Source organism: Tachyglossus aculeatus, chromosome 16 (assembly GCF_015852505.1).
Source record: "Tachyglossus aculeatus isolate mTacAcu1 chromosome 16, mTacAcu1.pri, whole genome shotgun sequence".
NCBI lineage: Eukaryota > Metazoa > Chordata > Mammalia > Monotremata > Tachyglossidae > Tachyglossus > Tachyglossus aculeatus.
The window spans coordinates 31,825,327-31,897,415 of NC_052081.1; positions in this window are offsets into that span (position 1 = coordinate 31,825,327).

Here is a 72,089-nt window from a genome sequence, read left to right on the forward strand (position 1 = left end):
TACTCAGCTGCCAGAGCAGCCTACCTGAGGTAGCACTCTGCTGCTGCCGCTGCCCCCTCCCACCCACAGCTGCAGCCACGAATGCCTGTGCTGCTTGTTGCTGTTGCTACCACTTCCCATTCCCCTTGGTCACGTCCCACCTCCTGGAATAGACCCTATTGGCCCACCCCATGTTGGACTCATACCCTTCTGGACTACCTGAAAAGCTCTTCAGTTTCAGCCATGCAACAAGCCAGATCCCCATCATTGTTCAGGGCCTCAGGAGTCAACTTTCACCTTGGAAGTTCTTATTTCACTGATTTCCACTCCGTGACACTGAAAAAAAAGCCAGAAAAATGTCTGCTCTTGGAGTCACTCTGAGTCTTGTTAGGCACCCAGTAGTAAGCCAATAAGTATTATTGATGAAGATGATCCTTTGCCAGCCTTTCCAATGAACCAGTATTCTATTCAGAACAAACACAAGAGGGACTGAATGATGGTGTGTATTTCTGAATTGCTTTCTGGATATCTGGCATGCAGTTTAACACAAGTTCTTGGGATGCCTCTACAATGAATACCTGAACTCACGTGAAGCTGTATAAGAATTGATTAAGTCCAGGCTGTTCAGTTTGGGCAAAACTCTGAACCCCAAACATTTACCAGGAACAGTTGCACCAAGAAATAATGGAAGCAAGTGGCAAAAAGAGCCAATGTGATCTAGTGTAAGGCCACAAATCATCATTAGAATGGACAGTGCAAGCTGTGTTTCCAGGGACTCAGCAGGAGTAACAGAAGCAGTAGTGGTAATAGTAGTAGTGAGTATAGTAATAGTAAAGGTGTAGTTACAATCTTCCATTTGCACTTTTTATAATAGAGGGGTTTTTTTCCTAGATCTGTCTTCCCTTCATCATTCCTGCCAAAGAGAACAGGCTCTTGGGCTAGAGCTATGAAATTGGAAGGAAGTTTGAAAATGGTAAAATAGCATAAGAGAGCACTAATCTGGATCAGCATTTGGCATTTCTCCTCTCCTCCTCCTCTTAATTTGATTAACCAAAAACACATCCCTTTAGCAAGCAGCTGGTTTGTTGACACAAAATAGAGGAAGGCCATCATTATCTCTCAGGAGAGAAGTTAGTGATCATGTCATAGTGGATAGAGCTTGGGCCTGAGAGTCAGAAAGTCATGGGTTCTAATCCCTGTTCCACCACTTGTCTGCTGTGTGACCTTGGGCAAGTCGCTTAACTTATCTGTGCCTCAGTCACCTCATCTGTCAAATGGGGACTGAGACCATGAGCTCCACATGGGACAGGGACTATGTCCAACCCAATTTGCTTGTATCCACCCCCAGTGCTTAGTACAGTGCCTGGCACATAGTAAGCACCTAATACCAGAATTATTATTTTTATCATTATTGTTATTATTACTGTATAATAAATGAGTTTGGGGAACAGAACACATATACCTTATTTAGTTTTATTTGCCTGTAATATGGGAATAGGTGATTTGCTAAAACCCAACATTTTTACCTCCTGCGATCTAAGTCATCAGCCAAACTCAAACCTTCAGGAATCTGAATCCATCTTTGCCAAGCAGAGTGGACTTCTTGTCTCTTGATGCTGTTCATAACTTTGCCTTCCCCAAGAGGCTCATAGAGCAAACAACCCTTCTATTGATTTGTCAGAACCACACATCACTGCATTACTGTAAGTAAATTAGCACCATGGATTAATAGAGCAAAGTTTAAATGAAAGCTATTTGGGGCAAAATTTGTTTCACCACCACACTTGAGGACTAGCAAATATATCCAAGAGCCCAGTTCTCGCCTCAGTCTTTACCTGTGCTCTGACTGTGATTAATTGATCTGTCAATCAAGACTTGTTATTGAGTATATATTCAGTGCAATGTCCTGTATTAAGCACTTGGGAGGTGTACCTCCTTCCCTCAGAAAGCTTACACTTTAAGAGGCACACAAACATAAAAATATTTACAAATATTGAAATTAGAATAAAGTGAATTTTCAGTTGAAATATACAGATATAAGCCCTGCAGATGGGTATAAATCATTCAATAGTATTGATTATTTACTGAATGCAGAACACTTGGAAAAGTAACAAAGATTTAGCAGACATAACCCTTGCCTTCAAGGACCTAACAATTTAGTGAGGGGAGGGGGATACAAATAGATACATGAATGCAACAGGTGGCCATCAATACCTACTATTTGCAGAACACTGTACCAAGTACTTGAGGGAGTAAAATAGACAGAGAAAGCCTGGAATCTGACCACAGAAACTTTACAGTCGAAGCTTACGATACAAATACGGTGTAGAGTACAGTGCTCTGCACACAGTAAGCACTCAGTAAATATGATTGATTGATTGATCCTAAGATTTCAAATGCACTCACTTTGATATTTGGGACTGGACACTCGAGATAATAATAATAATTGTGGCATTAGTTAAGCACTTACTAGATACTGTGATAAGCGCTGGGATAGATTCAAGATAATCAAGATAGACACAGCCCCTGTTCCACATGGGGCTCACAGTCTAAGATGGGAAGCACTAGTCTCAATCATTTTTTTCCAAAGTAAAAGTCTTATTTTTACCATTTATGATTTAGTTTATTTTATACATTTTACTCAGTCAGTTTGGATGGTTAAACTAATTCAGTCTGCGCACTTCCCTTTCCATTCTATTTGACTAACTGGCTCCCAGCAGAGTGCCATGTGAGAGAACGCAATAACATTTTAAAGGACTGCTAAGAAGTTTAACCAAATTCCTCTTACATCTAAACATAGTTGGCAATGTCCCCTTCAATAAAAGAGAAGGGATCAGCTACTTCATTCTCAGGTTGTTCCTAGTTTTCTGGCTCTGCATTACTTTCCACTTGCAGGGTCAACATACCCCGTGGTCTAGACTTCAAATTCAGCAGAGAAATGTCAAGAATGTGTAGAATTTGTCTTACTTTTGGAGGAAGAGCTGGGCCTTTTCAATCAATCCGGGAGAGTACAAAAATCACAATATAACAGAATTGGTAAACACATTCTCTGTCCACAACAGGAGACTTTTTTTCAGAGGGAAACCTATATATTCTATGGAAATGTTTATACCTTGGCCCAAATAGACAGGAGATCATTGCCTCTATCTAGTAAATCAATTGCAAAGTACAAGGGTATGATGGGCTGAAAGGGCAAGTTTTAATCATTTAAAGTGTGAAATTAAGGATAGTAAAAATAAATGTGAACCACTATTACCTCCAGCTGCAACTTAACAGATTCAAGTTAGAGCTTAACACAGTTAACCAGGTAAACAGTTTCAGCTGAATGGTTAACCAGTTACAGATGAACACAGACTTATGAAAATGGAATGTGGACTCCCTGTCCAGAGACAATTTTCTAGGCCTTGCTCACCTTGGTGGCATCAGAGTAGCCTTGTATCCTTGCTTGTATAGGACACAGTCTCCTTTTCTTAAGCCTCCCTTAAAGGATATGTTGGGCAAAGAGAAGGGTGCAGGCAACCTTCAATAAGCTTCTGGCATTTTCGTTTGTGGGGCTACTTGAAGACAGGGAATGAAAAATTGGCAGAAACCACTCTCAGAGAAGTTGTGATAAGTAAAACTGTACTGCCTAGTGCTTCTTCAATCTGCTCTCTTCTCTTGGTGCTGAAAGACAAATAAAATGTGGAATCCTAGCTCCTCTAGAAGTGAGTTAACAAACATCCTAAGAGCGACAGAAAGTATGATTTTATGACCTTATCTACTCTTTTTAAAATGAGAGTGGGGTGGATCTTCCAAGCACTATCAACCAGCTATCTTTGGAAACTTAAGGTGATACTCACTTTTATTAATTCAGAGGTAGTAGTAATAGTAGCATTTATTGAGAGCCCAGTTAGTACAGTGCACAGAAGTTGGCACTTGGGAAGTACAGAATAAAGAAGGGAAGCAAACCTCCCAAATGTTCAGTGTGAATGCTTTCCGTTTTGTACTGAATCCATCTCTTCTGCATCAGAGTGCACATTGGATTAAAATGTTCTAGGATGTCAATCAGGTGGCTGCTACTCATCTCATGCCATCTGCCTAAATTTTGTTTTCATTTTGAATTCTGTGCCACTGGAGGAGGTGGGAGTCAAGTACCATATTTTGGGAAGAATCTAGGATTTGAATTAGAAAGTGAGTCAAAGTCTTGGGACTCAAATAGCAAATTACCACAAAAGGGCATGTTGAGATCTAAAAAAAGAGTAACTGAGAAAAGGCACTCCACAGTCTGTTTGTCTTTCTCCCTCTCTTCCTCACTCTTTCTCCCAGTCCCTCCCTCTCCCTCCTATTCGCGGGGTAATGATTGATATTGACAGCTTCTCAGCTTCCTGGATGGAAGGCTGATGCTGATCTTACATCCATTAGGAAGTAATAAAAATCCCCATCCTTCAGTGAAACCAGACCAATTATATGGAAAAGCACCAGTAGCTTCTCTCCCTGTCTCTATCAACTAATTAATCAATCAATCAGTGGCATATATTGAGCACTTACTGTGCACTGAGCACTGAAGTAAGCGCTTGGGACTGTAAGCTCATTAGGGGCAGGGAACACGTCTGCTAATTCTGTCGTATTGTACTCTCCCAAGAGCTGAGTAGTGCTCTGTACATAGTACGCACTCTATAGATACCATTGGTTGATTGATTTATTGGGAGAGTTCAGTACAACAGTGTTGGTGGACATATTCCCTGCCCAAAAGAAACTTACAGTCTAGAGGGAGTTTACCACCTCAGTTCACTTTGACCTCCTGACATGGTCATCTTCATCAACAAGTATTTTTCGAACCTCCTCAAAGTGCTCGACATAACACTAGGCAATAGTGCACACATGCATGCGCGCGCGCACACACACACACACACACACACACACAAACACACAGAGTCAAAGTCCCATTGGAGCTGCTACCAAAGAAGGGATATGAAGAAAAAAATGTCATCCCAGCCCATGGCCTCCCACTCTGTCATCCATTTCCTTTCAGAAACAAGGGTGGCCAGAATAGCCAACCCCGTTATGAAAAGGCACCACTGGCTATAGGTGGTTTCTATGGCTTCCTTCTAGACTGTGAGCCCGTTGTTGGGTAGGGATTGTCTCTGTTGCCAAATTGTATTTTCCAAGCGCTTAGTACAGTGCTCTGCACACAGTAAGCACTCAGTAAATATGACTGAATGAACGAATGAATGGGCATTTTCAGGCACCTGTGAACCCCAAACCCAAGAACCCCTTTACCTTTTTCCACCATAATTTATCCTGTAAATTTCTTTCAGAATTCCAAAGTTCACAAAATGCTGGAACGAAACACTAAACACAGAGGCAGAATGACCTAGTGGAGAGCACAGGACTGGGAGTCGGGAAACCTGGGTTCTAGTCTCAGCTCTGCCATGTATGTTTCTGTTGTGTAATCTTGGGCAAGTCACAACCTCTCTGTGCTTGAATTTCATCATCTGTGAAACAGGAATAAAAAGTATGTTGTTGTCCATCCCCCCCACCCCCACCCCCAAAACCCTTTTTAGGACAGAGGCTGTGTTCAATCTGAATATTTTGCATCTACCCCAGTGCTTAGCACAGTAAATGCTTAATACAAACTATCATTATGTCCAGGTTCAGCAGTCAATCAATCAATGGCATTTGAGTGTTTACTGTGTGTAGAGCACTGTCCTAAGAGCTTGGAAGAGTATGATATAGCAGAGTTGGGAAACACGTTCCCTAGTCTTGGAATGCGTCAGCTTCTACTCTAGAACAAGAATTGAGCTCCTCCTTGCAATAACATACCAGCCAATTAAAGGAAGAGGAGAGTCTCCTTTTAATAGTGTTAATTACTGAGCTCCAAAGGAGATGGTATCTCTACTGACATGCCCCATACTTACAGCGACCCAGACGCATTTCCGGGCATTTATTTTACAAGAATAACTGGAGATGCCTTCTGCAGTGGTATTGGAACATATTGTGAAGCAAAGATTAATAAGAGACAGATGAGACCAAAGGAAAAAAATTGTACAGAAACAAACAGTAAAATCTCATGAGGTGTAGATGAGTCATCAGACCTACTTCTACCATGGTACAATGACTGTGTAATAGCAACCTTAAGGGTGTTGATCATAAACCAATGAAATGTCATCATGAGAACTTAAATTGATCAATCAATAGTATTTATTGAGCACATACTGTGTGCAGAGCACTGTCCTTAGTTCTTGGAAGAGTACACTATAACAGAGTGGTAGACACATTTCCTGCCCACAATGTATTTACAGTCTAGATTACAGGTCAGAGGTTGGGGGGGAGGTGTCTGTGTGTGTGTGTTTGTGTGTGTGTGTGTATGTGTGTGATGCTTTTTCCTCTTGACCTTTAAGACTCTTGCCAGAAATAATGCATTCTACCCATCTACAGTATCTCAAATAAAAACATTATTTAACACAGCCTAATTGACTGCAACTCCAAACACATATTATATTTTAATTACCCCCAATAGGGTAATCGGTGTAGAGCTGACACATTCTCATCAGTCCCCTACTGATGCAGGGTTTACAGAAGAGAACAGGCAGTTGACAGAACAGGTTTTGTTTAAGTAAGCAGAAATACCAGCGAGCAATGCCAGTACAGATAATTGGTCTGATAAGGACAGGATTCACCTGGCTTGCTGTTTGGCATATTGAGGACTTTTTTTCTCAATTACTTTGCCAAGGGTGTCATTAAGATTTGTATTGCTCAAAGTAAGGAAAGAATAGGAAAAGCAGGGCGACTGAGCAGGTGGAAAGGTTCTGATGACATTGACCTTAGATTAATCTAAGAATTGCCTTGTTAGCCTTGAATTCTGAAAGGTATGTAACATATGAAATGAAGAGAAATCGGACACGGGAATACTAGCCAGGCAGACCAACCAGAAAACTAAAAATAAGGCAGTAATTAGACACTGAAAGGTTATTTCATCACCTTGAGCTTCATTCTCATCTCTCCCACTACTGTAGTGTCCTTCTGGGCAGGGAACGTGTCTACCAACTCTGTTGTATTGTACTTTCCCAAGAGCTTAGTACAGTGTTTGCATGCGGTAAGTGCTCAGAAAATACCATTGATAGCTTGCTTAACCATCAGTTGCACACATCCTCAGTCAATTAATTGTATTTACCAAGAGCTTATAGTGTGCAGAGCACTCCACAAAGTACTTGGGAGAGTACAATATAATCGAGTTGGTAGACACGTTCCCTTGCCACAGAGTTCCTACCCCATTCAATTTAATCAGACTACAACTCTCACGTCTTCTGAAATCTCATCTTCTCTAAGATGCCTTCCCTTTATGAATTTCTATTTTCCCCAGTTTATATACCCCCACTTCTCCTTAAACATGTCTATTCTACTTAAACACATTCAACCTTCCATAGCACTTACATAAGCACGTCTTACCTGCATACTACATGTATGCAATAGCTCATGTACATATCCTCTTTTCCTTCTTCCTCTAGCGTCAGTTTCAGTCTGTTTTCCTCACTGGATTGTAAGCCCCTTGAGGACAAGGATCATTTCTTCTAATTCTATTGTACTCTCCCAATCTCTAAGTACAGTGCTCTGCATACAGCAGATCCTCAAGAAACATTCTCCATTGATTAAATTGTCTTTCTTTGGGTTATGCAAATGCAAGGAGGTCATGTAACTTCATGTCATACTATGCAAGCGCTTTATGCCTTTTCAATCCTTCCGCTACTAACTCGTTTTCATGTGTAATTTCAAAGCCGTAATTTAGGAATACAGCCCAAGTCATGTTGCACTAAAATAGCTTAGAACATTCACAAAAATTGTGTAGGCAGATCAGGACACGTGACAGAGTTAGTGTCCATAGCAAGGCAAAATATCCTGAAGCCTCATGTCAGCCGTGAAGCTAGTGGGCAGAGTGGAGCCATGGGTCATTGGAAAGACCAGTAAGGAATCGAAATGTGGATCAACTGTACAGGTGATAACAGTTGCAGCTGTTGCCATATTTTTGTTCCCTATTAGTGTTATGGGGAAGCTGGGAAAACCCCTGTGTAGGCTGGATTTTGTGTTTTTAAGTACGTAACCTGACATGAGAAGCAGCATCACCTAGTAGCAAGAGCACAGGCTTAGGAGTCAGAGGTTATGGGTTCTAATTCCAGCTCTGCCACTTGTCTGCTGTGTAACCTTGGACAAGCCACTAAACTTCTCTGTGCCTCAGTTACCTCATCTGTAAAATGGGGACTGAGACTGAGAGTCCAATATGGGACAGGGACTGTGTCCAACCTGATTATCTTGTATCTATCCCAGCACTTAGAACAGTGCTTGGCATACAGTAAGCCCTTAACAAAAGCCAGTATTATTATTATTATTATCATGACATTGTTCTTTCTGCATGACATACTGGAAAATCTACCTCCAACCACTGAGGGAAATAATCTGGAGGAAACAGATGAGGAATGTTTGAACTCTGTGGAGGAGGGTGTGGAGTTAAAGACTCAGATTAACCAGAATCCCATTCACACAAGCCCAGCATTTTAGCAATTTTTCAGTTTTTAGGAAATAAAATTACACCTCCACTGACTTTCTAAAGCTGGGAGGCCTTTCAGTCATTAATTCCTCCAGGTCCTGTGAGTAGGGCAAGGGTGAAGGGGTGAGGCTGGGATCTGCTAACCAAACCTAATAGAATGTATCCCATCAAATCACCCTTCCTTTTTACCCATCAGGAGTAGACCATTTGGGATGGCAGGAGACTCAATAGATTTTTTTTCACAACAACTGCACTCCTAGGTTACAGTGAGAATAGTTATAAACCAATTGGACAGTGTCATCTGGAAAAACAAGCACAAATGAGCCGGCCATCATATCGATGTTTTTAGAGCTTCCATCAGCAAGGAAAATGTGAAGAAACCCAGAAGGCATTTTCCATAACAATAAGTCCTCCGCCAAGGAGAGAACTTTCATCTGGTTCACTTGGGCTTGATATCAATCAAAGAACCTTGGTGATCTAATCTCAAGATTAATATTAGTTCATATGACACAGACGCCTTCCTTTCTCCTCTCTCCCCTCTCCTGCTACAAAGCCAAGATTTAAGGACTGCTTGATATAGGGTGTTTGTAGAATAATTGAAAGGCAGGGATCTGTCTTTAAATCAAAAGTATGCTGACCCCTGATTTAATACTTTGTCCTGTTGAGAAAAAAAGAGGCGCTGGGAGAAGAGAGAGCTCTTCATTGAATAATTCATGGAAACCTGAACTGACCCTGGTTATCTTTCTGTCTTTTGTTCAATCTGATGTATAACACATTGTGGCACTAATGAGGCAAGATCTCACCAAACTCAAATTGGTTTCTGGCTAGAAAAGTGGGCTCCTTTGGATTAGGACTTTCAATTTCATCAGTAGCGCTTAGAACAGTGCTTTGCACATAGTAAGCGCTTAATAAATGCCATAATAATAATAATAATAATCAGTAACTGCTAGAGATGTTTTCAGCTATCACCACCCCATGGAGCTCAAGATCCACATCTTCATCTTAAGATCTGAAGAGCAATTTCAGAAGGTGGTTAGAAGAATAATAATAAATAATAATAATAATGGCATTTGTTAAGTGCTTACTATGTGCCAAGTACTGTTCTAAGTGCTGGGGGGGTACAAGATAATCGGGTTGTCCCACTTGGGGCTCACAGGCTTCATCCCCATTTTACAGATGAGGTAACTGAGGCCCAGAGAAGTTAAGTGACTTGCCCAAAGTCACACAGTTGACAAGTGGCAGAGCCAGGATTAGAACCCATGACCTCTGACTCTCAAGCCCGGGCTCTTTCCACTGAGCCACAAGAAGTGCAGAAACCTAACAACCTAAAACCCTAGAATTTTTGTGAAGATCTTCCAAAAGCAAAGGATATGACCAGCTCACTGGGACTCCGGTAAATTCAGCTGTCCCAAGATGCCCTCCAAGATATTTAGGTTACTCCACCCCAGTCTGGTGAAGTTACAGTTGAAAGTGCGCTCACCACTGCAGTGAAACAAAACTGTGTGGTAAGTCCTACACAACCTATTCTATGCTGCCATGCAAGAGGCTGCTGCTGCTGCTGATGGTATGTGTTAAGCACTTACTATGTGCCAAACACTGTTCTAAGCATGAGGGTAGATACAAGGTAATCAGGTTGTCTCACGTGGGGTTCACAGTCTTAAGCCCCATTTTACAGATGAGGTAACTGAGGTACAGAGAAGCTAAGTGACTTGCCCAAAGTCACACAGCTGACAAGTGGTGGAGCCGGGATTAGAACCCAAGACCTCTGACTCCCAAGCCTGTGCTCTTTCCACTAAACCACTCTGCTTCTCATTAGGATGAGACAAGATGAGACAAGAGTCCTAGAAGTTAGGGTCAGAATACTTTCCCATTCCACAGACTACTGGTATGAACTGAAGTCTTTCATACAAACATCAGGAGACGTTTTACAATATGCTGATCAAACAATGTCGTATTTATTGAATGTTTATTCTGTGCAGAGCATCATACTAAGCACCTGGGAGAGTACAATATAACAGATTTGGTAGACATGGTCCCTGCCCCCAAGGAGCTTATACTCTACATCTGCATTCTGAGGAACATTAACAAGATGACATGCAGAGGAATATGTACCATTTCCCAGAGTTGGGGTAGTACTTTAGACAGACAGTACCTGAAGAAAATCAATGATTTTCATTGGCAACTTAAAGTTTAAGGTTATTCACTGAATTCTGCTACATAGACAACACATTATCCAATGATGTATGGACATGGCTCAGTGGAAAGAGCCCGGGCTTGGGAGTCAGAGGTCATGGGTTCTACTCCTGGCTCCGCCACTCATCAGCTGTGTGACTTTGAACAACTCACTTAACTTCTCTGTGCCTCGGTTACCTCATCTGTAAAAATGGGGATTAAGACTGTGAGCCCCCCTTGGGACAACATCTTCACCTTGTAACCTCCCCAGTGCTTAGAACAGTGCTTTGCACATAGTAAGTGCTTAAAAAATGCCATCATTATTATTGTTATTATTATACAAAGTAGAAAAATGAATCAAGAAGGCCAGATTGGGAGATTGATGGAGTTTGGTGAAAACAAGGTATCTAATTTCATACCAAATGGAGAGTTTATAAAGCTGTGGGGCGTCCAATATTCTAGATAGCTGAAATCAGGCAGGCTCTATTCCCAAAGACACAACCAGCTTCTTGAGCCACACTCCCCATCTACTGGCAGGAAAGAATCAACAACAATGGGATCCTGGAACGCAGTCTGCTACCCAGCATTTAGGCAATAGTCATAGAACAGAACAGGACATGCAAGAAAAGCACCATGGCCTAGTAGATGCAGAGCATGGATCTGGGAGCCAGAAGCACCTGAGTTCTAATCCCAGCTCTGCCACTTGTCTGCTGTGTGACCTTGGGCAAGTCACTTCACTTCCCTGTGCCTCAGTAACCTCATCTGTAAAATGGGGATTAAGACCTGAACCCTATGTGGAACAAGGATCATGTCCAACCCGATTATCTTGTCTCGACCCCAGCATTTAATATAGTGCCTGGCATGTAGTAAACACTTAGTAAATATCATAAGAAATGAACGATGGCTGATAGCAGAATAACCAAACAACTGGCATGTGGTTGTCTGAAATGGGGCAGAGGAGACAATCCAAACCTTTAAAAAAAATAATGGAGCAGAAGCCTTGATAAGACAGACCAGCCTGGCATGAAGTTCATTATGGGCAGGGACTGAGTCTGTTATATGGTTATACTGTATTCTCCGAAGCACTTGGTACATTGCTCTGCACATAGTAAGTGCTCAATAAATACGATTGACTCACAATCAGGGGAGGGGATTGCTGAGACAGAGGGGATTGGGTGGCTACTGAAGGTTTCTGAAAGGAGGGAAGATGTGTGCAGATATCTTTGTCTAACAGTGTATCAGTTGTAGTATTCATGCTAGATAATATAATTCAAGGACCTCATTAAATTCTATGATTTTTTTAGTCAATCGATGGACTTATTGAGTACTTACTGTGTGCAAGAGCACTGTACTAAATTCTTGGAAGAGTACTAGTCAAGAGAATTGAAAGACACAATCCCTGCCAAGGTGAGGGGCTTCCCAGCTGTGGTCTGACACGTAGATGTGGTTTTATGACTATATAAACCTAGTTAATTTAGTTACTTTATACTTTATTTATGAATTATAATTGCAATTGTGGCATTTGTTAAGCGCTTACAATGTGCCTGTATATATGTTTGTATGTATTTATTACTCTATTTATTTTATTTGTACATATTTATTCTATTTTATTTTGTTAATATGTTTTGTTTTGTTCTCTGTCTCCCCCTTCTAGACTGTTGGGTAGGGACCATCTCTAGATGTTTCCAACTTGTACTTCCCAAGCGTTTAAGCACAGTGCTCTGCACACAGTAAGCGCTCAATAAATATGATTGAATGAATGAATTTATCAGTACTCTGGTGCCTCTAGAGAATTAGTGCAGCTTTCAAAAGGGCATTATTAAAATACCGAAATTTTACAATTAATACAACATTAAATTTTATTCTAGAAAGGTTCATCACTTGCTCAGACTGTTGAGCAGAAGCTGTTCACTGTAGGGATCATGAAGGAATTTTTCCCTCCATATAGAGTAGAATTTTTGACTTTAACATTATTGTTCTTCATCCTGTAACATCAGGTTTGACCTGTTGTTCTGGTTCAGAGAATACAGGGTTCAAAACTACCTCACGCAGTGAGAAAAATCTTGCATTGCAATGCTCAGTTATAAACATTCTAGGGAAATACACCAAGTGAACGTTAAAGGTACTGAAATCACAGATTTTCATGCTCATAAGCTCTCTTTTTAGGGTAAGGATAAAGTGTGCTAAAGAAAGAAAACAACTACTCCATTGTAAATTTAAAAAATTAATTACTGCCAGCAATTAAAGGAAGAACATACACATCAATTGTAGAATTGGCATAGGGCCAATTCAAAAGGAAGATTGCCCCAGGTTGAGGGAACTAATAATAATAATAATAATAGTTAAATGGCTATTATGTGCCAAGCATTTGGGGGGATATTAAATCATCATATCAGACAGTCCCTATCTCAAATGTGGTTCAAAGAAAACGGGGGAAATAAAACAGGTATTTAACTCCCATTTTACAGATGAGGAAGCTGAGGACTGGAGAAGCTAAGCAATTTGCCCAAAATCACACAGCAGGTAATCAATCAATCAATGGTATTTATGGAGTACTTATTGTGCATATAACACTGACCTAAGCACTTAGTTACAATGCAACAGAGTTAGTAGACATGTTCCCTGCCCACTAGGATCCTAGAGGGGGAAACAGACATTAAAATAAATTATGGATATGTACTTAACTGCTGTTCGGTTGAGAATAGTGTGAATATCAAAGCTCTAAAGCCATCAGAAAGGAGTTTCTGTTTGATGTGGAGGTAGATGGGCAAACTTTGGAGGTTTTGGAGGACTGGGGAGGTGTGAACTGAATTTTTTTAGAAAAATGAGCAGGGCAGCTGAGTGAAGTATGGATTGGGGTATGGAGAGACAGGAGAAGAGAAGGTCAGTGAGGAGGCTGATGCAGTAGTCAAGGTATGATATAAGTGCTTGGATCAGTGCAGTAGTAGAAGTAGGAGTTTGAATGGAGAGTAAAGGGCAAGTTTTCACGATATTGTAAAGGTAGAACTGAAAGGATTTGGTGACAGATTAAATACGTGGATTGAAAGAGAGAAATGAGTACCAAGATTACAGGTTTGGGAGTCAGGGAGGATAGTAGTGTTGTCTGCAGTGAGGAGAAAGATGGGGGATGACAGGGCTTGGGTGGGAAGATGAGGAATTCTGTTTTGGACATGTTAATATATTTATTGAGTGCTTACTATGTGCGGAGCACTGAACTAAGGGCTTGGGAGAGTACAATACTTCAGAGTTGGTTAACACATTTTGTATTCACAAGGAGTGAGGACAGCCAAGTAGAGATGCCCTGAAGGCAGAGGAAGTGCAAAAACTGGAGAGAAGGAGAGACGCCAGGGCTGGGGAGGTAGATTTGGGAATCGCTAGCATAAAGGTGGTAACAAACCATAGGAGCAAATCAGTTCTCCAACGGAGTGGGTATTGATGGAGAAGGGGAGGGGACCTAGAACTGAGCTTGAGGTTAGTGATGGAGCCAGGATTAAAATCCACTGGGGTCTCCTGACTCTCAGTCTTGTGCATTTTCAACTCTTCCACACGTCTTGGCCCTAAGATATCACCCCCAGAATTCACAAGTTACACTACTATTTGTGCAAACCACCCTGAGACTTCATACTTTGCGACCAAAGACCAATCTTACCAATAACTCAGCCAGCCCAAAAAGTACTCACTTGCTCATGCGGGTGACAACGCAAATGGTCTGATGACAGTTCTATGTTTTTCAATTGTATTTATTGAGCGCTTACTGTGTGCAGAGCATTGTGCTAAGCACTTGGGAAGTACAAGTTGGCAACATATAGAGACAGTCCCTACCCAACAGTGGGCTCACAGTCTAGAAGGGGGAGACAAAGAACAAAACAAAACATATTAACAAAATAAAATAGAATAAATATGTACAAATAAAATAGAGTAATAAATACATACAAACATATATACACATATACAGGTGCTGTGGGGAGGGGAAGAAGGTAAGGTGGGGGGATGGGGAGGGGGAGGAGGGGGAGAGGAAGGAGGAGGCTCAGTCTGGGAAGGCCTCCTGGAGGGGGTGAGCTCTCAGTAAGGCTTTGAAGGGAGGAAGAGAGCTAGCTTGGTGGATGTGCGGAGGGAGGGCATTCCAGGCCAGGGGGATGACGTGGGCCGGGGGTCGACGACGACGGGACAGGAGAGAAAGAGGCATGGTGAGGAGATTAGCGGCAGAGGAGCGGAGGGTGCGGGCTGGGCTGTAAAAGGAGAGAAGGGAGGTGAAGTAGGAGGGGGCGAGGTGATGGAGAGCCTTGAAGCGGAGGGTGAGGAGTTTTTGCCTGATGCTTTTAAGGGTTAATTGTGTGAATTTCCTCTCTGCTTTTGTTGACATTACTATGTTTCTGCAGTCTGACTTCTTTTAGATCTGACCTACTTTTTTAAGTCTTCGGCTGGTGCTAAATTTCATGATCCCGCCAGTCTATGAAGATAACAAATGATTCATCTACCACGTACAGAGATGTGAAGAGACTGTATTTTCAAAGAAAACAAGGCTATCCCTTTAAAGAAGAGAGCTGTCCCTGGGCAGAGACAAGATGAAGCTGGTGACTGGGAAATAAATTCCCCAGAGTACATTTACATGCTATACTAAGATCAGGAATGTGACCCGTTAGCACATTGAAAAATTTGGATGTGCCTATGGTGTAAATGATTCCAAAATCACCCAGAATTCACTTGTGCCAGAGGAATCTGAACAGTTATAGGGAGAAGTTTGAAACTTAGAATAGACCATTCCAGGAAGCCAAGTGACAGCTCAACCTTTTCAGTAATTCCTTGTACTCAGAGAGAAAACTTTTTGACAGAGGAAATCCATACACCATCAAAGTAGCAAAGAAAGCATGATTATAGTTCCAGGGACAAGTGGGAACAAACCACCTAGGAATTACAAGGCACACCTTGAGAACAAGATGGCTTGAGATGAGGTTCAGAGATTTAAACCAGAAGAAAAAAGCTCTTAGCATCTACTGTTCCAAATGGCATTTAGCAATCAAGCTTATCCAAGAAAATGCCATGGGTTCTGAGGACACTATCAAAGAACTCTCACTTCCAGTGATGCGGGACTATGAGTCAATAGACTGTCTCCTAGCATTGCCACGTGACTCAGCTAAAATAAACTCAAAGTGCTGAATGAACATAATACGGCTGAAGTTGGGGTTGCCATCTCATGGCCCAGGGTTCCTCCTCCATCAGAACCCTGGGGTCCGGAGAAAGCCCCCCTCTCCAACCTGTCGCTGTCAGATGAAGACTCGCCCCACAAAAACAAGGTGAGAAGAAGCCCTCTCAAAGGTCTGCTAATAATAATAATGGTATTTGTTAAGTCCTTATTATGTGCCAAGCACTGCACTAAGCACTGGGATAGATGCAAGATAACCTGATAATCAGGTCCCATATGGGGCTCACACTCTAAGCAGGAAAGACAGGTATCAAATCCCCACTTTGAAGATAAGGGAACTGAGGCATAGAGAAGTTAAGTGACTTGCCCAAGATCACACAGCAGTAAGTGGTGAAGTCAGAATTAGAACCCAGAGCCTCTGACTCCCAGACCTGGGTGCTTTCGACTAGACGATGCTGCTTCCAACTGCTGAAGTTGGGCTAGTGCTGCTGGCAGCAACAAGGAGTCTGGAAACTATTTCTTCAGTAGTAATATCCTGCTGCTTTTGTTGCCACTATCTTGTTGCTGATTTATTGCTTTTCCTGTATTCACCCCATTATTGCCATTCCCCTTTATAGATTGTAAACCCCTAGTGGGCCACACCCCAGGGCTGAAGTAAGCTCCTCATCAGGTTTACTCATATGCATGGACTCAGGATCTCATTAGATGTATCACCTCAATAGTACAGCTTTGTGGTTATGGATCTATGTGTATGCATTACTATTTATTACATTTATTGAAGGCTTACTTTGTACAAAGCATTGTAATCAGTCAATGATAGTTTTTGAGTGAATAATATATGCCAAGCACTGTATTAGGTACTTGAAACTCTAATCAATCAATGGCATTTTTTGAGTGATTACTGTGGACCTAACACTGTACTAGGTTCTTTAGAGAGAATTATGCAGTAGAGTTGGCAGACACGTTCTTTGCCCACAAGGAGCTCACAGTCTAAAGGGGACACAGACATAAAGATATATTACTGATGGGGGAATGGAAAAGTATAAGGATATATAAGCTCATTGTGGGCAAGGAATGTGTCTCCCAACTCTATTATATGGTATTCTCCCAAGCACTTAGTACAGTGCTCTGCACATAGTAAGTGCTCAATAAATATGGCTGATCGATGGATTGATATGTACTAAAGTGCTCTAGGGGTGAGGTGAATATCAAGTTCTTAAAGAGTACAGATCCACAAAGAAAGAAGGACATTCCTGAAGTTGCTTCTGGGTGAGATGAATATTGAATATTTCTCCATGACCAATTTTCCCAGGACCTAAATTCCCCACCTGGCAGTGATACTCAGGCCCATTGGCAGAAACATTAACTCTTTCAAATCATTAGGGGACTATTTAATGCATTGCAGCCATGCATGTCCAGTGAATTTAGCTAAGCACTAAGTGGTACCTGGCAATTTGAAAGAGCTAGTGCTCCTTCCAAAGTGCTTAATTTACTATCGGGGAGTAAATTTTGTCACTGAGAGAATACAGAGTCGCCAAGCCTCCAGAGATCTAGTCTAGCCCCTGACACTAAGAAGCCAAGTGGCCTAGTAGAAAAGAGCACTGGAGTGGAAGACTGCAATCAAACTAGGATTCTATCCTGGCTTCACCACTTGCCTGCTGTATGATCTTGGGTCAGTCAGAACTTCTGTATGCTTCAGTTTCCTCATATGTAAAATGGGGGTCAAATACATGTTTTCACTCCCCCTTAGACTCTGAAGCCCCATGTGGGTCAGGGACTGTGTCTGATCTGCATACATTATGCCTATCCCAGCACTTAGTAGAGTGCTAGTGCTTGGAACATACTAAGCACTTAAGTACCATTATCATCACTAAGCAAGATGACTTTTAGCCATACTAGTTAGATAGATGTTGATTCTTTTCTTAAAGTCCTTCTGAGAAGGTGAGTCTCCCCATCTACTTTCTGTAGCCTGATCCAGAATTGAGCAAACCTTGCAATAGAAAGACTAGAGAACAGTTAATATGAGACACCAAAATCAAGACCATTATCAGTTGGGAAAAGCTCTTCTCAAGTACCTAACTGCTAGGAAAGAACTGATGGAGGATGGTGACGATCTCCCCAGTTGAAATTTTCACCCAGGCCATAAAGGAGATACAGTGAGAGCTGATTGGCCCCCATCTAAATGCAGAAAGCCGTCGAGCACAAGTTCTCTGGGTACAGATTTCATTTCCCTGAATTTCAGCAAAGGCACCACAATGGCCTCAACATTAGTCAACCAAGTTATATAAAGAACAAGTTATTGAGAACAAGGCTGCCTCCTTTCCATTTCTTTCCCATCCCTCTTCCCCCGCCCCCCATTGATTTTCTGCTCCCCTGGAGAAGATTCATCTCTTTAATTCATGCCTGAGGCTGCCTGCCTCAAACCAAACTCCATCTAAATGTCAGACAAACTGAAAGGGATGAGTGGCAGCTACCAGAGTGGATCCAATGCTCAATGATTTGGAAACATCTCCCATGTCACTCACTGGATCCATGTTAGTGATGCCTGCTCACCTCACTCTGCTGCTGCTGCTCTAAATATGGTAATTATATTGTATATACAATACTCATAGTTGTTCTATCATGCTATTATATTCAGTAGAATGCACAGCTAAGCCAGCAGGTCAGTGTTGTCTTAACATGACTTTCAAATTCTGTCCAGAAATGTATATGTTGATGAATTTAGTGTAAGAAGAGGAAAAAGAGGTAAATATTGCAATAAGACTTTGAATTTTGCAGATAAAAGTGTAATAGCATTATCACTGCCATTTTCACCAGCCGCTTTGATCAAACACCTACTCTGTGGAAAGCTCTTTACACGGTTATATTGGGAATATAAAAATAAAAAAAAATGAATCTGGAAAACTCAGCAGATTTGTATGAACTCTTCATAAGCAGGAGGAAGCCCCCAGAGTGGCAGCAACCTAAGAAGACTTCAAAGCTACACATATGCCTGCTGAGTACTTAGGTATAAAGTTCTTAATTTATTCTATCTGTTTAGTCTATTTCGTATTTGGGTAGTCCCTTCTCCATATTCTGGATGTGACCAGCTACTTCCTTCTCCTGCTCCTGCTCCCAAATTATGGATACATTGTGTAAGCTCCTCAGGAAACGGGGCCATGTCTTTTATTTTTATCAGACTCTCCCAAGCACCTCGTAGAGGGTGCTGCACAAAGTAGGTACTCAATGAATAATACTATTGAATAAGTGACTCAAAAGGTCTCAAAGAAATAACATGTGGAGAGTGTCCTGATGTTAGGGCTGAAAGCAAGTGGAGAAAGGTAAAAATAAAAGTTATTTTTGAAGTTATTGCCAAAGGAGAGGTTATTCCATGATAGAAATGAGTCAGAGAAAACAAACCCAGAACCCAGACTCTATATCTTCAATCTCCCTCATGCTCAAACCACAATTTTTTCAATACTCTTTGTTTCATTGAGATGAATATGCAACAAGCACATACAATTAGTAAGACAACTGGCTGTTTAAAGAAGAAAAATATCCAACCATCATAAATGGCATTTATTGAGCTTTTACTGTATGCAGAGCTCTGTACTAAGCACTTGGTAGAGTACCACACAACAGAATTGGAAGACATATTTCATGCTCACAATGCAGTGTAGCCTAATAGATAGAGCACAGTCCTGGGAGTCAGAAGGACCTGGGTTCTACTCCTCTCTCTGTCACTTGTCTGCTGTGTGACCTTGGGCAAGTCAGTTAACTTCTCTGTGCCTCAGAGACCTCATCCTTAAAATGGATGAAGACCATCAGCCCCATATGTGAAGGGACTGTGTCCAAACAGATTATCTTGTATCTACCCCAGTGCTTACTACAATGCCTGGCACATAGTAAGCACTTAAATACCATAAAAAAATGACCTGGGTTCTAATCCTCATTCCATCATTTGTCTGCTGTGTGACCTTGGGCAAGTCACTTAACTTCTCTATGACTCAATTACTTAATCTGTCAAATGGGAATTAAGACTATGAACCCCATGTGGGACAAGGACTGTGCCCAACCTGATTAGCTTGTATCACTTAATATAGTGCCTGGCACCTAGTAAGCACTTAACAAGTACCATAAAAAAATGCATGTCTTACACTAGGATCCTGGCCTTGGATTTATGCTGGGCCATTGTGCCTATTGAAGTTTCCCTAGAAACCAGCCTTAGTATTACCTCAATGACTTCCAACCCAACAAAGGCAAAATGTCTGGGAGAACCAAAATAACATTTTAGGCTTACTTTAGGCCCCAGGAAAGCATCAAGGCACTGACGATGTGAGTGCCATGAGCCGAGTGAGGAAACAGAGAGAGCTCTGCATGGCATGGTTTGATTGAACAAATTTTCCAAGAGCAATAACAAAATTAAATAGAGATACCTCACCCTCCAAGTCAATACTGCATTTTGCCTGAACACAATGCTGCAGACTGGCAAAGTGCTCTCTTTGATGTTGTCTTGAGCTAAGACCCTGACCATTTTAAAATCCCCTGGAATTTCTGTGAAGATAAAGGTGCCATCTTCCCTCTTTTCTAAATTGGCAGTAGGGCAAGGCATCCTGTGGAGTGACAATTGCATTCACTGGTGCTCCCTGCCCAGCTTGACTAACTCATAAAGCCTTTAAACTGTCCAAAGGAAAACACCACAGTAATGCAGTAATTTCTTCATTTTTTCATACAGTGATAAGAAAAGTGTTGAAATAAGCCCTCTCACTCTAATGATCTTCAATGTTAACCTATCCTAGGAGCAGCACTGAAAAAGCATTTTCTCCCTTGGGTCCCTTCAAATACAGATCTAGGGTCCTATCCTTGTGAAACAGCTAGCATTTACTTTCTCCTTCAGCATATACAATGGGCTTGACCAACTGCTTCAAAACTTCTTGATATGAAGAGTTACAGCATAATTACCTTTGTATACAATTGTACAATTTGCAACTAATGGAAAAGAGATTTACTGGCTACACTTTGCCTGTCAGAGTGTCAGTCTGCAGAATGTCAGTGGAAATGTGAACTTAGAGCGCTGCTCAGTGAGGTCAAACATTTAAAATCTTATCAGCTCACCATATTGCAATGAGGTACAGCACACTGCACAGAAAATTAATTAAATCCCCTGAAGGAAATATGAGATTTTGATCTTTAAGAAAATAAAATAAGCTACCTCCAACTTACATCCCTGCCAGAGTCACATGAAGTCAATCTTTCCCATCTCGATGTAAGTGAGAATTCCCTACCCTTCTCTAACTGCCTTAATGGGAAATGTCTCCTGGTGGACTTTGTAGTTCATTTTTCAAATTGGAAAAAATGCCCTTGATTAATAATCACATAATTCTATTTACAATTCAGTTGCCATTAGCATACAAGCATTAGCAACACCAACAACAGGCCAATGTGAGGCACATTAATCATTAACACACTGGGTCAGCTATCTCCTCTGGGGAGAGGGAAACCCCCTCATAATCAAATAATCAATCAATGGTATGTACTGAGTGTTTACTATATGCAGAGCACTGAACTAAACGCTTGAGAGAGTTCAATACAACAGAATTAGCAGACACATCCCCTGCCCATAAAGAGTTTGCAGTCTAGAGGGGCACTTTTCAGGATTGTAGCTTGCTTGGCATCCAAAGGCAGGGTGCCCAAAGCCTACTGCACCCTTAAAATGTAAATACAAGGCCTCAATCAATCAATTGTATTTATTGAGCACTTACTGTGTGCAGGGCACTGTACTAAGTGCTGGGAGAGAGCAATATAACAGAGTTGGTAGACACGTTCCCTGCTCACAATAACCTTATAGTCTAGAGGGGGAGACAGACATTAATACAAATATATAAAGTATTGATATGTACATAAGTGCTGTGGGACTGAGGGAGTGAGTAAAGGGAACAAATCTAAGTGCAAGGGTGACACAGAACTGGGTGAGAGAAGAAGAAAAGAGGGCTTAGTCAGGGAAGGCCTCTTGGAGGAGATGTGTCTTCAATAAGGTTTGAAAGTGGGGAGAGTAATTGTCTGTCGGCTTTGAAGAGGGAGGGCATTCCAGGCCAGATGCAGGACATGGGCAAGAATGTGGTGGTGAGATTGAGATCGAGATACAGTGAGTAAGTTCATATTAGAGGAGAGATCATTCATTCAATCGTATTTATTGAATGCTTACTGTCTGCAGAGCACTGTACTAAGATCATCCATACTGTTTCCAACCTACCTATCAGTACCACTTGGACATGGTCATTGCCCCTGCTCCACCACTTTTCACACTCCTTCCCTGCCCTTGGGAGTAGTGAAAGACACCACTTAAATCTCCATTCACTGAGATAAAATCCTCCATTACACTAATATACTCCTGGCAGAATATGGAGAATGATGTGTCCTTCATTTTGCCTAGCTGCATGAGGTTAAAGCATGATACAAAAGCACTAGGTTTATATTAAATAGCTCAGTAATTTGACCATCTGAAAAATCTTCTTGAAAACTACAGCATTATATCTCTTGTAACAATGTCCTAACACTTCAACAAAGATTCGGCCCATTGTGATGAAATATCTTTGTCCAATTATTTAAGTGAGTGTCAGAAATTCGTTCTTGAGGGGTACTTCATTAAAAGTAACCAAACTTTCTGCAGAGGTTTGTACGTTTTCACAGGTAATGGGCCAATAAGAGGCAGAAATACATTTTGGGTCTATTTCATTTTAAAATGCAGATCTAGCTCTTACTGTGACACACATGACACATGGCAGTTTTGCATCTTGATAGCTTGGAAGATTTGATAATTATGTTGGTGCATTAACCATTTCTCAAAAAATACCATTTTTAAAAGGGGAACAGATGGAAGGTGTTAAGATGCGTCAATATCCCACATCATTTTCACAACTCCAGCTAACAGAAGTAGAAATGAGTATCAAAAATGTCATTTGATAAAACTACAATTCACAAATTTAACATATGCAGTGAAGCCCATAATCAAGGCATAGAAATGAATAACACTCCATCTTTGTACTAAATTATTCATTTTGATCCCCCTTTAGTTATAAATATTTTTATGATTGTCTTTAATTAGTATAAGTTCCTTGTGGGCAGGAAATATGTCATTCTTTAATTCTGTACTTCCCAAATACCTATTACAGTGTTGCGTAGGGACTGTCTCTATATGTTGCCAATTTGTACTTCCCAAGCGCTTAGTACAGTGCTCTGCACATAGCAAGCGCTCAATAAATACAATTGATGATGATGATGATTACAGTGTTCTGCACCAAGTGTTCCTCAGTAATTGCTGCTGCTACTACTGCTACTTCTAGAATTACTACTACTACCACTACTAATACTGAGTGAAAGGCTTGCATAGGGATAATAAACACCTGCAGGGAACACCTGTAATCTCAAAATAATTTAATCCAAGCTAAATACTTTCTTAGTATTAGCCAGTCCTAAACAAGTTTCCCTGCTGCTTATAAAACCTGTCTGCTACCATCTCTTTTAAGACACGCTAGCATTATTGCCACTCATGGACTCTGGGACATTTCTACTTTCCTGTTTACCCTTTATGTCAGGAGAGGAGTAAGTACAGTAACCTTGACACTTACAACAATCAGGCTTGGTGTAAATTTCTAGCCTTTAAAGGTCCAAACAAATGAACACAGAATCCATGTCTAAGTAGAAATATTGGAGGAGTTTAAAGGAATTTCTGATAGAAAATTCATTTTTGCAGCATAAATCTGTATGACGAGCCTAACTTTAAAGGCAAGCTAACATTACCAGAGAGTGCCCTCTAAAGGCCATAACAAACATTCCTGGAGTGTTATACATCTAGTCTCTGTGCCTCAGTTTCCTCATCATTAAGATAGGGATTAAATGCCTGTTCTCCTTCTATTTAGACTGTGAGCCCATGAGAGGCAGGGGCTACATCCAATCTGATTATCTTGTATCTCACCAGTGCTTAGTTGGCATATAGTTCATCCTTAACAAATATTATTATTGTTGTTATTATCATCATCATTATTACTATTAATCATCTCAGAGAGCCCACCCAGAACTATAACTTCAGCATGCCCCCTGATTGACAGGGAACATGTTGAGCTTTTCCCATCCCCATACCTGCCTTCCATGGTTGTGGGGTGGGGATAAGGGGAGCAATTCCCACAGATTCCGGCCATAGTCTTTGGTCAGCAACTGCCAGTGTACTGAACACTGGGGCCAGTATTACAGCCCAACATCCCTACCTGCTCAAACTCAACCTAGACTGCTCACTCCTTCCACATTTTATCAGGGCAAGAATTAGCTAGTTGAAAACCTGTCTATCATTAAACTGTCTAATGGATCATGTTTCATTAGGGTCATTAACCAAATATGGATTCTGCAAAATGTCTCCCATCTAGCACTATCTCTTTGCCTCAGTCAGCTAGATTTGCCATTTCCCACGTTGAAAGAAAAAGGGAAAGATACACTATGGACTGAAAGAAAGAATTATCATTAAATGAGAGTCTACAAGAGGGATAAATATAAAATGCCGTACAGTTCTAAATCCAAAGGAAACCTAAGGAAATGTGTGACTTCTTCAAATAAAGGAATTTGGTCAGTTGATAAAAGGTATTTATAGAGCATCCTCTGAGTGCTTGCCACTGTACTAAGTATTGGGAGAGCACAGGAGTGGCAAGACATACATTCCTTGTCCTCAAAGAGATTACAATCTAATTAGGGAGACAGACAAAAATAATTTCCAATGCCTGAGAGAGAATGAGCATAAAAGAGAAAACAGCACAAACACAGAGCCACAGAGAAGCAGTGTTGCTCAGTGGAAAGAGTACAGGCTTTGGAGTCAAAAGTCCTGGGTCCAAATCCCGGCTCCGCCAATTGTCAGCTGTGTGACTTTGGGCAAGTCACTTTGCTTCTCTGTGCCTCAGTTGCCTCATCTGTAAAATGGGGATTAAGACTGTGAGCCCCCCGTGGGACAATCTGATTACCTTGTATCAACCCCAGAGCTTAGAACATAGTAAGTGCTTAACAAATACCATTATTATTATTATTATTGTGGGCAGGGAGAGTTTCAAATAGTTCTGTTGTATTGTGCTTTCCCAAGAGCTAAGCACATTCCTCTGCACAGACTAAGCGCTCAGTAAATACCACTGATTAAGTTACTTGTCCCTAGTCACACAGCAGACAAGTGATAAAGCAAGGTTTAGAACTCAGATCCCTTCATTGCTCAACTTGTTCCCTTTCCATTAGAACATGCCATTGAGAGTTGGGGTCAGAGGGATAGGAGAAAAGAGAAACAAGAAAAATGTGAAGCTTTCTATGCAGATTGATATATTTCTCAAAGGCATGCACCCATATTCTTTTCTAATCAGTCATAGGTATTTATTGAGTTTTTACTATATGCATTAAATGAACTTTGTAAGAAAACTAATCATGTCAGTAAACTGGAATATGGCCTATAGGCTTAGAATTTAGAAATGCTGTTTGGGAACCATATTGATGCCATATTTATGAGCTGTAGTTCTTCTCTGATTCAGTGTCTGAGACACATACTTATAAAGCAAAAAGGCAGAAAGCATTGAACTGGTCATATTCTGGGGCCAGATCCAAATGGGGAGTCATGCTGGAGGAAGTTAAATGGGAGAAATATTGAAAAAACTCAGTCATAAATCTGATTATAAAGAACTAAGAAAAGAAAATTATTTGAACCAACTTCTGGCCAACTGCCTTGTACACATCTACTTGATGGAACAACACTCTCACTGCATATATAAATTGCAACAATCGCTGACATATAGCGAGAGATTGCACATTGTGCCTCAATCTTGTTAAGGCTGAAGAAATTATTCATCAGAGAATTAACTAAAGTGTTTAATCTCCCCTGGAAGCATTAGAAGCAGGTTCTTTCAGTGTCAGCTAGGGAACTTCTGTTTATTTTTCCTCTAATACCCTTGACTGGCTTAAGGATCTAGACTGCCATTACCAGTCATCAGCATGGAGGCAAAGCTATAAGCAACTTCCATGACTCATTGCCACATGGTCTCTAATGTTCTTTCTCTTTTTGTTCCAGTTATGAATCTCCTCATCTCCCATTCATGGCATGCTGTTCTGGAGAAAATTGGCCTCCTAACAAAAACCACATTTGGAAGGGTGCCATGCTTTGAGAAGGGCCAAGACCCAGGTCATTCATATTTTGTTGCTAGGCTTTCCACAAACCAAGTGAGAACCAGAGACCATTATATGTGGAGAAGATAGCCTTCCTACTCAGCATGGGAGTAACTGTGGGGTCTGTAACAAACTGGGACTTGTCATTGACCATTATTGGGTTTAGTTCTCCATTGTCACAGAGTTTAGCCAATGAAAAGCAGTCAGCCAGTCAGTCATATTTATTGAGCCCTTACTGCATGCAGAACACTGTAATAAGAGCTTGGGAGAGTGCAATAACAACAGTACAACAGACACATTCCCTGTCCACAGTGAGCTGCATGATTTAGGGAAAAGCAGCATGGCCTAAGGGAAAGAGCATGAGACTGGGAGTCAGGATCTAATCCCAGCTCCTCCACTTTTCATTCATTCATTCAATCGTATTTATTGAGTGCTTACTGTGTGCAGAGCACTGTACTAAGCACTTGGGAAGTACAAGTTGGCAACATTATAGAGATGTTCCCTACCCAACAGCGGGCTCACATTCTAGAAGGGGGAGACAGACAACAAAACAAAACATATTAACAAAATAAAATAAATAGAATAAATATGTACAAATAAAATAGAGTAATAAATACGTACAAACATATATACAAGTGGCGTGGGGAGGGGAAGGAGGTAAGGCGGGGGGTGGTGGGGACGGGGAGGAGGGGGAGAGGAAGGAGGGGGCTCAGTCTGGGACCAGTCACTTGTCTGGTGCATGACCTTGGGCAAGTCACTTAACTTCTCAGTGCCTAAGTTACCACATCTCTAATGTGGTGATTAAGCCCTCCTCCTTCTGACTTAGACGTGAGCTCCATGTGGGATAGTGGCTGGGTCCAACCTGACTGCCTTGTATCTACCCCAGTGCTGAGTATAGTGTCTGGCACATGGTAAGTGCTTAACAAGTACCATTAAAAAAATATATCAGAAGGAAAGTCATCCCTCTAAACTGAAAGTTACAGTAAAACTACATGAAGTTGAACTTCAGCTAACCTGAAAAGAAAGGGAAACTTTTTATGAGAGAATTGGAAAATGGAGGGACATAAAGATGGAGTCAGTGTTGCCTAAGGGGAAGAGCGCAGAACTGGGAGTCAGGAGATCTGAGTTCTAGTCCCAGCTGTGTCACTTGCCTGCAAATTGACACTGAGGAGTCACTTAAACGATCTGGGCCTCAGTTTTCTCATCTGTAAAAGAGGGATAAAATACCTATTCTCACTCCCTCTTAGACTGTGAGCCCAGATGAGACTTGTGCCTGATCTGATCTCATTATTTTAGATCTACCCTGATGCTTAGCACTTAACACCATCATTATTACACAGATGGGACTTAGATACAGAAATCATTTCTACATGGGGATTTTTAAGAGGTTTTTGCTATCTTATTATCCTAAATAAAATACTATATCCAATTGCTCTCTGTGTTACAATGGGAAATCCTCCAGTCTAAGGGAAGGTAGTGCCCTTGTCCTAGAAAGTAAACATTTTCTCCACATGGAATGTGACTGGTCAGCCAAACTGTCATTAATTAACATGTACACAGTTACTGCTATGAGACAACAACCACTTGATATAAATAAGCAAAGACATAAAGGCAATAACACTGAACACAGCCTGGTAAAGTACAAACAGAACTGTTGGCTTCCAAAAGCACTAACCAGCTCCACTCTCCAGTACCAGAATCATAGCAATGGTGTATTTAAAGACCAGGAGGAACAATGAAGAAGTGCCAAGCCAAGCCTGGGTTTCTTTCTATTTATATTAGAATGCTTATTTGCCCATGCACCGGACTTTTTCATAAACAGTCTTAAATCCTTCAGCACTGGCCTGTGAACTCATGCTGATGACCCCGGTTAAGTTAACACATTATTTCTATCTATTATGAAACATGATTCAGAATCAATAAAGCTCTAGATCTCCCCAGACAATTAGCCTGCAGACGAATGATGCTATTTACCAGCCTGCACCTGGCAAATGGTAAGCCTAGCCAAGGGCCATCATCAGTGAATTTTGTTATTTGCTAGCATTCTGACCAGTGACTACAGATTTAAGTTCTACTTATATATTTTACATTGTATAAGAGTTTTCCTTCATTCTCAAAAATGACTCAAAAACTGCATTTACAGTGAGGTTTACTGAGCGATGAAGGTGGTAGACAGATGGAGGATTCAACACAAAGACTGACCCCTGTTGTGCTGACATGGTCCGATTATACAAGGATAGCTGAAGAAGTAACTTCATTTGTACCATCTTAAATATTACTTGGGCTGGATTCCAGCCAGAGACTGTTACAGTTGAAGGACCTTATAGCCTAGTGGATTCAGCACAGGCCTGAGAGTCAGAAGAACCTGGGTTCTAAACCAGGCCCCACCGTTTTTCTGTTGTATGACCTTGGGCAAGACATGTCCAAGACTGAACTCCTTATCTTCCCTCCCAAACCCTGCCCTCTCCCTGACTTTACCATCACTGTTGATGGCACTACCATCCTTCCCGTCTCACAAGTCCACAACCTTGGTGTCATCCTCGACTCAGCTGTCTCGTTCACCCCTCAAATCCAATCCATCACCAAAACCTGCCAGTCTCACCTCCGCAACATCGCCAAGATCCGCCCTTTCCTCTCCATCCAAACTGCTACCCTGCTCGTTCAATCTCTCATCCTATCCTGACTGGATTACTGCATCAGCCTCCTCTCTGATCTCCCATCCTCCTGTCTCTCCCCACTTCAATCTATACTTCATGCTGCTGCCCAGATCGTCTTTGTGCAGAAACGCTCTGGGCATGTTACTCCCCTCCTCAAAAATCTCCAGTGGCTACCAATCAACCTACACATCAGGCAAAAACTCCTCACTCTCGGCTTCAAGGCTCTCCATCACCTCACCCCTCCTACCTCACCTCCCTTCTTTCCTTCTACAGCCAGGCCTCTGCTGCTAACCTCCTCACTGTGCCTCGTTTTCACCTGTCCCGCTGTCGATCCCCAGCCCACATCCTCCCCCTGGCCTGGAATGCCCTCCCTCTGCACATCCGCCAAGCTAACTCTCTTTCTCCCTTCAAAGCCCTACTGAGAGCTCACCTCCTCCAGGGGGCCTTCCCAGACTGAGCCCCCTCCTTCCTCTCCCGCTCCTCCCCCTCCCCATCCCCCCCACCTTACCTCCTTCCCCTCCCCACAGCACCTGTATATATGTATATATGTTTGTACATATTTATTACTCTATTTTACTTGTATATATTTATTCTATTTATTTTATTTTGTTAATATGTTTTGTTTTGTTCTCTTTCTCCCCCTTCTAGACTGTGAGCCCACTGTTGGGTAGGGACCGTCTCTATATGTTGCCAACTTGTACTTCCCAAGCGCTTAGTACAGTGCTCTGCACACAGTAAGTGCTCAATAAATGCGATTGAATGAATACGATTGAATTTAACTTCTCTGTTCCTCAGTTACCTCACCTGTAAAATGGGGATTAAATCTGTGAGACCCATGTGGGACATGGACTGTGTCCAACCTGATTAGCTTGTTTCTACCCCAGTGCTTAGTACAGTGCCTGGCACATAGTAAGTGCTTAACAAATTTCATTTAAAAAAAAAGACTCCCAGCACTCCCTCTGCTCTACTAAAACCGCATTTTCTAATTATAAAGATGCCTTAGCTACTGTTGATGAGTGAGAGACAGAAAGACAAAAGAGACAGTTGGAGTATTCCCAACTTGATTAAAAGCTATTTGTTTACATGTATTCAGTGGGGAAAACTCAATCAATTTTTTTTACCTAAAACTTTACCTTAGAAAGTCCACCCGTTGTGAACTGATAGAAATGAGAATGCTCCTTTGGCACTTATTAGTTGAAGTCTAGTTCTTTGTTATTGATCAGAAACGACCTCTTGACCCAAGAAAAATAAATCCAGATCTCCCCAAATCGGGACTTCACCCTACTATCCATAAACTTCTTAGAGGGTTGGCATGAATTCATTCTGCTTCATTAAGAACAAGAACTCATTGCTTTCCGGGAATTTAAATAGCTAGATTGGAACAAAGTGAGCTGGGACCGAGGGTCCAAACATGGACAGGGAGAGAGAGGGAAGTGGGCAAGGAGAGGGAGCTAGGGATGGGGGCAAGGGAAATGGGGAGGGCAAGAAGTAGAGGAAAAAATGGTTGGAAAGAAAATGAGATCGACAGACTAACATGCATACGCACACACATACAACACTGTCAAAGAACCACCTATGCACAGATCCAGAGACACACACACCTGAACACACAGTATTGACCACTCATAAAATGCCTCAAAGGAAGTTCCCACAATACACCTGGCCAACAATAAAGGGAAAAGTGAAACGAGCAAATCTCCACCTGACACCAGAAGTCTAGTAAGTTATTTCCCCAGTATTGATGTCCTAATGGATGTTACGTACATTTTATGCTGAGATAAAATAGATGCTTGTTTTCTTAATTGTACTGAGTTACTTGCCTCCAGTATTATCCTACAGCTGTTTGTTCTACAGCTAATTACATCTTAATCATATACTATGGGGGAAGTACAGTATTTTCTCCCCCAAAATGCAGAAATGCACAATCTAAAGTCCAAGGCACTCGAGATGGTACCTCCAGGAGGGGTAACCATCTTTTCTCTTTGGGTTCCTCTCATGCTTTCCACTGCATATCAAAGATGGAATCCATCTGGATGCTGAGTCACAGTCAAGAACTTTTCACCTTGGCTATGGTGATTCCGACATTCTGTGGTCGTTCCACTGTAAATGCCAGACCAATATCTGGATTCCATTAACTTTCCCCTCATGAGAACCTGAGCAGGCTCCTCATCTACTTTGCTCTTCACTCCAAGATCCATGAGAGTCTTTCATATTAACATCCCTAGGGCATGTCCAGGTACAAACTGATTTTTCTTTCATTCTCATTTCATCATTCCCTAATTCTCCATGACCATTAGGTAACTGTTGCGGCAATAGTGAGGAAAAGCAAAAGCCAGTAGCTCTTCGGATAATATCAATCACTACTTCTAAGGAGCATCAATTGTCTTCTTCAAAAAGAGTGACTAAACAACTTCTTTGCTCCTCAAGTTTTGAAAATGTGGTAATAGAAGTCTGGTGATGTTGAACTGCCCCAGAAACAATTTCCCCTGTTTGTACTTTCCCAGGTCTGATGATCCTGTTGTTTTTTGACTCCCATTTGTCCAGGTCTGCTGTGGGCAACTGTAACATATCAATTTGTGGTGGCTGTCGTTCTTTGTTTTGACTCTTGTTCTTGGTGGGATTTTTTTTTCCTGCTTTTCACAAATGGAAAAGACACTTCCCCCAACCTTTCCTAAGCCAAATAAGTATCATTCTCAAAGATCGCTTATCCAGTGGGTGATGGCACAGTCATGTCTGCTGCTGCTGTTGACGTCTCAGGGATATTTTGTAGTGCAAACACAGAGGGTACCTGTTCTCCCTATCAGCTGATTAAGAAGGTGTGCTGCTGGCATGAGTAGACAAGGTGAGAGGGTGTGGATGGCTCAGTGCAAACCATCCCCACTATTGCTATGACAACTCCAGCATGTGCCCTGATGATGGTAGATCCCAGACTTCCCTTTTTAACCAAGGCAAGTAATAATAATAATTTGGTTATCTGCCAAACACTGTCCTAAGTGCTGAGATAGATACAAAATAATCAGGTCCCCTGTGGAGCGCGCAGTCTAAAGGAGAAGGAAGAAAAGGTATTTCATCTCGATTTTACAGATGAAGTTCAAGATCAAGTGACTAGCCCAAGGTCATACAGCAGGCAAGTGGGAAATCTAGGGAAGTCAGGTCCCCTGCCTCCCAAAGCCCATGCTCTTTCCACTAAACCCACTGCTTCTCATAGGTAGGTATTTGAACAAAGCTTTAGCAAGGGTTTAAAAAAGGAGCACTACTGTATTTTTGTGGACAAAGGGTGCAAGTATACAAGACATTCACATTCAAGAAAGCAGTCTGAGCTTTGGAGAGGAGAGGCATTGGGATGCCATAGGAAGACCTCATGGCTGTGTCTCTCCCCATCCCACGTGGAACCTGTTTAGCCACGCACACCCAGACAATGGTAAACTTCAATGTCAGTGCATGGTCTTCGGGAAAGAAAGACAATGATATCTGTCTTCTCCTTTCTGTTCCATGGCTTCCACCATGGCTCGCTGCCAGCCAATCAACACCTCACACAACCTTTTGAGGGTGCTCTTATTCTTGTGTTTAATTACTGAACAAAGGGCCAATATATTATCAAGGAAATTAAATGATTCCATTAGAGTCCTGTAGGTTTCCCAAATAAATCTGCCAGAAAAAGTAAAAGGAAGAACGCTTATTTTAATTTGTAACCACAGATTGTCAAATGGCAGTCCAGACTACATTCATCTATCAGCAGTGACTTTGCTTCCATGATTTCACTTACCTTTCTGAATGAGCTTGGTCCCTCCCTGGCCAAACAGCAATAAATGAAAGGCACTTGCAACTCGGAGAGAAGCCAGAAGACATTTCCTGGCTACATGGAGGCTTCTCCTTCACATATCCCAGAAACCAGAGTCATGGAGAGAGGACACTCTCAACTCAGACATTTGGGTGTCTGCCAGGAAGACAACAGCGATGGCTTTCTGATTTGGAAGTGGAAAATTCTCACTTTAGGCAGCGCTTTTGGTTCCTTCATTAGCTCTACTTTATCCCTACACTGCTATGGATAAATGGAGATGCTTTTCATTGAAAATTCCGCCAGGCTCATTCCTCATTTGGAATCCCTTTCCTGTGTATGCCTGTCTCTGGACATCTATCTTCCTTGCTGTTTTCTCTCCCAACTTACATGAACCTTGAAGAATGAGCCAGAAACCTCCGGGTGGGTAGATCTATGTCCCAGAATTCTGTCTTGGCTGCTCCTAAATTGAACAGTCAAACAGATAAACCAGCTGAGAGCTGTAAGTCACCCCGATAGACGTAGTTTTGTCGTATGTTCATTTTGAATCATTCTGTCTGTCAGGTTTTATTCCTTCTGTTTAAGTCACCTCGGGTGTTAAGTGTGTTGAAAGGGTTGACTCATGTTGCTTTGTGTACATTCCTGCTGACTTGTGTTCCACTGAATGTATTAACTTAACAGATAATTGTCTGAAAGAAATTTACATCCTGGATTGAGGGATTGGGTGGATACTTCTAAAATAAACAAATTCTATTACCACTTGTCATCCAATGGGGGTAATGTGGAATAACTGATGCATGGAAAACCTGCAAACCTCCAATGAGAGGTGCTGCAAGCCTGGGGCTATTGGTTATGGTATGAATACCAAGGGGGTTTCTAACTTTGGAAAATGTGGAAGCTGTAGACATCATGCTGCTATGTGACCTTGGGCAAGTCACTTGACTTCTCTGTGCCTCACTTTCCTCATCTGTAAACTGGATATTAAATACCTCTTCTCCTTCCCTTTTAGACTGTGAGATCCATGTGGAACAGGGACTGTGTTTGATCTAATTATACTGAATTTACCCCAGCCCTTAGCTTATGAGTAGGAGTTTCATTGTAATTATTGATACTTATCCACAAGATGAAGAAAGCTGGGACAATGACCAAGAGTTCCATCATACTACCTTTCTCATCCTTCCTGGGACCTGAGCCCCTTCCCAAAAGGCCTCCTAAAGAGATATCTCAGCCCCTCTGATTTCCACTAATATTTTTTAATGGCATTTATTAAGCGCTTACTATGTGAAAAGCACTGTTCTACACACTGGGGAAGTTACAAGGTGATCAGGTTAGGCTTGATGCTGTCCTGGTCCTGTGAACTACCAGGGAGCTATTTTTCTGGTCAGAGGAAGCTGAGCAGTGGTGGGTTAACAGGGCAAGATGGACTTCCAATACCACACAAGGCAGATGCTGAGGCCTTTGGGCCCTGAGGTGACTTACACAGAACCCTAAATCTATAACAGCATGACAGGTCCTGTCATCAATCCAGAATCGACATAGAACACCCAAGTATTTGAACCTAACTTCCTTTGATCCATGGCTCCCCATCTCTATATCAAAGGTGATTTTCAGCCCAGGGTTTTCAGCACAGGATGTAAAAATATTGCATATTTTCATCAATAGGCACTCAAGGGAATATTGCTTCCCAATATAATGCAAAGACGATCAAGTAGATTTCTGTTTCCTTGAACAGAATGCATTAGTTAGGGTGATTCATGTCCTTTCACTGCTCTCTGGAGATGATCCAACTGGGATTTTTGATCATCATACTCAATTTCAATTTCTTTCACTTGCTGATTCGGTACTTTCTGGTATTGCAGGGGGCTGTTCTCTGAGCATTTGGTAGTTATCAGGCCAGGAAGAGCTTGTCTTGATTTCAATGTTCGAAGGTATTGAAGCAGATTTTAAAATTCTCCCTTTTCTCCCAAGCCTTGGTCAGAATTCACTTCTGACCTGGCTTTCCATCTGCCTATTCAGAACAGAGGGCCTTCGATTAGGAACCTTCTCCTGCCTCCTGCCTGGAGGGAGAATTTTTAAACCTGCATTAGCATAGTGAAAAGTCAGTGAATCTGCTATCTGGTAAAGATAAGGAGGTCAGACACCTCCAAGAGAACTGAACTGTGCAGAAATGAAGAGAAGGACCAGAGAGGGACCAGAACTGAGAGTGGTCCCTCTCAGCCACGTACCCATCTACTTATATAACAAAGCTACAGATCTCAGGAAAGATAGAACTGCAGAAATAATGAGGGCCTAGAGGTTTGTGTCACAGGCTGGGAGCCAAGAATCCTGTGATTGAGATCCAGATTCTTCCAAGGATGTGCTATGTGATCTTGATCAAATCAAGGCACCTCAGTTGGAAAACTGGACATAGCTCTTTTTCCCCCTCTTTCCTCTGACCAGTGTCCTCATGATACAACTAGGGACTAGATAACAGAGGGAATGTATCAGTTATTATGGTACTTATTAAGCACTTACTGTGCATCAAGCACTGTTCTGTATTGGGGTAGATACAAGATAATCAAGTCAGACACAGTCCCTGTCCCAGATGGGCTCACAGTCTAAGTAGGAGGGAGAACATACACTGATTCACTATTTAATAATAAAAATAATAATGTGGGTATTTAAGTGCTTACAATGTATCAAGCACTGTTCTGAGCGCTGGGGTAGTTACAGGGCAATTAGGTGGTCCCACATGGGGCTCACAGTCTTAATCACCATTTTATAGATGAGGTAACAGGCACAGAGAAGTTAAGTGACTTGCCCAGAGTCACACAGCTGACAAGTGGCAGGGCCAGGATTAGAACCCACAACCTCTGACTCCCAAGCCCGGGCTCTTTGCACTAAGCCATGCTGCTTCTCTAATAATAATAATGGTGGTATTTGTTAAGCACTTACTATGTGTGAAGCACTGTTCTAAGTGCTGGGGAGGATACAAGGTAATCAGGTTGTCCCATGGGTGGGTGGGGGGGGGGGCTCACAGTCTTAACCCCCATTTTCCAGATGAGGTATCTGAGGCCTAGAGAAGTGAAGTGACTTGCCCAAAGTCACACAGCTGACAGTTGGCAGAGTTGGGATTTGAACCCATGACCTCTGACTCCAAAGCCTGGGCTCTTTCCACTGAGCCATGCTGCTGAACAGATGAGGAAACCAGGGCCCAGAGAAGTTAAGATTTGCCCAAGGTCACACAGCAGGCAATTGGCAGAGCCATAATTAGAACCCACATCATTTGACTCCCAGGTCTATGCTCTTTCCACTAGGCCATGATGCTCCAATTACTCAATAGTTCAGGAGAAGTCCAGAAAGATACTTTTCCTATAATCTAGTATCCCAAATGTCCCTTGTCCAAAAATTCAATCAATCAATCAATGGTATTTACTGAGCACATACTAGGTGCAGAGCACTGTACTAAGCACTTGGGAGAGTACAGTGCAACAGAGTAGGTAGACAGTAGACATTATCCCCGCCAACAGGGAGCCTACATACTGGAGGGGGAGACAGATCCCCTGTAATAAATAAATAGATAATAAATAAATCTCAGATGGGTATGTACATAAATGCTGTGCAGATGATGGGGGGAGAGAGACAGAGGGAAAAAGAGAGAGAATCACACAAGGAGCAACCTACAAAAATAAAATGTAGTCTGTAATTATGTTATAAACTCAGTGTCTGCATGCAGGACCTGAGGAGAGTCAGGGCTAGAGAACAGATGAAGAATCTACCAACTATGTTATTTTGTACTTTCCCAAGTGTTTAGAACAGTGTTCTGCATACAAACACTCAATAAATATGATTGAAAGATATATTGATCAACTGCACATGACCTGAGAGAAAGAGAAGAGTTGGCTCTTTAGTAAACACTAAAGAACCAGATGTTCCTGAGGGAAAGGACATGGGTGAGATGGGAAGATAAGTAGTCAGACGGGAGCAAGAGAAATAAAGCAGGAAGAAAGGAAATAATCAAAGGGAGAAAAGGAAAAGAGCTACATCAGAAGTCACAAGAATAGAGAGGGTTCTGGGGAAAGAGCACTAATCCAGTGGGATTAATTGAGTTCTTAATGATTGCAGATTACTGTGCTAATTCCTTCGCAGAGCACAACAGACACAAAAGAAGCCTTAAATAATTTACAATTTAATGGGGAGACATGCAGACTTAGATTATATTTTGCACAAATAGTGTGATCAGGATGAAGAATAAGGATATAATATGTGATAATATGAGCACGTCAGGATGAAATAGTTGAATAAATAATTGAATATATAATTGAATACAGTTATAGCTCAGTTAATGCCCTTAATTGACACCATGAAAATAGAGTGCTAAGTGAAAGTGTGATACAAACAATATGTTTCTCAAGGAAAGTAATGTGAAATGCATTAATGTATTACCAAGACGTTTAAAGATGACAAAGATGACAAACTATATATATATAGTTTTATATATATATATATATATAATATATATATATATAATTTTAAGAATGATTTAAAATTCAATAAAATACATTTATATTCATTCATTAGTATTTATTGAGTGATTACTGTGTGCAAAGCACTGTACTAAGCTCTTGGGAGAGTACAATATAACAAGCAGACATTCTTGCCCACAACAATGAAAATATGTACCAATAATGAAATAATTTGAATTAGATTTTTAAAATACAGGTCCATATGTACATACTTAATTTTCTAAGTGTTATCTGTCCCATCCTATTAAGAAAAAAGGCTGCCTTGTGCATAAATACTAGAAATATGTCATTATCTAGGCTAAATGAATACTATAGTGTACACTCCTTGATAGCAGGGATCATGTCTTCTCATTTCAATATAGACTCCTAAATGTTAAATACAGTGCTGTGCACATAGTAGTCACTCAATGCTCCTGATTATAGCTAATAGTAAATTTAAATGGGCTTTTACTCACTCTAGTCAAATAAAGTACTTGAAAGTTTGAAAGGAAGGGAATGGGAAATTTTTAAGTCAAGGCAAACCTTTCAGTGGCTGGAGAACGTGTCTACCAACTCTGTTATATTGCACTCTCCCAAGTACTTGGAACAGTATTCTGCATATAGAAAGTGCTCAATATTGAATGAATGATTGCTGCAACTTGAGGTTTGAGAATCAATTGGAAAAGGCTTCTTGGAGGAAGAAAGGTTTTAGGAGCAGTTTAGGGAGGAGGATAGCTGCGGTCAGGTGGATTTGAAAAGGGAGAAAGTTTCAGGCAGGGCAAAAAGCATGGGCAAAAGGTCAGGGGCAGAAGATTTAGGGGCAAAGGTACAGTTGGAAGGTGAGCATAAGAGGAACCAAGTATGTGAACTGGAAGACTGATATGAATGCTGAATAAAGGTGATGGAGAGTCTTGAAGTCAATGGTAAGGAGTTTCAACCAGTTATTCAATAGTATGTATTAAGGAGCTTACAGTCTATTGTGTACAAAGAACTGTGCAAACCATTTGGTAGGATATATTAGAGATATCAGTGTGCTCTGCACACAGTAAGTGCTCAATAAATACGATTGAATGAATATCAGAGAAGGTTTTTGAGGTGTGGAAAGATGTACATCAAGAGACATAGAAGCAGTTAATCTGGGATCCAGCAAGTAGAGTAGACTCCCTGGCCACTTACTTCTTGCCCTCCCCATGCCTTTTTCTGAATGAAAGGAAGAAGGGAAGACAATAGCAATTACATGAGACATCCTGGGTGGGAAATACTTCACTGATCCAAAATCCAAGGAATAGCAACTGCATAGGAATACTTACAAGACAAATAGCCAGTGGACCAAGAGACGGCAACTGTGTCTAATTCCCAACCATGTATTCTCTCCCAGTGCTTAGTACAGTGTTCTGCACATAGCAAGTGCTTAATAAATACTGCCATGACTATGATTACCAAGACAAATCACTCCCCAGTTCAAACTGCCAGTGAACTGTGCTGCCTACCCCCAGTCACACCTGCTCCAAGTTATCCTGAAGTAGAAGCAGCAAGTGTAAATTTGCCTGGAGAGAATGATGGTCACCAAAGAGAAACAGGGATGCTAAGTTACTTGTAAGAAAGGTAATAGGGCTGTGTAGTCAATTAATTACTGGTCAACAATAGTTTGGGGGACAAGACAAAGCAATGGAATCACCATTCCATAATGCAGATGTCCAGGGCAAAATGGACTTCTCATATTCATGTTATGCTGCTGTTGAACTAAACCCGAGTTACGTTGTATATAATTTCATCCTATTTCTCTTCTGAATTAGCCAGTTCTTAGATAAGTACTTTGTCAGGCTTCACTCATTCATTCAATCGTATTTATTGAGTGCTTACTATGTGCAGAGCACTGTACTAAGCACTTGGGAAGTGCGAGTTGGCAACATATAGAGACGGTCCCTACCCAACAGCAGGCTCACAGTCTGGATGGAGGAGACAAGACCACACTTGACTGCTGTGTGATCTTGGGTAAGTCAATTAACTTCTCTGAGCCTCAGTTACCTCATCTGTAAAATGGGATTAAGACTGTGAGCCCCATGTGGGACAGGGACTCTGTCCAACCCGATGATAAGCTTGTATCTACCCCAGGGCACAGAGTACAGTGTCTGGCACATAGAAAGTACTTAAATACCATAACAAAAGACCCTCCTCAGGCTCCTCCTGAAGCAATGTCAGCAGACATGCTGAAACTCAAGGTCAATAACAGCAGTAGACAACAAGGAAACAGCAGCAATAGACTACTCTGGGAAGCAAGCAAGCAAGCAGAGCTTGCAATGGACACCCTAGAGGCCAAGGGTAGGGACAATCGATTTGAAATGTTCTTTAATCATCTAAAGGATGGAGTGTACAGTGAAATCTCTAAATTAGCAACTGACATTAATGTTGTAATGATGGAGGATAAACTTCCAGAAGACCCCCTAAATGGACAGGGAAAAAAGTAATCTAACCTACATAGTCATGGTCTCTAAGCCACCTACCCTGTCTCAGGAAAGAACTGTTGGAGTCCTTCTCTTAATGTAACCTTCTTCCTGTGCCTCTGGGTTGAATGAGAGAAACGAGTCAAAGATAATACCAAGTTTATAAGGGCTTGTGTGACAGGGAGGATCATAAATACTCAATAACACCATTAATTGATTGATTGATGACAGGTTATCTCCAACTACTTTCCTCTTCCCCTGGACAAGTCAGTTTAATCAACTCTATCAGCACATATAAGCAGTGAAGCAGCATGGCTCAGTGGAAAGAGCACGGGCTTTGGAGTCAGAGATCATGGGTTCAAATCCCGGCTCCACCAACTGTCAGCTGTGTGACTTTGGGCAAGTCACAACTTCTCTGTGCCTCAGTTACCTCATCTGTAAAATGGGGATTAAAACTGTGAGCCCTCCATGGGACAACCTGATCACCTTGTAACCTCCCCAGCGCTTAGAACAGTGTTTTGCACATAGTAAGTGCTTAAATACCATCATCATCATCATATAGATTTATTTGTTTAGTCACAGTACTTTTACATGGATCAATTTATGCCACAATCAATTGACTCCAAATTTTCCCTGGTCCCACTGTATGAATAAAATGTGAGTCGGCCTGGTCTGCCTCGCTTCCTTTAGCTACTTGAGGGCGGGGACCACAAGCCTTTAGTTTCATTGGACTCTCTCACGGAACATCCATAGTAGTGAAGTTTGTTGTCAAGAAGGGAGATTTCCTCCAATCATTCTCTGATGCCACTGTGAGATGCAGAAACCTGGTCTGGATGGGCCAGCAGACTGATGCAATGACATGTCTTATTTTCTTATCTACAGTTCACGCAAATTGTTTCCATACTCTTAACACAGATTTTAGGAAAGTAAAAGTAAGAGTAAAAGTAGTACTAATCTGTTTTCTCCAGTGCAGTAGAGTTTCAAATATCCCATTTCTAGTAATGGACCCAGCTCTTCTCTCTACATATATCTTCCCTTTATCCACTGAGAGCTTTCTGTACTTTTCCCCTCTTAAAAGTCTCATGCATCATGCAGGTTTCCAAACTCCCTCAGCCTTCCTCTTTGTTCAGCACAATATGTTCTTTCTTCTCCTTAGTAGGGTTTGATGTTCTCTAGGGTCACAGGAAGCTCTGACAGTACCAACCAGCTCCTCCTTTACTCTAAGTCAAATAGGCCAAGGAAAATCTACATGTTCTTGAGGCACAGAGCTGAGTGCATCTGGTCCACACTTGCTTGCCCTTACTTATCCTACCCTGTCTTGATTACTGCATAATAAACACTTGAGAAATACTGCAATTATTACTTTCTTGCAACTACCCCAGCTCTTAGCATAGTGTTTGGCACTTAGTAAAGCACTTAATATAATCCATTATTACTACTACTGTGTATTTATTTCAGAATCTAAGTCTAACTCTGACTCTCCCATCCTTCACATCCATCAGGTTAGGACTTACTAAATTTCAGTACCAGTTACGAATAGACATGTTTGCTTTGTCCACTTAGAAAGTTTAGATAGTCCAGTTTGTCATCAATAACAAAGCTTTTCTTAATTCTGGCTCCCACTAGATTATGAGCTCCTTATGGGCAGGGATCATGTGTACCAAGTCTACTATACTCTTCTGCGAGCTTACCATGGTGTTCTGCACACAGTAAGTGCTCAGTAAACACCACTTGCTGATGGATTGATTGTTCCTGTGAAGCTTTAGTTAAATTCCCAGGAGTTCTCTGAAGAAAATGGAGAGTATAGGTGGACCTTGATGGCAGCAGTGGGGGAGGGTGGAAGGGGGTGAATTAATTAGCCTAAATCTCCTCTACACAGGCCAGTTCTCAAAAGGCACTGGGAGGAAATGGCCCTACTCTGATAGCAGAGACTCTCGTTTCAGGGTTACCTAGTAACAGCAAAAGGCAAAGCCCTTCATCACAGCTTTCCAATTCTCTCTGATGGGAGCAGGGTGATAGTAATAGTACTTTTTGGCTTCTGACCTTATTCTTCCAAGCAAATCCCATGGCAGCCCTGTTCATAGCTGTAATTCATTTTCCAGAAACAAGCTGGGAACCTCACATAAGTCAATCAGGAACCCAGAGGGGGGAAAAAAGGAAACCCTCTATCAGGTCTTTCCTCAAGTTAAAAATATAGAGTCAACTGGCAGCATTTATTACTCATCAGATAGGGCGTAGCAGTAGACTAAACGTTGCAGAGTTGCTGCAGGTGCCAGCCATAACCAGCCTCCTCCTGAAACTTGTGGGTGGTCATGACGACACTCATTACTCACTTATGTAATCTTTCATAGGCCCAATCCCAAAGAGCCAGAAGCAGCACTAAAGCTCCCTACCCCTCTCCATGCCAACCAATCAGATTCCTGGGTAAAGGCAGTAGCACAAAGGAGCTTTGACAAGCAGGCTGTCATTACAGCTTCTATTTTTAAAAGAGAAAACTGAAGCCCAGAGTTGTTAAGCCCTGGGCCCAGAATCACACAGCAAACAAATGATGAAGCTGAGATGAGAACCCACAGCCCCTAAATTTCCAATTCAATGCTTAGTCCCAGAGACTATCTCCTTTCCTGACACCCCACCTGAAATGGTTTGGCTCTATTTGAAGTCATTTTGAAGAGGAAAAGAGACAAATAACAGTCCAGGGCTTCTGAATACTTATATTTGAAGAAACCTCTAGGTGAGGCAGTATCTTTCAAACAAAAATATATTTCAAACCTTGAATATGCTAAGTATGAGTAGAATTCTAGGGACTCCCACTTTGAAAAGGCTAAACACTTTTCCCTGTATTTTTCAGATGGGTCCGCTTCAGGGAGTTCAGCAAAAGTAATCCAGAATTGGGGCTGCCACACACCAAACAGGGAAGCTTGATTAAGACTGTGAGCCTTACGTAGGGATATGGACTATGCCCAACCCAATTTACTTGTATCCACCCCAGCATTAGTACTGTGTTCCTGGCACACAGTAGGTGCTTAACAAATACCAGAATCATTACTAAGTCCACTCATGGAGTGCTGTTGTCTGATTGAGCCGGTCTGGGCCACTGGGCTCTGGAGAAATGGTCGAGGAACTCACAAGTCTACCTCCCACTAGTACTGGTTCTATGTAGTAAATTGTGCTAAGAGCTGGACTAGATATTAGATAATCTGACTGGACAGAGTGGACTCTGTCCCACACAGGGCTCACAAGTTATGAGGAAGAGAGAGCAGTGGAGGCTACCCCAATTTCACAGATAAAGGCCCTGGGGAATGGAGAAGCCACGGCTTCAACTACCATCTCTATTTGGATAATTCCACAATGAACATCTCCAGCCCTGATTTTTCTCCTCCTCTGCAGTCCCGCATTTCCTCCTGTCTCTAGGATATCTCTACTTGGATGGCCTGACGGCCCCTCAAACTTAACATATCCAAAACCAAATTCCTCATTTTCCCACGCAAACCCAGTTCTCCCCCTGACTTTCCCTTCAATGTAGACTAGCTAGATTTGCTCTCTTTATTCACCCTTCCCTCAGCCCCAGAGCATTCAGGTACCTGAGCTCCCCACCCCTGCACCTGCCAACTTTTGTGGTACTTCCACACTAGCTCAATAAATGCTCTTGAGGATGGCAAAAGTTTACAATATATCTGATGTCTCCAAGCAGATCTCAGATTCCTAATTTGCCTAATGTCAGCAAACCAAATGGCTTCATGGTGTCTATCACCCTCCAGCAGCTCCTAAGGGACTCATTTATGCTGACATAGAATGTCAGCAGACCCAATAGACCCAAGCAATGGCACTTATTGACAATGGAAGGTCAGAGCAGGATTTTCAAGGGGGATTCTTTTAGGTTCCTTGGGCTAGAAGGTGAACCATATGGAAAAGGCCTATTTGAGAGTCTAGCACCCTGTTATTTTCTCTAGAAGCTGTTGCTAGTGCTGACATATGGGACACTCTGCCAAGGACACTTTCCCATGTAAAAATACTGTCTTGCACTCATTCCTCTATTTTAGTTCAGCCAGGAAACAGCTCATTTCTTCCGTGGTTATGGATACTGTGCTTACTGCAGAAATTCCACTTCAGGCAAACCCTAAGAGCTCCTTGAAAGTGTCAGCCCAAAAGGATATGGGACATTCCCATTGATAGAAGCACAGAAATTAAGGAAGATTTGGTCCAAAGGAGAAGTGAAAAATCATGTTCCTTCTGTTACCTTTTCCAGCCTTCACCTGAGCCATAGGCCCTGGATTATGTCATGTCAGTTTACGGGGTCAGAATACAGTCAAAGAAATGTCTCCTCTTTCTTTCCCCACTCAGCAAGCAGACAGAGGGAAGGAAAGGTGAGGGTTGGTTTAAGTGCAGTGCCCTCAGCCTTTGTGGCCACTTCCAGGCTGCAAACGAGGGGCACAGAAAGAGTGCTTCCGGGTCACTGGTGGGACTGGTATGACCCTGTCCTCTCCTAGTTGGCCACCACTGGCAGTGAGGTGTGGCCATGGTGAGCAACATCTGCTGCATTCAAACCAATGCTTAGTTGGAAGACTCTATCACTCCATAAATAGTACTGTCAGCCATCTCACCATTCATGTGAGAATGCAGGCCTGCTTCTTCTCTCTCCCAAAACTCCTCCTTCCTGAGGTATTCCAGGGGCCCTTGCCCGAGGCTGCCAGGCACACATGCTCAAACCAATATTCACTTCCATTCACGAGCCAGACTCTGACCTGACAACAGACCCATGTCGGGCCTTACCACCAGTAAATGTATGATTGATTGTAAACACAATAGGGTTTCTGAAAACAACTCTGAAGGAAACTGCCATCCATCTTCCCAAAAAGCAAATCTCTGGAACATTTTTTATGGTAGAATCTCTTAAACTGAAAGTCCAAGAAATGCCTTCAACCTGAAGAATCCTATACCCTCCTGAGCCACTCCTGACAAAAGTCAGTTTCCAATAACGTCTTTCTGACCTGCCTGTAAAGTTAGACTGAGATTATATGTAAATCAGAAGAAACGTTTTCAATAACTTTCAGAAAGGAAATAGCTCCGCACATGGGATAAAGCTCTGCTGGAGAGGAGGATAAAATTATTCCAGTGAAACGAGGGACCATGTAATTACACATAAATTACCTACCTCTTTTCCTAAGATGCTTATAAATGAGACCACCAAGCAGTAAACAAAGGACACATGAAAGCTTTATAAACTAGTTTAGGTTTTCTTCCTCAAAAATCTCATCAAGGAACTTAAGCTAAAAAAAAAAAGCAAAATCGCTACCAAAACTCGAATCTGTATTTTCATTTACAACACCCATATACCTGAAATTTTGACCTTCTTTCCTTTCTCTTCCTACAGCATGCCCAGACCATGTAAAAACCCAGAACCATTTGTGGTTTCCTCGGAACATGGCTTAGATGTAAATATTTAAGCAAAAATGGGACATGGAAATGAACTGGATTTGAATCACAGGAATCCAAGCCCAAGTGGTTGACCCATGAGGCTCCCAAACTCTTTGGATTAGTTCTGGAATAGGCAACTGCAGCCTGGCAAAAGCTTGCTCCCAGCTGCATTTGTTTGCCTTCCCCCTGCTTTGCCTTTATTAAAGCTGCATGCACCCACCACACATCTATGAAAGGAGTGGAGTTCAGCTCTTTCCCTTCCCCACAGCACCTGTATATATGTTTGTACATATTTATTACTCTATTTATTTATTTTACTTGTACATATCTATTCTATTTATTTTATTTTGTTAATATGTTTGGTTTTGTTCTTTGTCTCCCCCTTCTAGACTGTGAGCCCACTGTTGGGTAGGGACCATCTCTATATGTTGTCAACTTGTACTTCCCAAGCACTTAGTACAGTGCTCTGCACACAGTAAGTGCTCAATAAATATGATTGATTGATTGAGAAGCAGTGTGGCCTAATGGATAGAGCACAGGCTTGGGAGTTAGAGGACCTGGGCTCTAACCTTGGTGCTGCCACTCATCTGCTGTGTGACCTCAGGAAAGTCACTTAATGTCTCTGTGCCTCAGTTTCCTCATCTGTAAAATGGGAATTAAGACTGTGAACCCCACATTGGACAGGGACTGCATCCAACCCGTTTTGCTTGTAACCAAGTCAGTGCTGAGTCCAGTGCCTGGCACATAATAATAATTACATAGGAAGCACTTAAATTCCATAACAATAACCATAATAAAACCCAGCCGCTGAGTGAAATCTGTGCTATGATCATCAGCCTCAAAGAAAGGTCAACAAGCTGTATTATCATTTCGCTATTGTGAAGAGCCAACACAGGTAGGCAGTCTTGACAATAACCAGAAAACATGTTGCCCACAGCCAATGTGACCTCTTGATCCTGGTGCAGATAGTTAAAGATCAAGCGGCTATATTAAGTCCAGACAAGAAGTGTTGGAAATTACAGCTGACAACAATGACTCATCAACCTGGTACTGGGATCCCTTGAATCCCATGGATTCTTTTCCAAATGTGGGATAGAAGACTCAGACTGATGGAACATCACTCCAGATAGAACTAGTTGAAGATGGGAAGCAAGTAAGGCAATTGCCTCAGGGGACACCATTGTGGGGGTGACTATGTTGCCGTTGGGGTGGGGGGAGTAACAGCAGTTTAAAATTTGAAAGCTCCCAACCTGAGTTGGAAGCGTTGCCTGTGTGAACCTGAGAGGGGAATGCAGTGTCTCTAGGGCAACCAAGAGGGATTAGGGGTTCCCTGAAGGAGTGCTTTAGTTTCAAAGCGTCTAGCATACTTCTGTATGATGCCATATGGAACTGAGGGGAGCAAATTTGTTCCTGTTTAAGGGCAACCAAATATGGGGAGTTGGAGAGATAGCCCAGTTGAAGATAAAACCTATAGAGTGCCTTTGGCCAAGACCCATTCAACAGGATAGCAATGCCAGAGACCTGCATTGCGTCAAGAAGCCAGTGCAAAATGCCAGCAAGTCATCAGTTACCTTTCGTGGCTCCTTTATCTGACTAACTCCTCTCTCTACACGGCTAGCACAATAAGCAAGGCAACTGAATATAGAGAACTTCCTGATGAATCCCCTTCAGGACTAGCCAAATTGAACAGACCCTTATTAAGCTACCCTTTTTCCCACTAGTGCCATCCTATGTCAGCTAAGTACTTAGATATTTATCATGTATTGATTGCATGAGGGATTGATTAATTTATCATGAGATTATTTATCTCTCTACACTTCAAAGATTACCACTCACCCCACCTTCAAAGTCTTATTAAAATCATATCTTCTCCAAGAGACTTTCCCCGATTAAGCCCTCCTTTTATCTGCTCCCTTTGCATTCTATGTCATGTACACACTTGGATATGAAACCTTTAAGTACATGGTGTTGTAATTCCAGCTCTGCCACTTGTCAGCTGTGTAACCTTGGGCAACTCACTTCACTTCTCTATGCCTCAGTTTCCTCATCTGTAAAATGAGGATTAAGACTACTAGCCGCATGTGGGACAGGGACTGTGTTCAACTTGATTTGCTTATATCCACCCCAGTGCCTGGCACACAGTAAGTGCTTAACAAATACCACTATTATTATCATTATCTGTAACATCTATATTAGCATTTGTCTCTCCTCTAGATTGTGAGCTCCTTGTAGGCAGGGAACAACCAACTCTGGTATATTGCACTTTCCTAAGGGCTTAGTACAGTGCTCTGCACACAATAATGGCTCAGTAAATACCACTGATTGATTATTTACTCACTCTTAACTGTTGCATGCTTAGCAATTCACCTACCTTCTCCCCCATTAGATAATGTGCACCTGGGAAGCAATACTCACATCTTTAATTTCTTAAGTGGTTCCCTAAGCACCACATATGTCCTCTATACACAGGTAGGTGCTCAATAAATACTGGTGATACTGAATCTAGTTAGTAGCAGTTACCTGAGAAAGTCAGACAGAAATTCAAACTCATAAAATGTGGTTTCTCTTGGAATGGCTGGTCAGGAAACGTTTACCTCTGAATTATTTAGGTAATGATTTAAGCCTTCCCATACAGCCCTGACTTCAAAGGGACCTGTTCAAACTGGGAGGCAGAGTCCACTAGGCATTAGACTTGTCTCACTTGTTCTCAATGGGCAAAGCGGAGATCGGAGGAAATTCCCTGTTAATATTGGCCTACCATAATAACAATAATAATAATTGAGGTTAGGCACTCACCATGTGCCAAACACTGAACTAAACCCTGAGGTAGATACATGATAATCAGGGTCCACATTGGGCTCGCAGTCTAAATAAGAGGAAGAACAGCAATTGAATTGATCCCCATTTTGCAGAAGAGAGAACTGAGATAAAGGAAATTTAAATGACTTGCCTAAATTCACACAGTTCCATGGCAGAGCAGGAATTAGAACCCAGACTCCCAGGCCTGTGCTCTTTCCAGTAGGCCTCACTGCTTCCCATACAGCTTCTAATAATCAGAATCTATCTAAAATCAAATAATAAAAACATACCATATCTGTTACTACCTTCCTACAATGAGTTCCCTTTTAATCTTATTAGTTAAGATCAGCTAGGACTCTGCAGGAAACAAGGGATCAGAGAACTCAGTCTACAGAAATAAATCTCCTCAATGTCCTCAGGTCCCGTGTTGTTGAATTCGCCCCACGAGGTTTATCTTACAGTCCATGCCAGAACATCTTGGTAAGCATGCAAATATTCCTAGTATCCCCCTTCCTGAATTTCCATCAAAACTGGCATCTACTATCCTTCTGTAGATTGTCACAATGCTAAAACAGGGTGACAAAGGAAGGGGGTGGAAAGATGACACCCAACATGTTAAGGTGTGGGGCTTGATGGCTTGATAACTGGATTTGGGCTGTAGCTGGAAACAGGATGATTGGCACAAAATTCTTGGAGGAATATGATCTGGCAGAGAATAGAATATTATCCAGCTAATGACCAGGTCCTAGTAAAGAGTCTCACATTGAGGAAGGAGAAAATCCCTACGTTTCCCTGAAAGCTTTAGAACATCCTGTGATCAAGGGCCCCTGTGGTGGCCTCAATAGAGGGAGAAGTGGTGAAAATGCCAACTCTTCCAAAAATGGATGAGAAATCAGGCCAACAACACTGAGGGTGACCAGGTGGCTGCCAATACTTTAGAGAGGACAAAAAACAATTCAGCATCAGATCGAGAAATGAATCCATGTAATTGCTTCCTGAAATTGTAACTTTGGGAGACTAAATGGGCTTACATGAAAATTTTTAGCACCATGTTTGGTTCTGCCGGGAATAACTGAGATCTGGGATTGTCTGGTCCAAGGGAGGTGATCTCAGTGACCTCTAAGCAGTCTTTCAATCCTCTGATTCCATGACCCCTAATTTTATTCAATCACCCAAGAAGCTGCTGCTCAGACCATATGAAAGGCTTATTTCCTGTCTAATGAGACCTGGGATCACTTTCCTTGTATTTGGGGTTTTAATAAGAGGGAAGCAGCATGGCCTAGAGGATATAGCACAGATCTGGAAGTCAGAAAGACCTGGGTCCTAATCCTGGCTCCTCCACTTGTGTGCTGTGTGGCCTTGGACAAGTCACTTCACTTCTCTAAGCCTCAGTTACCTCATCTGTAAAATGGAGGTTAAGACTTCAAGCCCCATGTGGGACATGGACCGTGTCCAACCAGATTAGCTTGTCTCTACCCCAGCACTTAGGACTGGTATATAGTAAGGACTTAAATACCATAAACCAAAACATAGGGAAAGAACCTACAGGTAGTGTTGGAGAGTCATCAGATTCTCAATGTCCTTAAATGACTTCCTGCTGCTTCCTGGATTGTCCCACAGAGTCCCTGAAACAGCTGTAACCTGGGGTCGCCAACAGATGGGTGACTGGATCAGATCTGAAGCTGGGTAGGACCTGGGGACTGGGAGTCATAAAACATCTGCAGCTTTCCACAGTGTTAGCAAATCCAAGAGCAAGTTTTGCCAAGGCCAAAAGTGTTCTTATCCATATGGATTCTACGAGAAATTCAATTCAAGGATTATGATCCGCTGATTGCCTTAAGATTAACACATCAAAATGTTGTGTTCTGAGTGCTATTTGATCTCCAACAGACTTCGGAGGTTTTATTGTCCTTAGAAAAAATGCAGTTGCACTTTGCCAATGAATAAACAAACCCAAACACCCAAAGATCAGAACTCAGATTAAAACTCTGAATCACTGAAGTTCAAGTGAGCCTTAAATTTGGCAATGCCCATTTCCCCACCCACCACCTTCCTACCATCTGCTCCCTTTTGGAGAAGTTGTATCTGGAAAAAATGGTCAGGTTCCCCACCTAAGTGCCTGTGTGTTCATTTGCACTTTTCACCATCCTTCCTTGAAATAAAGCTAAAACCTGCTCTAAACACTCTTCCACCTCCTGGATGAATTCTCATTTGCTTGTTCACCCTTCAAATTAGGGTTTCCAATATGCATACAATAAGGATTTAATAATGACCCAATATATTGGCTTTTAATGATTGGAAGAAAGTGATCTGGTTGACACAATCAATCATTCATATTTATTGAGTGCTTATACTGTGTGCGGAGCACTGTACTTAGCATTTGGGAGAGTACAACCCAGCAGTATAACAGATACATTCCCTGCCTATGACGACACCTGCAATGTGGACAGCTAAGACTTTAGTTAGAAAAGAGAAAGCTTTTTCAGGGGAGGAGACTGGAAGGAGAGGTAAATACATAGCAAGCAATATGTGTGGGGAACCATTTGGCATGAACAATTAAATGAAGACTGAAAAGAAATGAAAGTGATTTAAGAATGAGGGGAGAAGTGAGCTGAGTACTCAAATGAGGTTTGGAACCCTGATGCTATTTAAAGTAGAATCATAGAGGACCCCTAAAGGACAAAAAACCTATTCGCAGTTTTCTGAGCTAAGAATTCCCACAATGAACCAGATGAACTTTCTGATTTCTTAAGGGCTGACATCAATCAATTGATGGTATTTATTGAGCACTTGCTGTGTGCATATCACTATACTAAGTACTTGGGAGGGCATAAAAGAGTTAATGAATGCAATCCCTGCCCTCGCATCAACTTCTGCAGCAAGATTTCATCTTCTACTTTAGATTGAATCTAAGAATAACAAACAGAATGACCAAGAGGAAGACAGAAAGGGACAGACAGGGAGACAACTGGGAGACAGAGACAGAAAGAGGAAGAGTCAGAACAAAGAGAGACTGAGACAGTGATAAAGAGAGAGATTGCAAGTGTCTGCAATGAATTTATTGAAAGTCAAAAAAAACACTGCTGGCAGAATGGGGCATAATTTGGATTTTTTGTTGGTTTTTTTAGGCAAATTAGTTTATCCCATGTTTAAACAGCTTCTTGGTTTACTTCTGCTACATAGAGACAAACACACAAAGTTTTTTTTTTCCATTCATAGGTACAAGTATAAATGCAATGTTCCAAAATGAGTAAACTACAAATAAGCAAGTCAATCAACAAATTTTAAATCTGATTTAGAGACAAAATTCTGTTAGTGGGCTCAGGGAATGGAAACAGAAAGGATGCAGTTGAATCAGTACTGGGTTTTCGCATGCTAGTAGCCCCTTGGGATCAACTTCTGCTTTATATGCATGTCGGAAAGACATCTGGCTTACTTTTCTCTGCCCTTTGGACCCCAGTCTGAAACTTCTCTTTGCCAGCTCCAATTAGTCACAGGTGTAAGTAGTAACTGGTTGTATACTGTCCATCTCCACAAACCCACTGATGGGGAATAAAGAGACATCTGTTTCATCCAGATGTGACAGAGAGAAATTGTGTGGTCCAGTTTTTAAAAAAGAGATTTAGAGATGAGACAATGAAATAGGTTGGGTGACTGGCCATGCTGAAGGTGGCTATGTCTAATGGTTGGGAATCATGTTGCTTGAGGAAAACAGTGGGTCCCAATTTATTTCCTGCCGAATGCCTATGTCCTAAATGGGCCACAACACGCATATTGAACATTTTGGCAAAGAGAACCCAGAGGCCAACCTACTACTTTGATGGTGAAGGGATGGCAGGGGGGAATGAATTGATTTGACCATCTGTGCTCATATAGCCAGGTGCAAAGTATGGCCAGTTCTCCTATCATGCACCACATATTTTAGCTAGAGCACTACTGAGAAATTAGTGAATATTCTTCCTACAGTGTGCTTCTATATGGGCATCACATGATGTGATGGAGGAGAAACTGTCATGCATATGTATGTAGCCTCCATCGAGGTGCAAATACTAGAGTTTTCCTTAATGTGGGATTCTTCAAGAGTGCAATGCCCACGTTATAGGAAGGCTGACTGAATCCCACCCATTGGGTACCATACCCCTAATGACCTTCCCTGGCAATTGATGCCTCTCAGGAGTTGAGGCTGGTCCACCAGGTGTCAGGATGCTTAATGATTCATGAAGAGCCAGGGTAGCAAGAGTATCCTAGTGCAAAGAACACCCAGGGAGACCTCAGAAGACCTGGGTTCTACTCACAACTTCTCCACTGTCTGGAAAACCAAATGCCTGTTCTTTGGTTTGCTTTCTATTGCAGAACAGACATATCCCTAAAATAGAAAGCCCTTAGCAGGTCATTTTCAATCAATCAAGCAAGCAAGGCAGTGGTATTTCAACCACACAAGAGGTGAATTGGTGGCATGTTGATGATGGTGATGATGATGGCATTTATTAAGTGCTTACTACGTGCAAAGCATTATTTTAAGTGCTGGGGAGGTTACAAGGTGATCCGGTTGTCCCATGTCTTGCTTGATCTCCCTCAGTCTAAGAAGCCCAAGATTAGGCTCTGCCTTCCTCAGCCTCAACTCACCATCATCTTCTGAGTACTTTTCTGAGGCCACTCAGGCTAGCAGGCAGAAGGTAGGAAACAAATATGGGTGAGCCCAAGAAGGAAACCTGAAATCCAGTCTGTTAAACAGGCAGATGTGTTGCCTGAACCGTTCCTAGGATAGATTGACATGGTAAATTCCTTTCCAAAATTATACCTGGTCCATGCAGACACTGCTTTTATAGGCCTCAATTTTCCCCATCCCTACACTGAGTAAAGGCCCTTCCTTGCTCCTCTTTACCTCCCAGAGATGGAGGTAAGAGCAAAGAAAGCATGGATGAAGCTCTTGAGAGGAAAAACACTGAATGAATACAAACATTTTAGAGGAGTCTAATTCAATTCACGTTTGAATTGTCAAGGACACCTAATGAGGCAGAATCCAGTTGGCAATTGGAGTTGAGCCAAGACTGTCAGCTGTTTGCATTTTTAATATATCACATTTCCAACCTGTTGAACATCGTATGGTATCCTTATTGAATGTGGATATACCCAGGACTGATGTGCCATGAAGAAAAAGTGAGTCCTAAATTTGTCTTTGCCATTGCATTCACACACACAAGGATTTCTCAATATTCTCATTAATTATATTAATGCTGAGGTGCTGTTCCTCCCTGCCTTGCATGATTCATCAGCCCATCAAAGAAAAGACAGTTCCCCTAAGACATGACACTAGATAGGGACTAAGTTGGTATAATCCTTCAAAATTCATCAGCCACATTAGCACAGTGCCCAAAGCCCCCACTTCAACCCCTAACAAATTAGTAGACTGAATAATTAAGTTTAGGATTAATGAGGATTTAGAAAAGAACAACCTGTTGGTGAAAAGACAACATGGTTTCAGAAGGGAAAATCATGCCTCACTAATCTGCAGGAGATCTCCAGGCTATAAACTCACTGTGGGTAGGGAACATGTCTACCAACTCCTGTTGTATTGTACTCTCCCAAGCACTTAATATGGTGCTCTGCACATGGTAAGCACTCAATAAATATGATTGATTAAATACAACAACATTTATAGTACTTAATGTCTCCATGCTTTTTACATAGGAATGTGCCTGCATATAAAACTACAGCACATAAAAGCTTGGATCTTTACTACAAGTATAAGTGTCCCCCCAAAAAATGGGAAAAGAGAATTTTTCACTATTGCCTGCGGGCTCTGCAAAGGGAAATATGATTTTATAGCTGGCCTGAGACAAGAAGGCTCTGAAACCAAAGAGAAGTAAAATGATACTGGAGCTACCTTGGAGTCTCAGTTCTTCCTCTGACTTGCCTGTGGTCTTGGACAAGTCACTTAAGCTCCCTGGGTCTCTATTTCCTCATCTGTAATGGGAGGGTAATGTTGGAGAAGAAAAACACTATTGTTGAAGAAAAGTGTTACATAAATTCAAGATGGTGAGTACACCTGGCATGTTCTGCATCCAGAGTGTTTCCAGAAGGGCTCATCTGTGGACCTAATATATACTGCTTAAAAATGGGCAAATTTATCATCTCTCTCTTCCTTCTGATGATCACAAAGCAGCATTGCCTAGTGGATAAAGCATGGAGTGGGGACTCAGAAGTACCTGTATTCTAATACCGGCTCTGCCACTTTCATTCATTCATCCATTCAATCGTATTTATTGAGCGCTTACTGTGTGCAGAGCACTGTACTAAGCACTTGGGAAGTACAAGTTGGCAACATATAGAGACGGTCCCTACCCAACAACAGGCTCACAGTCTAGATGGGGGAGACAAGATCACATGACTGCTGTGTGATCTTGGGTAAGTCAATTAACTTCTCTGAGCCTCAGTTACCTCATCTGTAAAATGGGATTAAGACTGTGAGCCCCATGTGGGACAGGGACTCTGTCCAACCCGATAATAAGCTTGTATCTACCCCAGCGCACAGACTACAGTGTCTGGCACATAGAAAGTACTTAAATACCATAACAAAAGACCCTCCTCAGGCTCCTCCTGAAGCAATGTCAGCAGACCTGCTGAAACTCAAGGTCAATAACAGCAGTAGACAACAAGGAAACAACAACAAGGAAACAGCAGCAATAGACTACTCTGGGAAGCAAGCAAGCAAGCAGAGCTGGCGGGGGTCCCTTGATTTAACATTTCCTTGTCATGGCCCCTGGGTATTATCTCTATGGTCCCTGTGGAAACAGAGGATAGTTTTATCACCATTCGAGTCTGTCTCCGAATTTCAATATCCCATCATGTACCTACATGCAGAGCGACTTTCCAAGTGAAGGTAAATATTGATCCCCTTTCTGCATTGCCACCAGGATTATTGATTGCCAGCTCTGTAACATGCTGTAGAGTTGATAGTGTCGTGGGGGTGCTTTGTACCACTCTGAATGCATGCCCACTTAATCAAAATCAAAGACAGCTGCTGATTTTGTTCCTCACTAAGGAAAACACGGCATTAGCCTTCTTTTCAAGAAATTCATTGCCTGTGTTTAGAGCATTCTGAAGTTATCTATAGCAAAGGAAAACCATTACAATGCTATTTTTTATAGAACATGTAGATCATTATTTTTCCTGTCCCGTGAACTATATGAAAATCCACAATGGTTTTGTAGTTCTATAACTGAAGTGCATATTTAAGTTGAAACTGTAGTCTGTACATTTTGGCTCTCCATTAGAGTATAAGCTCTCCACAGGTAGAAATCAAGATTAACTCAACGCTGCAAAAAATGCAGCATTTCTATGGATGCTCAACAAGCTCTGGTTGATATTGAGGAGGAGGAGGAGGATACTGACCAGCCAAAACTTTTTCACAGAGCAGCTGGTAGCTTGTCTGCTGTGAGACCTTAGGCAAGTAACTTCACTTCTCTGGGACTCAGTTACCTCATCTGTAAAATGGGGATTGAGACTGTGAGCCCCACGAGGGACAGGTTCTTTGTCCAACCCAATCTTCTTGTATCCACCCCAGCACTTAGTACAGTGCCTGGCACATAGATAAGCACTTAACAAATAACATTATTATTATGGATACAAGTTAATCAGGTTGGACACAGTTCCTGTCCCACAGATGTGTACTAAGTGCCAGGCACTGTACTAAGTGCAGGAGTTGATACAAGCAAATCAGATTGGACACAGTCCCTGTCCCACATGGGGCTCATAGTCTTAATCCCGATTTTACAGATGTGGTAACTGAGGCACAGAGAAGTTAGGTGAATTGCCCAAGGTCACACAGCAGACAAATGGCAGAGTTGGAATTAGAACCCAGGTCTTTTTCACTCCCAGGCCCATGCTCTATCCACTGGGCCATGCTTCTTCTCCTACAGTAGTTAGGGAGGCCCTGCTCCCAGTGGCAAAGAGAAAGAGCCCAGGCTTTGGAGTCATAGGTCATGGGTTCAAATCCCAGCTCCGCCAATTGTCAGCTGTGTGACTTTGGGCAAGTCACTTAACTTCTCTGTGCCTCAGTTACCTCATCTGTAAAATGGGGATTAAGACTGTGAGCCCTCCGTGGGACAACCTGATCACCTTGTAACCTTCCCAGCGCTTAGAACAGTGCTTTGCACATAGTAAGCGCCTAATAAATGTCATTTAAAAAAAAAGAGTTTAGAACAATCATACGGACCTTATCTCTCCTTACTCCTACAGTTCACTGAGTTTCTTTCCTCACCCACCTCTCCCCACTATCAAAGTAATGGTGGTGCAAGAACCTTCAGAAATCCAGATTGTCCATCACTGCCCTTGTCACCCAAAAATCTCTCTGACCTGTCTTCATTCCATTCAAATCTGAAAATTCTCCACCGATACTTTTCCCAGGAACAAGAGTGTCAAAGACGCGTGTTAAGTACCTCTGCAGAGCATCTGGGAAGAAGTGTTGTAGTTGTTCCAGAAAGTTAACAGTTTCCCTGGGTTGATTATCCTGACACCACTTGATGTCCCTAAAAAGTCCCATGTGCTTGATTATATGAGACCTTTCCATCCTCCCAACCTCACCATCTGGCACCATGTTTCAGGCTTGAGGAACCCCTGAATCTCTCCACTCCTCTTTGGCCTCCATCACTTCCCTGTAAACTTATTAAGAAGTTTTAATAAACGTAAAACTGACTCTCTTCCTCTTATTTTTCTCTTCAATCACTGGGAATGGGGAGAATGAAAAGGCATTTTGCACCGGTGAAAACATTCCTGTAAAGGTGTCTATGCCAAGGATAAAACTGGCACAACAGGCATGGAGGGAACATGATTTCAGGTTCCTGAAAAATATAGTACTAATAATCAAAATTAAAAGTTTGAGGTGGGGGAGATCAAACTCACCACCCTGTAAAAGTTTTTTGCCCATCACAGTTTGGGATACAATTTTCCCACAAAGCAGCAGAATCGTGCAGTAATCATCATAAACCCGTCTGTCGCAGCAGAACCATGCAGTAATCATCATAAACCCGTCTGTCGCATTCTCTCCAGGGACATGGAAATTACAGATGAATTTGAAGGATTGCTGCTGACTAGTTTATGCCTCCAATTTCAGCTCGATCATTTGGAATGAGATGGGAGTTGCCCAGTGAGATGTAAACAGAAGTTGTTTCATTAATTTTTCTAGGTGGATGGGGCCTCTTGGTGAATTCCTGCATGTCTCCTTGGTGCCTGAAACAGCAGTAACGGCGTACCACATTATGAAGGCATGCCCACGGGAAAAAATAATGAAAAAAACATTAAAGCTCCCCAATCCCAGTGCTCTGGGACAAGAACTCAGGAGTAGCCCAAATCTAGCAACACATTTCATTTGTCTTTCAATCAGATTTCCAGTTGCTACTGGCAAAGCCAGAAGGAAAGTAAATTCCAAATCCGATTTTAATCCCAAAGATTTCACTGTTTTGCTATCCAAAATTAATCTCTGGGTCTGTCCTGCACCTTACTGAGCCCTCTGGAAAGAAATATAAAGGAAGTTATGTTGCTTGTGTCTTTGTCTCAAATGTTTAGCCTTCATATTGTGATGGTTTGCATTGCCTTGGAAAACTTTGCATTCAATCATCAGAGCCTTTCCCCATCCCACCCCGACTCTACCCTGCTGGTGTAATTGCCCTTTACCCTTTCCATCTGTATACAGTAGAGTTTTGTGTACTTGGGTTCCCCATCATAAATAGCTTCTCAGTCAACCTCCACTTCACTTCAGCATACAGAATTCCAAGCTTCTGAATGGGAAGGGAAGACACTATGTCTTATACTTTTACATGCAAATACAGAAAGAATTTTACCAGTCTATAAAATAAAGGCTGTTGTGACCAACAAACCGGATTACTGACACATACAAAATTGCTCCTCTCCCCGCTCTGATAAGAGTCCTGACTTCTCTGACTCAGATTGCAACACAGCATGGTCAGAAAGTCACTAGCTTCTATTGAACAGCCCCTTGGGTTAGGGACCACCTGGAGGCCTCTTAGACACAGGGACAAACAGACCAATCAGCAAGCGATTTAAAGAGCCCCAGGCAATTACCTCCCTCCCCACTCCCAAGACCTGTTGGTCACATCAAACACTGGTACTATGGCTTTCAGAGCAGAGATGGGGTGAAAAACCTCCATGGAGAAGCTAGAACTAGTGCAGAGAGCAGCAAACCAACTCCACATATACTTCAAATGTAAGGAAACTGCCCACAAGCAACAAGGAATAGAAGAATCCACATCCTTTTCCTTTCTGGGGCCATTCGTTTCATTAAAGCCAATCCCATAAATTATTATCTCGCCCATACATCGTTCTCTGACCTGCTGGATAAAACCACTTCTTGGAGCAGGGGAATGAAAGAGCGAGCCAGCTTTTCGCCTTATCAGTTGGCTGTCCTGTGGGTTTGCATTGTAAAGTAAAACATTAAGCTACCGTCCACCTTTCCGTACAAATAGAAATGGTGATGGATGAATGCAGGCCTCTGGGTGAGGTCCAGGGTCTAAGTCTGTCGCATTCCACAGACCATGAAATGGGGACCTGGTCATGCCTGCCATTATTTCAACTGGAAAAAACTGGTTGAGAAGGTAAGATCCTTCTCCTCTTTATAGTGTTTCAGCTCTGGCCTAAATCCTATTCAAATTCATGATGTTGACACCCCAATTCCTCCACTCCCCACCTGCCATCACCATCAGCTATCTCTTCAGCTAAATGCTTTCTTAGCATTTCTCAACATCAGCAGGGAGCCTCCTTGGTTCTTGAGAACAACTGGTGGGCATAGCCTTTAGAGAAGCAGTTTGGCACTGTGGAAAGAGCAGGGGCCTGGGAGTCCGAGGACCTGGGTTCTAATCCTGCCTTGGCCACTTGCTTGCTTTGTGACAGGCAAGTAATTTAGCTTCTCTGTGCCTCAGATTTATCAGCTGTAAAATGGAGATTCAGTACCTGTTATCCCTCTCCTTTAGGCTGTGAGCCCCTCTGTGAGACAGGGACTACATTAGACTTAATTCAGTGATATCTCCCCCTGGACTCAGTACTCAGTGTTTGTCACATAGTAAGCACTTAAACAAGTTCCATAAGAAAGTATTGAGCACTTGCTGTGTGCAGAGCACAAGGCTTCAAGAAAGCTGCCCTCAGGCTGGGGCTCCATAGTCTAAATTGGAATTCCCTCCCAGTAATCCACTCCACAACTCTCACATCATTTTCTGGCTTTGTTCATGACATTAGATGAAATAAAATTTTCCCATCTCCATGGTACTGGGTGCCTGTGTTAGCAGACCAGAGCAGAACTGAGAGACACTAGGCCTCCGCTGTACCTGTCCCTGGGGTCTCAGTCCAACAGTTGCATATCACAGCCATCTTGGAGACTAGACTGTTCATCAGTTCTCACTGTTTTCTGTGAAGATCCTTATATATTTCAGATCCTGGAATTGTGCAGCTGGTTGACCTTTAGAACACCTGTCCCAGACCCCTCCCATCAGCTAATTATGTTCCTAAGATCTCAGGCCAACTAACCCAGAGGGTTTCTTTACTATCAACCAATCAATGGTATTTATTGAGCACTTACTGTGTGCAGACCAGTACACTAAATGCTTGAGAGAATACAAAATACCAGAGTTTTGTTTTTTGTTTGTTTTGGGCTTTTTAATGGTGTTTGTTAACCACTTACTATGTGCCATTTTATAGATGTGGTAACTGAGGCACAGATAAGTTAAGTGATTTGCCCAAGGTCACACAGCAGACCAGTGGTGAAGCCAGGATTAGAACCCATATCCTTCTGACTCTTAGGTCTATGGTCTCTCCACCAAGCCACACTGCTTTAACAGAGTTGGTAGACATATTCCCTGCCCACAACCATAGATGAAAATATCTCGAGGTGTGGGGATTCTCGAACCTCCTGAGAAGCTGATTGATGCATAATGAAGACCAAGAAGGCAGAGGCCCAGGAGAATAGGACAAGAGCATTGTTAGAAACAGAACCCTAAATGCCTAAACAGAACCTTCACTCAGAAAGATCAGCTCCTCCTCTCCTCCTTGCAAGCGTTTATTTCGAATTAATGCCACTTACCGGGAGCTAGGCAATGGCTAGTGTCAATCTAGCCCACTCTAACTTTAAACATTCTATGTACTTAGCACTGAAGTTATTTTATTCCTTACTGCCTCTGCTTCAACCAGAAGAATTATGCCAATAATATGTCAGTAGTCACGGGGACCTGGTGTGGTTAAATGATTTGATTTTTTTTCTTCATGTGAACATCTCGAGTATGATACAGAAATAATCCTGGAAATAGGGAGGGAAATAATGCTGAGTGATTTGTTCCTTTGCTGAGCCAGAGGAGAAAAAATAATGGCTCAGAAGCAGGAGCCTTTAGAAAATAAAAAGATTGGTATTTTCTTCTGCTAAAGAAACTAAAAAGAATGAATTTTGCTGGTGGCTTTAACATTAAGGATAGTTCTAGCACTTGGTCTATACAGACTGATTTTTGTTTCTTATAAGTGTTTGCTCAGCCCAATCATAGAAGTGGAAGTAGCATCAATCAATCAAACATGTAACATGTTTTCAGCCTGCTGCTGGAAACGGCTCTCTGAAGCCTAGAACAATGAAGCAACTTGCCCAAGGCTAAAAAGAGGCACAGTCTGCAATGGGAAGCAGAAATGTCCAGCTGAAGAAAAATGTTCCAAAGCCACTTATCTTAATAGTGGAAAGGTTTTCAGAACTCATTTTCAGAGTAACTAATGAGGAATTTTCAATGGTGATTTCTTTACGTTAGGGCATAGCAGCTAAAAGCTGCAAGAGGCAGTAGAGACAAGATTTTTTTTTTTCCTGTGCCCTCTGTCATAGCTCATGATTAGCTGGGAGTCCTCCACTGCTCTGCTAGTCCTCTCTTTAGAAAAGAAAATGTTGCCAAATTTGGAAACAGCTTTCAATCAGTGATATTTATTGAACACTTACTGTGGGCACTGCGCTAAGTGCTTGGGAGAGTACAACACCATTGGAAGATACATTCCCTACCCACAATGAGATTAAATGTCCTTCGTTTTCCTACCCTTTTGTTCCCTCTGTGATGACTTGCTAGGCATTTTTTTTACCATCCCCTATGATCTTATTTCATCCTTCCCTCCCCTCCCCTCCTCCCTCCTCTGAAAGTCTCTCTCTCCACTCTATCCAAAAAACCACTTTTTCCCCTTTCCTTACCCTCCAAAGCCCCAGGTATCTGTTGAGCAGAAGAGCTAAAAGAGAAAGAAAGTGAAAAGGAACAAGTATCCAGTCAGGATACTTGCAGGAATGGCCTGAATGTAAGCCCCTGGGCAGGTCAAGTCAAATGGCCACAAATGCAAGAGCCCAATTCTAGTCTTGGCTCCACAACTTGTCTGCTGTGTGATCTTGAGCAAGTCACTTCACTTCCCTGTGCCTTAGTGATCTCATCTATAAGATGGGGATGAAGATAGTGAGGCCCATGTGAGACAAGGACTGTGTCCAACCTGATTAGCTTGTCACTCATTCAATCGTATTTATTGAGCACTTACTGTGTACAGAGCACTGTACTAAGCGCTTGGGAAGTACAAGTTGGCAAGATATAGAGATAGTCCCTACCCAACAACCGGCTCACAGTCTAGAAGGGGGAGACAGACAACAAAACAAAACATGTAGACAGGTGTCAAAATCATCAGAACAAATAGAATTAAAGTTATATGCACATCATTAACAAAATAAAATAGTAAATATGTACAAATAAAATAAATAGAGTAATAAATCTGTACAAATATATACAAGTGCTGTGGTGAGGGGAAGGAGGTAAGGCAGGGGGGATGGGGAGGAAGAGAGGAAAAAGTGGGCTCAGGCTGGGAAGGCCTCCTGGAGGAAGTAAGCTCTCAGTAGGGCTTTGAAAGGAGGAAGAGAGCTAGCTTGGTGGATGTGTGGAGGGAGGGCATTCCAGTCCAGGGGAAGAACATGGGCCAGGGGTCAATGGGGGGACAGGCGAGAACGAGGCACAGTGAGGAAGTTAGCGGCAGAGGAGCGGAGGGTATGGGCTGGGCTGTAGAAGGAGAGAAGGGAGGTGAGGTAAGAGGGAGCGAAGTAATGGAGAGCCTTGAAGCCGAGAGTGAGGAGTTTTTGCTTGATTCGTAGGTTGACAGGCAGCCACTGGCGATTTTTGAGGAGGGGAGTAGCATGCCCAGAGCATTTCTGTACAAAGATAATCCAGGCAGCAGAGTGAAGTATAGACTAAAGTGGGGAGAGACAGGAGGATGGGAGATGGGAGGCTGATGCAGTAATCCAGTCGGGAGAGGATGAGAGATTGAACCAACAAGGTAGCGGTTTGGATGGAGAGGAAAGGGTGGATCTTGGCGATGTTCTGGAGGTGAGACTGGCGACAAACTGAGACTGGTTTTGGTGACAGATTGGATGTATGGGGTGAACGGGAGAGTGGAGTCAAGGATGACATCAAGGTTGCGGGCTTGTCTCTACCCCAGTGTTTAGTGCGGTGCCTGGCACACGGTAAGTACTTAACAAATGCCACAGGAAATAAAAAAAGGACAGGAACCAGTATGTTTTCCTCCTCTGGAACTATCCTCTGTGCTAAAGCAGTGCATTCCACTCCAAGAGTACCCAGCTATTGAATAGCCACTCAGGTAATAATAATAATTACAGCGCTTACTAATGCTTATCGTTTTCCAAAATACTGTGTTAAGCCCTGGAGATAAGATCGGATACCATCCCTGTCCCACACAGAGCTCACAATCTGAAAGAAAAGAAGAGCAGATATCTTAGGCCCATTTCAGAGGCCCAGAGAGGTTAAGTGACTTACCCAAGGTTACAAAGCAGGCCAGTGGCAAAGCTGGGACTATAACCTGGTCACCCTCCCCCTCATACTGTGAGTCCTATGTGGAACAGGAACTGTGTCTGATCTAATTATCCTAAATCAATCAATGGTACTTATTGGGCACTTATGTGCAGAGCACTGTACTAGGCATTTGGGGAGGTAAAATACAACAGAATTAGCAGACATGTTCCCTGCCCATAACAAACTTAACTCTATCCCAGTTCTTAGCAAGTGTTTGGCATAAATAGTAAGCACTTAGCAAATGCTATTGTTATTATTGTTATTAGAAAGGCTCCCTTTTGATTTCATATTGCTCTAAATCATCTCCCAAGCCCTGGAAGGGAAAACAGGCTAAAGTCAGTTCTCATTCCTTTGAAACACCATAACAGACTACAGACATCAAAAAAATAACTCAGCCAGCAAGCTTGTACCTCTATATAAAAACGTCCATGAAGGAAAAAGGCTGCAACAAAAGATAACAAATGAGAAAGAGTTGAACTACCTGCTCCATGCTTCTGTTGATGATGAGTAATAAATGAGAGTGAGAATCACTAGTGATAACTTGTCCGGGCCCCCAATTAACCAGGGAGATCTGGGTCAGCTGTTAGGAGTTGAATTTATAATGTGAAAATCACTAGCTGGCAGTGCCCCGGGACCTCTCCTCATCAAGCATTTCAAGAGTCCCGGTCAGCCGATGAAGACAAAACCATAATTGCCAAAGCCAAAAGGAGAGCGGCAAGAAGGAAATATGCCTCAGGCGATTGTTCTGGCATTTTCCCTTTCAGCCTCCTCAGCTGCAGGAGAGTCGGGGCTGATCATCTAAGAGGCAGGCATGCCAGCTGCTCATGTTCCCCTCCTCTGCTTGATTACCTAGAACCTGGGCGGAACCTGACCAAACTGCTGACCTTCCAGAGGAATCCCACAACCCTCCGCAAAATGTGTTGCTCTTTCCCACTCTCCCGGCAGAGAGTCTCAGGGTCCCGGTTCCATAATCATTGCTTCTGAGGTGACAGGTGCATTAAGAATGATGTACATGTCACCTGCAATGCCTGAACCTCACGGCATAATTGGCTCACCAAAGGCATGGGGCTGCAGAACAGGACAGCACATCCTGGCCTGATTGAGATGCAGTATCCCAGGTTGCAGGTCACCTCGCCATCTTCTTTAGCATCTGTGTACCCACAGCCATCCCTAACACTCTTGTGCATGCATATACACATCAATAAACAAACTCGTTTATTCATTCACTTGCTTATTTCCCTTGCCAACTTTTTAATTTTTTCTTACTCTTGCTGTTTCAGTTGTACCTTTATCCTTTCACCCTGACCCCATTAATTGTAATATCTTGGTATCTTTGTATCTTCCCCAGGCCAGTAACGGTGTCTTTATTTTTTTATAATATTTGTTAAGTGCTTACTATATGCTAGGTACTGTACTAAGCACTGGGGTAGGTATAAGCTAATCAGGTTGGACACAGTCCATGTCCCATATTCGGCTAATGGTCTTAGTCCCCCTTTTACAGATGAGGTAACTGAGGCACAGAGAAGTGAAGTGACTTGCCCAAGGTCATGCAGCAGAAAAGTGGCGGAGGTGGGATTGGAGCCCAGGTCCTTCTGACTCCCAGGCCCATGCGCTGTTGTACTTGCCCATGGACTTAATACAGTACTTCATACTTTGGAGGAACTAAATAAATACTGATTGATTAATTGATTATTGATTAATTAATTACCCAGGCAGAGGGATTCTAATGGACAAAGTGCAGTCCTTCATCATTTCCCCCTCCTGGCCCTGCTTTCCTTTGCACCATGAAGTCAATCAAAGGCATTAAGTGCTTACTGCGGGCAGAGGACTGTACTAAGTGTCTGGAAGAGCAAAATACAATGGAGCCAGTAGTCACGATCTCAGCTTCCACTTCCAACGGCCCCATGGCCGAGATTCTAGACTTCTGAGAGAGCAAGGGGCCAAAGAAGTGAGACCCTGCTGGGCTCCCCTATCACACAGCACCTAGGTGGGTGATCACCACAACTTAGCTGTGAGACAGAGGGCCCCAGTAAGATTCAATCCATGGTCTGCCCCACTGGGACTCCATATAGGGTCAAAAAAGCAGCCAAACACTTTATTCTAGTTAGACATTCACATGGAAAAAAATTCTAGAACCAGATTCCAAGAGTTCAGGAATTTGTAACTGCTTGGAGCTCTGGGCCCACGTCTTCCTCCTTTGAGAGAAGTTCTGGTTCCCAAATTCCCCCTCAATCACTACCTGATAATCAATCACCTTGGCAACGAGGCCAAGACAGAGCATACTCTCAGCAAAGGCCAGTAGCCACTCCATAAAGCTCCAGCAAACCCCTTTATCTCCTTCTTCCCAATGTTTTCCCTGGATGTCCTCCCTTGCTGGGACAGGTAGAAGCACCCAAACCACCTGTTGCCTCCTTGCTGATTTCCCAGTTCTTTTTCTATGCAAGGCCAAGTGCCCAGAAAACATCAAGTTCCCTGCAACTCTGTCCCCAAAGCCAGCAGATACATCTCCTGTTTTCAATTACAGATCCTTTTTTTGCAAAATGAGGCTATATTAGGTCACAACGAGCCATTTTTGTTTTCCTTTTTCATTAGCCACACTGCGTAATATTTTTAGTTGAGGCACTGGCAAGAAAAGCCATTTTCCTTTTGGGAGACCATTTGAATCCTTTTGGCGAGGTTCTTGGGGGAGAGTCCAGGAAATGGAGAGTTTATTTGAACAGCTCCAAAGACCCAGACCCAGAGCCAGGTTATTCTGGTGCAGGGCTGAATGAGCAGGGGGGAGCTGGGTATGCCTCACAAGACCCCATACCAAGGATATATGCCTCACCGGCTGAGGAGGCCAAGAAGACAGTGACATCCCTGCCAGGCTCCAAAATTGGGGGCTTCGCCATATCACTACCCCCTGAAGACTGCTCCAAACTATGTACCCACTGGCGTGAATTGTTGCCCTAGGACCACAACCACAGCCCTTGCGGATAATTCCAGTCCAAACGAGAACTTCCCCCACTGATATCCACCTCCCATAGCCCCAGAGCCACACCCCTCCTCCTCCTCCTGCCTGAGCACCTTGTTTCCAGGACTGGTGCTTAGCACATACTAAGGGCTCAATAAATAATAATAATTAATTATTGTGGTATTTGTTAAGCACTTACTATGTGCCAGGCACTGTACTAAGTGCTGGGGTGGATACAAGCTAATCAGTTTGGACACAGTCCCTGGCCCACATGGGGCTCATAGCATTAATCCCCGTTTTACAAATGAGGGAACTGAGGCACAGAGAAGCAAAGTGACTCACATAGCAGACAATTAGCAGAGCCGGGATTAGAATCCAGTCCTTCTGACTCCTAGGCCCATGCTCTATCCACTAGGCCATGCTGCTTAGCTAGCATTGCAGCTGTTTGTTTCCCCCTAGTGTGTTTTCACAGATTCAGTTCTAATGCTATCCTCCTCTCAAGAGAAGAGACAGCTATCACTCTCCCCATTAAAAGAGGTCCAGAGAAGTTGAGGGACTTACCCAAGGTCACAAAATCATTCAGTGAGAAAGTCAGAACTAGAACTTAGTCTCCTAACTCCCAGCCATTCCCATGGCCCCAGACCCCGCTGCTTAAGCCGGGATTAAAACTCAGGTCCTTCTGACTCCTAAACCTGTGCTCTATCCACTAGAAGATGCTGCTTCTCACAATGCAACTCTATAGCATTGTATTCTCCCAAATGCTTAGTACACCCAAAAATAATAATAATAATAATAATGGCATTTATTAAGTGCTTACTATGTGCAAAGCACTGTTCTAAGCGCTGGGGAGGTTACAAGGTGATCAGGTTGTGTCACAGGGGGCTCACAGTCTTAATCCCCATTTTCCAGATGAGGGAACTGAGGCCCAGAGAAGTGAAGTGACTTGCCCACAGTCACACAGCTGATAGTTGGTGGGGCCAGGATTTGAATCCATGACCTCTGACTCCAAAGCCCGTGCTCTTTCCACTGAGCCACGCTGCTTCTCTAAAGCAGCACTAAATAAATACCATTGATTGTCACTGTTTTCCCTGGAGCTCTCCCAGTGACCTGACATTTTGGGAATCCTCCTGGTTGATGGGTGGAGGTAGTCCTGCCTACCAAAAGGGGACAATAGCCCAGGCACAGACATCCAATCTTTCCAGGTTAAACCCAAGCTGGGTCTGTTGCCCGAACACAAAGTTCAGCCACAAGCCCAATGTCCAAGATCAGCAGTGCAGGGAGAACAGCAGAGAAAGCCGCGGGCTGCAGTGTGAGCTCAGCTCGGTCGCTCATGCCAACATGATGCTTCATCGAGACCCGGGGATCAGTAGCTTTCACATAAATCACCCTCTCAGAGCATTTAACTCCAGAGCTTGGGCTGAGAGGTGCCACCTCCGGAAAGACTATTATTATGGATCACAAAGATCTGAAGAGAGGGATGTCAGGAGGTTGATCTTCTGCCTCACCACGTTACACTGAGACTTGATTTATTGAGTCTCCCCTGCCACGGAGCCGGCGTGTCGAGGGCCCAACCGGGTGATGTATCCAGACGCAGCCGGAGCAACAGATGGGGCCTGACAGGATGTCACCATCTAACTCCGCTGCTAGGAACACACTGAGGCAGGGAGCTCTGTCTCACTTTGAGAAATACAACTCAAAACCCATTTGGGAGCCACATTTCTCAGGAGCCACCCCTGTCCCCCTGCCTGGGCAGCTTGTCCAGCTAAACAGCCCCTGCCATCCTCTGGTAAATTACTGATTGCTGAATAAGGACCAGAACCCACCTGGAGAAACACAAAGATCTGTGTACCCAAAAAGACTGTACATTTCTCAACAGCAGGGATTGTATTTACTACCTCTAGTGCAATAATAATAATTGGGGCATTTGTTAAGCATGCACTATGTATGTGCCAAGTACTATGCTGAGCACTGGGGAAGATACAAGATCATCAAATCAGACACTGTCCCTTCCCAAACAGGACTTAAGATCTAAGGGAGAGGAGGACAAATATTAATCTCCATTTTACAGATGAGAGAATTGAGTCACAGAGAAGTTAAGTGACTTGTCCAAGGTCACACAACAGGCACGTGAAAGAGTCACAATTAGAACTCAGGCCCTCTCCCTCCAAGTCCTGGGCTCCTTCCACTAGACCCTGTTATTTTACCCTCTTAAGCACTTAGCACAGTGGCCAGTATATAGTAGGCACTCAATCGATTGAATGAGTGATTCTAATCGCTATGCATTCCTGACGCTTTCCCCCTTTCCTCACTACCCATCATCACTGGGCAAGGTCCTTCCCAGGGCATTCATTTCTTGGCTCTTCTAGGCTGGGATGAAGGTACATGGTGACAGATAGGATTCTGGTTTCAGTCTGTTCAAGTCTGAAATGTTTCACATAATCTCCAGACCTTGGTTTCCCCAACCCTAATGTAGGAAAAATATATCTATCCATCAAAGACTCAATCATATTTACTGAGAGCTTTCTATTTACAGAGCACTGTACTAAGCTCTTGGGAGAATACAACAAAATTAGCAGACACGGTCCCCACCCATAACGAGCTATACAGTCTACCCCTCTAGCATTTATGAGAGGGTGGAGGGATGAAGGCACTTTGGAAATATTGTGCTCTAGAAATCAAAAGTACCTTTATTATATCCTGTTCTCCCACCCAGCACTTCCACAGGTGCTGCCACACCCCCTTAAGAACTGCGAGGGGAAAAGCAACCTCTCTCTTATTCTCTATTTTAGGCAGTTTGTGCCCTCTTCAGAAGCAGGTAAATTCTGGAGGCGGCTGCCTTCACTGCCAACTGGGCAGTTTCTGCCACCTCTCTCAAACCTGTTGTAGAGACTGTAGAGTCAGAACTGTCAATCCAACTGACAGCAGAGTCACCAAGAGTCGGTCAGTCAATTGTATTTATTGAGCACTTACTGTGTTCAGAGCACGGTACTAGGAACTTAGGAGAGTACAATACAAGAATGAACAGACACGTTCCCTGCTGACAAGGAGTTTACAGTCTAATGGAGGAGACAAACATTAAGATGATAAATTACAGATATGTACTTAAGTGCTTGTGGGGCTGAGGGGGAATGAAAAAAGGGAGCGAGTCAGGGCAATGCAGAAGGGAATGGGAGGAGAGGAAAGGAGGGCATAGGTAAGGCTAAGAGTAGGTGTTCACTGCCCTGCTCCGAGGCAGAACCTCAAATAGTTCTAGGTTTCATTTCCCCCTCCAGCTAACTCTGGGCAGTCACCCCATCAGAGACTCAAACATGCTGTTCCCTCTCCTACCCTCCCCCAGGAGGGGGGCTCATTTTTTTTTCCCCGACTGGTTTCAACTCTGATCCATGAAAGGAGGAGAGCACATACATTTCACGCTGCTGCATCCAATTCCCTCAGCTGTCTGTCTCAGGGATGCTGGAACAAGCTGCAGTCACAGATTGAAATGTTTCAGGCTCAGACGGATGGAATCCAGCCTCCTTCTGGCTCCGGCTCCTCATCCATCACCCTAGCCTCTAAGAGTCAGGGAGCTGGACTCACAGAAACCAGCCTTGTCCTGGTAAAATGGGAAGGGAGGAAAAAGGGGAGGGGAGGAGAGAGAGCAAGATGGGGGGCAGTGTGGTCCAGAGGGAAGAGTTCAGCTCTATGAATCAGTAGAGCTGGGTTCTAGTCCAGGAACCACCTCTGAATATCTGTGTAACTGGAGTCAAGTCACTTAACCTCTCTAGGATTGATTTCCCCAAAAGATGATGATGATGTTGATGACGATGATGATGGTGATGATGGATGACGACAATAATGATGATGGAGTCTCCTGTCAGAAATAGGAGAAGCAATAAGAGAGATAAGAGAAGCAGAAATAAGAGAAGCAGCTTGGCTCACTGGGAAGAGCCTGGGCTTTGGAGCCAGAGGTCATGGGTTCAAATTCCGGCTCTGCCAATTGTCAGCTGACTTTGGGCAAGTCACTTAACTTCTCTGAGCCTCAGTTACCTCATCTGTAAAATGGGGATTAAGACTGTGTGCACCCCCGTGGGACAACCTGGTCACCTTGTAACCTCCCCAGTGCTTAAAACAGTGCATTGCACATAGTAAGTGCTTAATAAATGCCATCATTATTATTATTACTATTATTATTAAATAACAAATGATTCTGGGTCAAGCCTGTTGATGGGTAGGGATTGTCTCTGTCTGTTGCCTAATTGTACTTAGTACAGTGCTCTGCACACAGTAGGCACTCAATAAATACAACTGAATGAATGAAACCCTGCATGAAGGAATTGGTTATAGTTTCAGTGGTTGTGCAGGTCAATCCATCAATCAATCGATGCTATTTATTGAACACTTCCTGTGTGCAGAGAATGGTACTAAGCATTCATTCAATCAGTTGTATTTATTGAGAACTTACTGTGTGCAGAGCACTGTACTAAGCACTTGCACGTGGGAGAGTACAATACAACAGATTTGGTAGACACTTCCCCTGTCCACAGTGTGCTTATGGTCTAAATGGGGAGATAGACATTAATATGAAGAAATCATTTACAGTCTACAAGTCCACCAGCCCGGTCACGTTTCTTCTTGGGGCATGAAGGGCAACGAGCAAGTAATCAGGTAGGGGTGCAACATGTGGTTAAGTGCATGTGTGGTCTTCACCCGCATTAGCCAGCTACAGGCTGAAATGGCCCCCAGGTCTCCTGATCCCCAGTGTTCTTTCCAGTGGGCCGACAGCAGGTTAAGTTGGCAGCAAGGCCTAGTGTAAAGAACATAGGGCTGAGAGTCAGGAGGCAGGACTTGCTGTGTGACTCTGGGCAAGTCACCTAACCTCTCTCTAGGGCCCAGTTTCCTCACCTGTAAAATGGAATTAAGACACTTGCACTCCCTACTCCTTAGAGTCTCAACTGATTTAATTATTTTGTATCTGACCTAGTGCTTACAATAATGCTTGTATCACTTGATAAATATCAGAAGAAAGAGTTAGAAGTATGGCATACCCTAGTATCTTGGCCTATTGGAAAGAGTTCTGCCCTAGGAGAGGAGTATTGATCTATGTACTCTACTTATTCATTAACTTCACCTCATTCATTCACTTATTGGCAAATTTGCTGACTCTTGCTACTCCAGTTGTGCCTTTGTCCTTTCTCCTCCCACTAATTGTAAAAATCCCCATTTTTATGCAGAATTAGCTATTCTCTCAGTTGTCCTACCTTGCTTTGATGCCTTTGTGCCTGTCACGTCTCCTCCTCAAGGACATAACTTGTTCTTCGGCCATCTCCTTCTTCAGGCATCGCTCTGGTCTCTAGGGTACTGCAGCTCTGCTTATCGATTGACTGAATCTTTATCTGAATCCCCGCAGCCACAAGACAGGAAAATGAGCGAGGTCAGTCCCACCTACCCAACTTTCCCAGATCACCCAGTTCCCACCTACTTCAGCTGTATATGGAGCTGGACTGACAGGCTGAGTTGGCGAAGGAGAAGTTAGAAGCAATGGCCAAGTGCAAAAGCAATGGCTTGAAATGACCAGGAATTCACTATGACATATTTACCAATGTTTACTTTCCTAATTCTGATTCTCCTCAGGGACTATGTCTGACCTGCTTTATCTCATCGCAACCCAGATGCTTAGCACAGCACTTGAACATAGTAAGCACTTAAACATCACCATTATTATCATGATTAAAGTAACTCTGCTGTCCTTCCAGGACTCCTTAGTCCCTGCCTGTTTATTGGGTTGGTATTGATTTAGTGAAGGAAACCTCTTAGTTTTCCCATTTCCCTGAGGCCCAACTCACCCCAAAAGCTGACACACACCCCTATCCAAGAGCTTCTATCATCAATTTCAATTTTGTTTGGCTTGAGGGCTGCCTCAATCCCCCAAGGAACTGAATCGAGGAAAGGATCTTCACTACATCTTCGCTCCATTAAAAAAACAATGAGCTTGGGACCAGGCATGAGGACTTCAATCATATTTATTGAGCGCTTACTGTGTGCAGAGCATTGTATTGAGTGCTTTGGAGAGTACAACACAACCATGTAACAGACACGTTCCTGGTCCACAGCGAGCTTATAGTCTAGATGGGGAGACACACATTAATATAAATAAATTACAGCCTTTCTTGGAAGCAGAGGAGGGGAGAGGATATACCAGTTTGTCCTAGAGGAAAGATCACAGACCTGGGAGTCAGAAGACCTGGGTTCAAATCCCAGCTCCGCCATATGCCTGCCATGTGATCTTGGTCAAGTCATTTAACTTCTCTCTGCCTCAGTTCTGCAAAATGGAGATTCAATACCTATCCTCTTTTCTACTTAGTCTGTGAACCCCATGTGAGACCTGCTTGTCTTCTACCTAAACCCAGGGCTTAGTACAGTGTTTAGCATATAGTGAGTACTTAACAAATACAATAATTACTAGTAGTATCAGGTTTCCTGGACTGAAATATAATAATAATAATGATCATAACAATGGCATTTATTAAGAACTTACTATATGCAAAGCACTGTTCTAAGTGCTGGGGAGGTTACAAGGTGATCAGGTTGTCCCATAAGGGGTTCACAGTCTTAATCTCTATTTTACAGATGAGGGAACTGAGGCACAGAGAAATGAAGTGACTTGCCCAAAGTCACACAGCTGACAAGTGGCGGAGCCGAGATTCGAACCCATGACCTCTGACTCCAAATCCTGTGCT